At 44.2% G+C, this 70,481-nt stretch overlaps 5 protein-coding genes and 2 long non-coding RNA genes across 13 annotated transcripts; 4 read left to right on the top strand and 3 right to left on the bottom strand.

The window, feature by feature from the left end:
• The first annotated feature begins 11,312 nt into the window (after positions 1–11,312).
• On the top strand, positions 11,313–15,448 carry LOC127784613 (uncharacterized). Its single transcript, XM_052311952.1, has 2 exons — positions 11,313–13,236; positions 15,117–15,448. The coding sequence occupies exon 1, from the start codon at positions 11,467–11,469 to the stop codon at positions 13,216–13,218; it is 1,752 nt and encodes a 583-aa protein (XP_052167912.1). The 5' UTR covers positions 11,313–11,466; the 3' UTR covers positions 13,219–13,236; positions 15,117–15,448.
• A 554-nt stretch (positions 15,449–16,002) lies between these two features.
• LOC127784614 (probable tyrosine-protein phosphatase DSP4) lies at positions 16,003–21,460 on the bottom strand. 3 transcript variants are annotated; one of them, XR_008019556.1, is made up of 6 exons: positions 20,922–21,460; positions 20,746–20,839; positions 16,936–17,032; positions 16,815–16,858; positions 16,424–16,696; positions 16,003–16,321 (listed from the first exon to the last, which is right to left on the bottom strand). XR_008019556.1 is itself a non-coding variant. In XM_052311953.1 (5 exons), the coding sequence occupies exons 1-5, from the start codon at positions 21,332–21,334 to the stop codon at positions 16,520–16,522; spliced, it is 825 nt and encodes a 274-aa protein (XP_052167913.1). In that variant the 5' UTR covers positions 21,335–21,460; the 3' UTR covers positions 16,003–16,519. The 3 variants fall into 3 exon arrangements, 2 of the variants coding, with proteins under 2 accessions (XP_052167913.1, XP_052167914.1); XM_052311953.1 differs by having other exon boundaries at positions 16,003–16,696; XM_052311954.1 differs by having other exon boundaries at positions 16,003–16,696; positions 16,936–16,993; positions 20,922–21,457.
• Positions 21,461–27,466: 6,006 nt separating this feature from the next.
• On the top strand, positions 27,467–30,284 carry LOC127784615 (uncharacterized). Of its 3 annotated transcripts, XR_008019557.1 has the most exons (5): positions 27,468–28,018; positions 28,127–28,189; positions 28,690–28,716; positions 29,432–29,536; positions 29,613–30,284. XR_008019557.1 is itself a non-coding variant. In XM_052311955.1 (4 exons), exons 1-4 carry the CDS (start codon positions 27,623–27,625, stop codon positions 29,453–29,455), a joined length of 510 nt encoding a protein of 169 aa, XP_052167915.1. In that variant the 5' UTR covers positions 27,469–27,622; the 3' UTR covers positions 29,456–30,284. The 3 variants fall into 3 exon arrangements, 2 of the variants coding, with proteins under 2 accessions (XP_052167916.1, XP_052167915.1); XM_052311955.1 differs by having other exon boundaries at positions 27,469–28,018; positions 29,432–30,284; XM_052311956.1 differs by lacking the exon at positions 28,690–28,716 and having other exon boundaries at positions 27,467–28,018; positions 29,432–30,284.
• Positions 30,285–30,435: 151 nt separating this feature from the next.
• LOC127784612 (protein CLMP1) lies at positions 30,436–33,000 on the bottom strand. Its single transcript, XM_052311951.1, has one exon. It carries the CDS (start codon positions 32,937–32,939, stop codon positions 30,633–30,635), a length of 2,307 nt encoding a protein of 768 aa, XP_052167911.1. The 5' UTR covers positions 32,940–33,000; the 3' UTR covers positions 30,436–30,632.
• A 4,024-nt stretch (positions 33,001–37,024) lies between these two features.
• LOC127784640 (uncharacterized) lies at positions 37,025–37,645 on the top strand. The gene is made up of 2 exons (XM_052311984.1): positions 37,025–37,197; positions 37,285–37,645. Exons 1-2 carry the CDS (start codon positions 37,025–37,027, stop codon positions 37,643–37,645), a joined length of 534 nt encoding a protein of 177 aa, XP_052167944.1.
• Positions 37,646–46,519: 8,874 nt separating this feature from the next.
• Positions 46,520–50,432, bottom strand: LOC127784081 (uncharacterized). 3 transcript variants are annotated; one of them, XR_008019440.1, is made up of 6 exons: positions 49,992–50,432; positions 49,631–49,683; positions 49,364–49,491; positions 48,516–49,268; positions 47,623–47,746; positions 46,520–47,043 (listed from the first exon to the last, which is right to left on the bottom strand). It is a non-coding gene; the product is annotated as an uncharacterized LOC127784081 (long non-coding RNA). The 3 variants fall into 3 exon arrangements; XR_008019439.1 differs by having other exon boundaries at positions 49,081–49,268; positions 49,996–50,420; XR_008019438.1 differs by having other exon boundaries at positions 49,081–49,268; positions 49,992–50,419.
• A 12,503-nt stretch (positions 50,433–62,935) lies between these two features.
• Positions 62,936–65,692, top strand: LOC127783914 (uncharacterized). Its single transcript, XR_008019391.1, has 7 exons — positions 62,936–63,247; positions 63,390–63,444; positions 63,643–63,714; positions 63,904–63,984; positions 64,107–64,635; positions 64,764–64,866; positions 65,337–65,692. It is a non-coding gene; the product is annotated as an uncharacterized LOC127783914 (long non-coding RNA).
• The last annotated feature ends 4,789 nt before the right edge of the window (positions 65,693–70,481 follow it).

Raw genomic sequence — 70,481 nt, 5'->3', positions numbered from 1 at the left:
ATTGGAGCGTATTGAAAGCGTTCGTGGCAAAAACTCACTTCGTGATTCGCGCGGCGAACTTTTGTCAATAATGCCAATATTGGCATATATTGGGTCACACGGATGCGATCTTTTTGACCGGAATGAAAAAATCGAAATGCAGCAAAACTTGATTTTTGGACATATTGGAGTGTATTGGGTGCGTTCGTGGCAAAAACTCACTTCGTGATTCGCGCGTCGAACTTTTGTCAATAATGCCAATATTGGCATATATTGGCACGCACGGATGCGATCTTTTTGACTGGAATGAAAAAGTTCGAAATGCAGCAAAACATGATTTTTGGACATATTTGAGTGTATTGGGTGTGTTCGTGGCAAAAACTCACTTCGTGAATCGCGCGTCGAACTTTTGTTAATTAATGCTTATATTGGCATATATTGGCCCACGTGGGTGGAATGTTTTTGACCAGAATGTAAAAAATCAAAAATCCCCAAAACATGATTTCTGTAAATATTGGAGTGAATTGGGTGCGCTCGTGGCAAAACTCACTTCGTGATTCGCGCGGCGAACTTTTGTCAATAATGCCAATATTGGCACATATTGGCACACACGGATGCGATGTTTTTGACCGGAATGAAAAAGTTCGAAAATCCGCAAAACATGATTTTTGGACATATCGGAGTGACTTGGGTGCGCTCGTGGCAAAAACTCACTTCGTGATTTGCGCGGCGAACTTTTGTCAATAATGCCAATATTGGCATATATTGGCACACACGGATGCGATCTTTTTGACCGGAATAAAAAAGTTCGAAAATCCCCAAAACATGATTTTTGGACATATCGGAGTGAATTGGGTGCGCTCGTGGCGAAAACTCACTTCGTGATTCGCGTGGCGAACTTTTGTCAATAATGCCAATATTGGCATATATTGGCTCACACGGATGCGATCTTTTTGACCGGAATGAAAAAATCGAAATGCAGCAAAACTTGATTTTTGGACATATTGGAGTGTATTGGGTGCGTTCGTGGCAAAAACTCACTTCGTGATTCGCGCGTCGAACTTTTGTCAATAATGCCAATATTGGCATATATTGGCACGCACGGATGCGATCTTTTTGACCGGAATAAAAAAGTTCGAAAATCCCCAAAACATGATTTTTGGACATATCGGAGTGAATTGGGTGCGCTCGTGGCAAAAACTCACTTCGTGATTCGCGCGGCGAACTTTTGTCAATAATGGCAATATTGGCATATATTGGCTCACACGGATGCGATCTTTTTGACCGGAATGAAAAAATCGAAATGCAGCAAAACTTGATTTTTGGACATATTGGAGTGTATTGGGTGCGTTCGTGGCAAAAACTCACTTCGTGATTCGCGCGTCGAACTTTTGTCAATAATGCCAATATTGGCATATATTGGCACGCACGGATGTGATCTTTTTGACCGGAATGAAAAAGTTCGAAATGCAGCAAAACATGTTTTTTGGGCATATTGGAGCGTATTGAAAGCGTTCGTGGCAAAAACTCACTTCGTGATTCGCGCGGCGAACTTTTGTCAATAATGCCAATATTGGCATATATTGGCACTCACGGATGCGATCTTTTTGACCGGAATGAAGAAGTTCGAAATGCAGCAAAAGATGATTTTTGGACTTATTGGAGTTTATTGGGTGCGTTCGTGGCAAAAACTCACTTCGTGATTCGCGCGGCGAACTTTTGTCAGCGGCATGATGCGGGATTAGAAAATGACACATTTTCAGGATGTTACAATAAGATAAATGTAGTTAAATCAGGTAAGATCGGCTGAACCCCCAATGCTACCCTAATCGGCAACCAAAGACATGCTAGAGATTGAGATTCTAATCACGACTCATAAGATCAAACTCAACTGATGTAGCTATAAGTATAAAAGGAAGGACAATATCTGATGAACCCTGAGTTCCTCTCGACACTCAAGGCTGTTGTTGGCCCGATCTTTTGGTGAGTTGTGATAACTACGATTTGGGAGAAACGTTGACGATCCGACTACAACCGTACGAGACGTTGTGTTGCGCCTTAGTGATCGATACACCTCTCCGTGGATTGTTGATCTTGCCGGTGCAGATCAACCCTATTCCTGCAAGCAAATCGAAGAAACAAGAAAGAACAAGATAAAAGCAATCTGATATTGCAAATAGGAATTTAATACAAATGATAAGTTGGGGTTCCGAAGAACAAGCAGACGGACGGTCTAGCCGACACGCGCGCTGCAATCAAGTAGCAATGGCTAAACTTTAATCTATCAAAACCCAAGAAACTCTAAAGGGCTACCTAGCTATTTAAGTAGGTGGGAGGTCCTCTAGGTCGTCCTCCACTTGGTTGGGGCGCACCCCACATGGGCCCCACTTGGGCCGGGGTCCCAGACGAAGTTACAAGCCCATAGGCCCATTACAGGTGTCACAGCACCTTGTTTCTTCAGTTTCTACCGACTGAGATGGAATTTGGCAATGAGGCTGGATCCATTGGAAAGAGGACTCTGAGAGCTTTCCATCAAGTACTCATGGGCCGAAAACGGAGGTCGTATGCAAATTCGGCGGCCGTTTGAAGTCAGCAGTGTAGCAGGTGGCCGAATTGGATTCTGGCACTTGGAGGACTCGAACTTGATATCTTGTTGTTCATCCATGATGTGAGCAACGGATGTATCCGTAGTAGCCATGGTCACATCAATATCTAGACAATCAAGCCGTTGGATGTTTCATAGAGTGGCAGATATCTTATATAGTCTAAGTTAACGTCAATATATAACCTAACCGGCTACCTTCTAGTAACAGATGCTAGCCGATTAAAGGTTAGATAGCGATATAGCCAAAGATTATGTAAGATATATGATAACTCGACGAATTACATAAACAAGATTAGAGTATCATAAAGATGGAAGCACTAATCCCGAGAAAGCAAGCCGCCATAACAAGTTTTACCTCTTGTTGAAGATCGAAACCAATGCAGCTCAACCCGAAAGCAAGAACTCGTCGAAACAAATCGAAAGTAAAAGGGTGACGATGCGCCGAGATTGTATTGACCATGTGTTAGTTTGATTACATGGGGCTCGGGGTCTATTTATACCCGAGATTACAAAATATGTCCATATCGGACACGACTCTTATCTCTAACAAACTTTAAGATACCATAAGTCTTTGCGGTTGACTTTTGCCCAAACATATCACTAAGGAACTTACAGGAAATATCCTAATTAATAGATACAATTGCCTTCTTAGGACTCTATCCATGCGTGGCAATCCTCATGAAGTACATCAACCCAACCCAACAATGTATGACATATCATATTGTCGGATTCGACTCAATCAGCTAACCATGTCCAACTCGGACTCTGCCGATCCTGATCACAGCCAATTCGGACTCCAGCCGATTCTTACTCTGTTTACGGAACAATCTCCATCTCGAACTCTGTTTCGATTCCTTCTTCATCTCTAATACTTAGATTACCAAATTTGGTTGTTAACAATCGTCCCAATTTCTTCAAACTTTCAATTTTGGCGTAGAACTAAACACAGCCATAGGCGCCTCGGTGACTCCACGCAGCCCCACCAGCGTCCCCTAGATTCACCGGAAAAGCATATGCACCACCGTCACAGTGGGTCTACTTAGCATTCAGCCTCACCAGCAACATGCGAATATTCACTGCCTCATCATCCATCTGCACGGCCTCCTCAAGACCGTGTAGCCAAAGTTGGCTCCGGGTTCCTCATCAGTTTGCAGAAGGTGGGACCCGTACTCGAGCTCCGCGCCAAGAAAAGGGAGGAGAGAGACCGGTCAGGGGAGGGGAGCTGCCGGTCGCCGGAGCCGGAGAAGCTCAACCCCAGACTGCGTCGCCCGATTCTTCGCCGCGGCAACCGGAGGAGGAGGAGAAGAAAAAGAGAGAGGGAGGCGACAGAGAGGGGCGAGGCAGCCGAATGCTAGGGGGGGAGGGCGCCGACCGGGGATGATGGCGCGGTAGGGCTCATCGGCGGGCTGGCCGAGGGAGGAGAGCGTCGACCGACGCCGCCCGCGCCGTGCAGCCGCTCAACGCCGTCACCGCTCGGGCCACGGCGCGGAGGCCGGAGGAGGAAGGGGGAGGCACGGAGGGCGGACGTCGCTCGTCCACTCGTCGTCGTCCCCCACTCCAACTCGGGCGCCCGCCGCCGACATGTCGCCGCCGTTCGAGGTCGATCCCTCGATCCACCGCCCACCCCGCCCCCACCCCCGCCCCGCCATGGAAGGCCATGTCGCTGCCGCCGCCACGCCCCGACGAGCCGATGCCACCGGATCCCCTCCGCTTGAGCCGCCGCTCCACCCAACCTCGGCGACCTCTGTCTCCGCCCAGCTCTGCGGTGTGGTGGGGAAAGGAAGAGTGGGGGGAGAGAGAGGGGAAAGTAAAAGGTGAAAACTGTAAAAGTAGTATTGGTGGGACCCACTACAAACTACTTGTATGTGGTCTTGTGGAGTTTGCACTGTGAAACATGTGGCTAATACTATTTTTGGTCTACGTGGCATGTGAAGAACACCAAAACTTGGGAACGCAAATGGCCTAGGAGCATCTCCAACAGAATCTCTATTTGGCACTCCAAGTTAAATTTGGCTAACACTGAGAAAATACGAGCTGCAACAGACTCTCCATCTAGATGGCCAAGCCATTTGGATGGCCACATTGCTCCACTGGCTGGCCAAATGTAGCCAGCCTCCTCCACTAGCCAAAGGTGGGTCCCATCACCACTCCCAGCCCCATCCTTCCTCTCTCTGCTGTCGTCGAGCTAACGAGTTGACGAGCACGCCGCGGCTATCGTCGTCTGGACCACCGTCCGCCGCGGTAGTCATCGTCGTCGGCGCCGCACCATGGTCACGCACGAGCCATCGCCGCCGCGCGGACGTTGAGCGAGAGCGTGGCCTCGACGTCCTCGTTGACCTCGGACGGGGAAGGACGGGGAGCACCTCCGGGCGGTGGCGCTTAGAGGAGGTGGTGGTGGTAGCGGCGGATAGGACGGAGGCGGAGACAGAGGCGGACGAGGTCGTAGGGGAGAAGGGGCGAGGAGTGGAGGGAGCCGGAGGGACCGCACGCGCACGGCGGCAGCCACCCGCGCTCCCGGGGTCCTCCCAGAGAACGACCGCCACCCGCCGTCGTTGCGGCGCCGGCGCCAGTGGCTCCGCAGTCTCTTCTCCTCGTCCATGTCGGACGGTAGCAGTGACATCGTCTTCAGCGCCGGGACGAACAGAGCAGGCACCGGGATCGGAGAAGCGACCCGGGAGAACAAGATGAGGTTGCGGAGGGTTTGGAGATCCCAGTCGCCGAGGGTTTGGAGATCCCGGTCGCCACCGACCGAGTAATGGCGACGGCGGTGGTAGAGCTTCCGCGCGGCCACAGCCTCGTGCTCGTGCTCGCGCCCTTGAAGAAGCAAGAAGGGAATCCGCCAGTGACAGCGATGGCACTCTTGTCGGCCGGCGCGGAAGGCTTCGGCTTAGCGGCAGCGGCATTGTTCTTGGCCGTGAGCTTCGAGAGCCACGCGAGCAGTGAGAAGGACAGGAAGGCCGCCCTGCTCTTTTTGCCCTTGTCCTCTTGCTGCTCATGCTTGTGCTAGCTTGTGCTCTTCCTCTTGTGTGCGCTGCTGCTTCTCGCTCGGGAAAACGGGGAGAAAATGAGGAAGAAGAAAGAGTTGAGGCTGACATGCGGTCCCACTGTCATTCACTCAGAATAGAGAGGATGAATGGATAGGCTGTTGGAGTAAATAACAAATTTGACTTGCTAATTAAATGGAGAGTTGGCCAAATAGACATTTGGAGAGTCAGATTTGTAGAGACTGTTGGAGATGCTTAAGAGCATCTCCAACAGCATCTCCAAATTAGACTCTCCAAATACTCTTATAGCCAACTCTCCAATTGATTTGGGTAGTCAAACTAGGTATTCACTTCAACAGTCTCTCTATTTACATCTCCAAAATAACTAAGGGACCCACCTGTCAGCCTCACTTGCCTTCTTCTACCTCCTCTTTCCCTTTCTCTTTCTCTTCTCCCGGACGATGGCTATCGATCCATCTTAGCGAGCGGCGGAACCCCGCGCTAGCGAGGCGGGGGGCAACGGCGGCGGTGGATCCCCGTGCGAGCGAGCTAGGAGGCGACGGCGGTGGAGGATACCCGTGCGCGAGGCGGAGGCAGGAGGCGAAGGCGATGGCGCCTACCTGCGCGCACGAGCCGGGAGGCGACGGTGGCGGCGGCTACCCGTGCGCGCAAGTCGGGAGGCGACAGCGGCGGCGGATCCCCGTGCGCACGAGCCGGGAGGCGATGGCGGCTATCGACGACGCGGACGACTACGGTGACGATGCGGCTGGCGACGACGGCGATCGCAAGGTATGCGGACGGAGGGAGGCAGCTCTGGCGCCTCTCTTATCCGTGCCGTCGTCGATACTGCAGGCTGCGTCTGTCTCCTCCGTGCCGCTCTGAGCCGACGAGGAGATGGGAGGGATGTGTGTGGGGCCCACGGTTGGCCAGTGACTTTTGGCTGGCCAAGTTTGGCCAGTGGGGGGAGGGTTTTTGGCCAGTGAGATAGCTTAGCCATCTGGTTGAAGAGGTTGTTGGAGGACGTTTCTTTTACTGAAGTAGCTAAAATTTGGCTTGGAGAGTCACTTGGAGAGGCTGTTGGAGATGCTCTAGACTCCTTAAATTAGACTCTCCAAATACCCATATAGCCAGCTCTCCATCTAATTTGGCAAGTCGAACTTGCTGCTTACTCCAACAACCTCTCCATTTACACTCTCCATTTCAAGTCTATGACAGTGGGCCCAATATGTCACTCCCTACCCTTCTTCTTCACCCCTCCTCTCTATTCTTCTCTTCTTCTTCTCTCTCTCTCTCTCCATTGCCTCCACACCGCCGCCGCTCCCCCTTTCTCCATGTCACCGCCGCCACATCCACGGTCGGGAGCACTCCCTCCAAACCACCACCGCTTCCTCCTTTCTCCATGCCACCACCACCACATCCTCAATCGGGATCACTCCCTCCACACCACCGCCGCTTTTCCCTTTCTTCATGCCACCGCCGCCACATCCTCAGTTGGGAGCAGCAGCAGCCAGCAGATGCGGGGGCAACAGAGTCGGCGACGACGTAGACGACAATGTCCGCGCGATGGTGACTGCGCGGACGACAGCGGTGGTGGCTCACGACGAAAACCTCGACGACGACCCAGGGTGTGAAGGCGGAGGCGGCGGCGGCCCCGAATCCATGCCGCTGGCCAAATCCGCGCGAGGGCGGAGATCGCGTGGAGGCGGCGGCGCGGCCCCGAATCCATGCCGCCGGCAAAATCCGCGCGGGGCGGAGATCGCGTGGAGGTGGCGAAGGGGTGGATGCCGCGCGGGGGCAGAGTCCTCCAGACGACGGCAGCCGGGGCTAGCACCGACGCAGACGACAGCGGTGGTGGTTGGCGATGATGACCTTGGCAAACACAGTCGATGGGCGACGGCGAGCGTACGGGAGGCTGGGGCGGTGTCGGATAGTGTTGACGAAAAAATCGAACACACCGGCCTGGGGGATCTGCTTAGCTCTTGTGCAGGTCCAAAGATTGGTGAGATGCGGGCGTGCCAGTCAGTTTGATCCTGCAACCGACAATATATGCAAATAGTAGATCAAAACAGCCGAATGGCTGACAAGCCGATGGAGTAGTTCCAGCCGATAGCCAATAATAGCCGATGCCGATACTAGCCGATAGCGATAGGGTTTAAGCAATCGGCTATATCTCCAATGTAGATGATGATATAAAGGCAATCGGCTGATGATGATATAATAACAATATAGTCGAGTAGAAACCAATCGGCTAGAAACAAGATATAGTAAGCACTGATCCGAAGGTTAAAGCATACATCGGCTGGTGGTCCGATGTCATAAAATTCACAAGATTAAATTAAATAGAAAAACCTTTGTTGTCATCGGCAATCGGCTGATGATGATGTAATAAAATAACAATATAATCCAGTAGGAACCAATCGGCTAACAATATGATATAGTAGAACAAGTATTGATCCGAAGGTTAAAGCACACATCGGCTGGAGGTCCGATGTTATGAAATCCACAATATTAGATTAAACAGTGAAACCTTTGTTATCATCGGCTAAATCCAACTTATATGTATATGTAATCCTTACAAGCCGATGCAACGTCCAGATAACTCATCGGCTGAAACCCCGATGAAACCCTTATTGGCAGTCAAAAGCAGGCTAGAGATTATGGTTCTAAGCATGACTTAATAGATCAAACTTAACTGATGCAACACCAAGTATGAAAAGAAACATAATATCTAGACAATCAAGCCGTTGATTGAGTTTTCAGGGTGGTAGATGTCTAAGCTAATCTAATCTAGCAACGCGATTTAGCCGATACCGGCAGAAACCCTAAAACGAGAAGCAGCCGATAGAGCTAAATTGATATGCTAAGACTAGATTAACAGAGACAATATGATAAATAGGTAGGACTTACCCCTTAGCCGGAGATCGAACACCGATGTAGCCCAGCGTCAGGTGCCAAGTCCCGCCAGACGATAAAATAAAGTAGAAAAGATAAAAGGTGGCGATGCGCCGAATTGTATTGATCGTGAAGATAAATTATATAGACCCCGGGTGTACATATTTATACCCATGGGTTGATACAAGTCCTTGTCGGACAAGAAAGAAACTTTCCTAAAGATAAAAGGAAAAGATAAAGTCCTTATAGGACACTAAACACACTTTCCTAAAGATAAAAGGAAACTAACAAACTATTCCTAATTAATAGATAACTTGTCATGCCGCATTCTCTTTGAACTCGGTCTCTTCTGGATAAGCTTCCTTTAGTAGATCAATTTCCTTAACCAAATATAGCAAGAATCCGACAAATGGCGACTTGATAACTCTCATCGGCTAATCTCAAGACTTCGAAGCCGATGCTGACTCTAAGCCGATGACTACTCCGGGCTTACCAAATTTCACTGTTAACACATGCCCCCCAGTTTTGGAGTATGAGAACTCATGCTTCAAAATTATCTTCTTTCTCTATCTTGTAATCGAGAAAATGGATAAGCTTCCTTTAGTAGATTGATTTCATTAACCGAATATAGCAGGAATCCGACTATTGGCGACTTGATAACTCCCATCGGCTGATTCCGAGATGCCGTAGCCGATAGTGACTCTAAGCCGATGATGACTTTGGGCTTACCAAATTTTACTGTCAACACATGCCCCCCAGTTTTGGAGTATGAGAACTCATGCTTCAAAATTATCTTCTTTCTCTATCTTGTAATTGGCTTTCATGAGCTGATACTGATGTGCTTCACCATGCTGAAGCTGATGCGCTTGGCCCCCGAGCCGATATTGTTGTTCCTCAGTTAAATTCTCCACTGTGACCATGATCTTGGCATTGACTTCTTCTTCAGACATGTGGATATAAAATTCGTGGTCCTACCAGGCGTGCCAATCTGTGTTGACGAAAAAATCGAACACACCGGCCTGGGATATCTACTTAGCTCCTGTGTAGGTCCAAATCTTGATGAGATGCAGGCGTGCCAATTAGTTTGATCCTGCAACTGACAATATATGCAAATAGTAGATCAAATAGCCGATCGGCTGACAAGCCAATGGAGTAGTTCCAGTTGATAACCGATAATAGCCGATGCTGATACCAGCCGATAGCGATAGGGTTTAAGCAATCGGCTATATGTCCAATGTAGATAATGATATAAAGACAATCGGCTGTTGATGATGTAATAACAATATAGTCGAGTAGAAACCAATCGGCTAGAAACAAGATATAATAAGCACTGATCCGAAGGTTTAAAGCATACATCGGCTGGTGGTCCATAAAATCCACAAGATTAAATTAAACAGTGAAACCTTTGTTGTCATCGGCAATCGGCTGATGATGATGTAATAAAATAACAATATAATCCAGTAGAAACCAACCAGCTAACAATATGATATAGTAGAACAAGTATTGATTCGAAGGTTAAAGCATACATCGGCTGGAGGTCCAATGTCATTAAATCCACAGGATTAGATAAACAGTAAAATCTATGTTGCGATCGGCTAATTCCAATATGTATACAATCCTTGTAAGCCGATGCAACGCATAGATAACTCATCGGCTGAAACCCCGATGAAACCCTTATTGGCAGTCAAAAGCAGGCTAGAGATTATGATTCTAAGCACGACTTAGTAGATCAAACTTAACTGATGCAGCACTAAGTATGAAAAGAAACACAATATCTAGACAATCAAGCCGTTGATTGATTTTCAGGGTGGTAGATGCCTAGGCTAATCTAATCTAGCAAGACGATTTAGCCGATACCGGTAGAAACCCTAAAGCGAGAGACAACCGATAGAGCTAAATTGAGATGCTAGGACTAGATTAATAGAGACATATGATAAATAGGTAGGCAAATATATCATCCAAACCAGAGCAATCCAAGAGGTCGAATGTACTGATGCAGCCTTGAACGACGCCGACGTAGACGATACAATTGCCTAGACCGGCGGAACATTGGACTTATCCCTTCGCCGGAGATCGAAGACGATGCAGCCCCGCGTCGGGTGCCAAGTTCCGCCGGAACGTAAAAAACAAAAGTAGAAGTAAAAAGGGTAGTGATGCGCCGAATTGTATTGATCGTGAAGATAGATTACATAGACCTTGGGTGTACATATTTATACCCATGGGTTGATACAAGTTCTTGTTGGACAAGAAAGAAACTTTCCTAAAGATAAAAGGAAAAGATAAAGTTCTTATAGGACACTAAACACACTTTCCTAAAGATAAAAAAAACTAACAAAATATTCCTAATTAATAGATAACTTGCCATGCCGCATTCTCTTTGAACTCTGTCGTTTATGGATAAGCTTCCTTTAGTAGATTGATTTCCTTAACCGAATATAGCAGGAATCCGACTATTGGCGACTTGATAACTCCCATCGGCTGATTCCGAGATGTCGTAGCCGATAGTGACTCTAAGCCGATGATGACTTTGGGCTTACCAAATTTCACTGTCAACAGATAAAGAAGACTAGAAGAGGGGAGAGGGAGAAAGAGCTAGAAAGTGGGACCCATAGTGAGGCCCACCGTTTGGCCAGTGGAGGAGGCTGGCCACATTTGATCATCCAGAGAGTTTATTTGACCATTCAAATAGCTTAGCAATCCAAATAGCAAGGCTGTTTGAGTTTTTTCAACCCAAACGTAACGGCCCCACAGTACGCGTTGAGGCTGGCCAAACGCGTCCCAATTGCTGCCAGTGCCACTGTGACAGGCCACGCCGGCCACCTCCTCCAGTCCTCCATCCGCTTTACAGCTTTCCTTCCCGCGGAAGCAAATCGTGTCCGTCCGTTGTCCACCCCACGGCCCCACTGATCCCCTCCCATGTGATGCGCTGCCGCCGCCGCCGATCCCCCGCTGCTCTTTCCCTCGCTTTCCCCTCCCCTCCTCCCCTCACGCCACTCGCCGCCGTCCATGCCGCCGCCGCTGCCGCATTCCCCGCCCCCACCGGCTGCCGCGGATGCGCTCGGCCAGATCTTGCAGGCTCTGCTCCCGGCGCTGCTCTTGGCTGCGGAGTCCGTGAAGGCGCTCCACGCCCGGTGGCGCGCGGTCCACGGCACGCTGCTCGCGCTCCAGACCTCTCTCGCCGCAGCACCGGACTCGGCCGTCTCCCACCCTCTCTTCGCCGACCTGGTGGCCTCGCTCCTCCCGGCGCTCCGCTCCCTGCAAGCGCTGTCCCCGCGCTGCCAGGACCCGTCACTCCCTGGCGGCCGCCTCCGCCTCCAGAGCGACCTCGACATCGCTGCCTCCTCGCTCTCTCTGCTCCTCCACGACCTCTCGCTGCTCCTCCGCTCGGGGATCCTCTACGTCGATCCGTCGGCTTCGTCCCCCAACGCCATTGTGCTGCAGGTGCCCGCGCCAGCCGCGTCCCGGGCGGACAAGTCTCTCTTCATCCGGGACGCCTTCGCGAGGCTCCAGATCGGGGGGCTCGATCTCAAGCTCAAGGCGCTCGCCTCGCTACTGGACTTGCTTGCCAACGACATCGCCGCGGAGTCCGCGCACATCGTTGCCACCGACGGGGATGTCGCCGCGCTGCTCCGCCTGCTCGACGCGTCGTCCCACTCCGCGCTACGGGACCGTGCGGCGGCTGCCGTGGCCCACCTCGCCACGGCCTGCGTGGCTTCGCGGAAGGTTGTGTTCGACGAGGGCGGCCTTGGCCCGCTCCTTCGCGTGCTCGACTCCGGCTCAGCGCCAGCCACGCGGGAACGCGCCGTGGCGGCCATTGAAGCCATCACCGCGGACGTCGGCAGCGCGTGGGCTGTTGCGGCATACGGAGGGGTACCCATCTTGATTAATGCGTGCCGACCTGGCTCCGGGTCCCCTGTGGTACAGGCTCTCGCTGTAGCGGCGCTCAAGAATGTGGCTTCCATCGAGGATGTGCGCTCAGCACTGGTTGAAGAGGGTGGACTGCCAATTCTTGTTGATCTGCTTGCAAGCGGCACTATTGACGCACAGAAGGGTTCTGCTCTCTGCATATGGTCTCTAGCATCCTTGGGAGACCATGAGATACAATACCAGATTGTCCAAGCAGGTGCATTGCTGCCACTACTGCAGGCGCTGCACACTGCTTCTGGCCTAGATCTCCATGACACTGTCTTACGCGCTATCCACGCACTCGCAGTGGTCCCTGCTGCTGCTAGAACTCTCTGCTCATCGCCGCTCTTCTTCGCGCAACTTACAGACCTCATGTGCCGTGGTGGTAGCATCTTGTTGCAGCAGATGGCCGCTGATATGGTTGCTGAACTTGCACCTGGCGTGAGCGACGACACCAAGCGGTGCATGGCACCGTGCATTTGCATGCTGGTTAAGATGATGGAGACAGCTAAGCCAGCTACTGTACAGGAGTCAGCTGGCCGTGCCTTGCTTGCTTTGATGACCTTGAAGTTTAACCGGAAGGAATTGGTCAGGGATGAGAAGAGTGTGACTAGGTTATTGCACATGCTTGATCCGAGGAATGAAGAGATTGATAAAAAGTATCCAGTCTCAGTTGTTCTAGCTCTAGCCTTGGGTGGTGGGAATGGGACACGGAGGCGGCTTGCGGATTCTGGCATTTGCCAGCATTTACAGAAGTTGGCTGAGGCTGAGGTGCCTGGTGCAAAGAAGGCTTTGCAGAGGATTTCTGGCAATCGACTCAAGAGCTTACTCTCTAGAGGATGGAACAACTAGTCAGTCTGCCATGTTGGGGTAAATATAGAACTTTCTACATCTCTCCTTTTGATCATGATTATATTGTATGGTTGTGAACTTTACTAACTACTACCAATTTTGCTCCCAAGGCCAGAAATTTTACTCCTTTAAGAAGGATGAATTTCACATACAATTTTTTTTTCCATACTGGAACTACGCATATTGCCATGTTCCAAGATAGGACTTAGTGACTGTTTTAGTTGTTTAAATCTTGCAAAAATATTATAGCATAGAGGTTATCCTGTTGTAGTCTGTTTTCTGTCATTCCTTTGCTGTATGATTGTCCAGGTTTGGTAGGAATAACATGGACAGGTTATGGGAGGATTGAGCCACAATGATTAGATGTATCTTTTCGATAATGGTGTGCTGTTATGTACTTTGTAGCTATTTCTTTTTTTGTACTTTCAAAATGCAAATGCTTGCTGAGAAATATCATGTCATAAACTGGTCTGTGGTGCCAATTCGTGTGATTGGTGGGTTGGGTAGGTGAATGATATGGCTGGCCATTGAGGGATCGGGCCAATTAATGCTTATAGCCATAGCAGGACAGTGTGCCATGTAGCATCTGGAGTGGAGGATTTGTATGTCTTTCGTATGCCTTAGCCTTAAGACAGTAGAAATGATCAAGAAGGCAAAGCAAATACTGCATTGAAGAAACCAGGAAGGAGATTAGTGAGAAGGAGAGTGAAAAATAATAAATTAGAAAATGTACAAGGACTCATCAAGAATATATTTGGTTTTGCACTCAACATGATTGCTTTTCCTTCAATGTAGTCACAGGGACTAATACAAATCTCTTTTATTCTTTTTTTTATTGCTCACATCAGAATCTAGTTAAAGTATGTCAATCGTGTAACATTAAAAATTTAATGCATATGGTATTGTTGAACTTTGCTAATGTAATTTAACCTAGCATGTGAATTGTATGTAAGTTCCTATAATACATATAGATAATGTAGAAAGCTGAAGCATTCCCTGCATTTGCCGATGCGCTAAAAGTTTTGTACAGCGTATTTGTGCCTTGCATCTTAGCCTTTCCCAGTCTGTCCACAGAAGACATATCCTACAAATAACTTATCTATATACGTTTGCCTATTGATTTTTAGTCATCTTAGCCTCCATCCAGTAGTTCACTATTAATGAGACATACTTATAATATTATTACATATCTATAGCATGCAAATTTATGAACTGTACCATGTTGCTCATTTCAAATGCTGATGTCTATTCAATTGGATTCTGATATATGGTGGTATATCACATGCTCTCAAGCATACAAAACAACCTGTTTAAAATAAGCATAGAGAAAACTTAGCAATTTGTTAGAGTATACTCTGGATTCAGACTTTTTATGGGCAAAATTGTAACTTTTTATTGGTACAACAGGATGCATCAGTTCAGTTGACCCCATTTCTACCTGTCTTTGGTTCCAATTGCTTCCTCCACTAAGCTTTACTAGAATTCCCATTCACTTGCTGAATCATTTTCATTTAGTCTGCAAACAGAACTCTACAAAGAAAGACAAGATCATGTTTTCTTCCGGCCCATGAATCTTCTACAAATTACTAGTAGTATTATGGTCAGAAGTTACTGAAGTACTGGTTCCAGCCTACCATGCCATTTACTGAAGTACTGGTTCCAGCCTACCATGCCATTCTCATTATTCCTGCGTTGCAGTTTTTTTTCAGCGGGAATTCCTGCATTGCAGTTGACTGAGTAGTTGAGTCTGTTAAGCTCTAGCATAGTGTACAGATTCGATGCTGTTGCTGATAACATGTATAATTTGCATTGTTTTTTCATTACATTCCTAGCGTTCTTGTAGTTCACTTGAGCGAACTAATTCTTATGATCCCGTCTTTTTTTTTTTCAATTTGCAGTTGAAGAAAGCCCAATGTGGAGTGCTTATAATTATAGAAGAACCCTCAAGTATTTAAATTAGGAGTCGTCATCATACAAGACCACCGAGCAAGAGAGCGAGGAGTTCTCTGTTTCTCTGCGGCCTAAAGGTGGGCAGTAGCTGGTATTTGTAGTATATTGACAAAATAGAAGAGCATTGGATGCAGCATTTTAGGAAGTATCCTTGAGCTTCTATTTTCTTTTTGACTATTTTCCTTCTCTTTTCTTTGCCTCTCCCTTCTCCCGTGTAACTGACTTGTGAAGTTGCTGCGTGTTTGTGTGTTGATTTGAAATGAAGGAAATGTTTCTCGTACGAGATTCTCACATTACCAGTGTTCATTTTATGCTTAAGCTGCTATCTCTATTGTGTTTGGGACACCCGGGAATGCAGAATCACATGGATCCAGAAAAAGAAAAAAAGAAAGAGGAACAAAGTTCACAACGAACATGCTGGTGGAGCATATTTATGTGACACAAGTATAATCATACGAAATTATTCATACAGAAATATTTTTGAAGATGAATCTAATAACATCAATTTACTTAAAAATATTATATTCTAATAGAGTAATTGTTGGTCAATCCGAACAAAACAAAACATGTCCTATTGTTTTGAAATTGAGGGAGTAGCGTTTTAGAGTCTATGTAATCATCTAGCCAAAGTAATGTCTCGTTGAGTTTGAAAAGTTTAAAACGGGAGGAAGGACATTAGACTTATTCTATGGGAGCAATGTTCTTTTTTCTTTTTCACGAGTCATCACATTGATGGTTAAAAAGTAGCTCGCCTGATTGTTGGCAACTTAGCATTCCATTAAATCGTAGCTCATGTCATCATGTGGCATTCCATTAGCACCAGGATAAATCTAGTGTAGACAACACACTGAACTTAATCTTCTTTAAAACACTGAACAATTACACACATTCAGTCAAGGGCTTGAAGGGCCATGATGGTTTTTCCTTGCAATTTGAGATTCTATTCGATATACAGATTGAGCATAATTACAACATATAAAAAATTATGCACTGCCAAAAAAATACATACTGGTACTGCTAACGCAGAAACAACAATGGTATAGCTCCCGATGCATCCCTCTTATTCGCTTGAAAAACACTGAACTCATACAGTGAACTGCATTGGCAACCGATCTGGTTTCTATGCCCTTTAACATCAACTACAACTCGGGACCTATTCTCCAAAAATGATAAGGTTAAACTTGCGACTACATGTACTGGGAAGTAGTATAATGATGAAAACACAATTAAAAGGTATCACTGATAGTTTTCTTACCAAGGTAGTCTTATTACTATGATAAACAGGTCTCTAGAGTCACCGAGAGACAATTGCCAATCTTGGCACACAGGCTGCTCTGGGTGTGCTGCTTTCTCAACATGAGAATGATGCTGGTAAATGCTTTAAACTAGAGATATCAAATAGTTCCATAAACCTTAGGTCAGATACTCTTGCTTTGGCAGCAGCAAAGCGCTGATATTCATCAAATATTGAAGTTAGGCACCAGCGTTGCAATTTCCTCAAGCAACCAACCACACAGCCAGTTCGATGCTGCACAGATTTCTTTTGTTCACAATTTTGACTCAAAACTTATTGGAATTATGGGAAGGCAACCGTAACGAATTGTATGGGAAGGCAACCGTAACGAATTGTAATCAAGCTATTTTACCTTTCCACGCTTGCAGTGAATAAGCACCGGGTGATTTGCCACATCTACAAAAAGAATTTGATATCTAATCAGGGGGGAAAAACAATGCGACAAATTAGTAGCTTAGGTCATTTTTAAATACCTAGCACAACTTTTAGAGCCTCACGGATTCTATCTTCAGGTATGTTCACAAAGGGCTCCTGCAAGCAACATCTATTTTCAGTACCAAAACCTAGTTCCTGAACATGAAAATGACAATTTATGAAGAAGCATCTCAGGTCGCAGGAACAAGGAAGCAACAGAGTTCTGCGATATGACATATGAAAAATATATAGCAATGCAGGAGATTGTCCTGCTATTTCCCGCAAAAAAAAGAAGATAAGAAAATTAGCATACAAGCATACTACACTTTATACTTGGATAAAAATGATTAGCTTGTAAACAACGGAAACGTAGTTGAAGGCTGAATTGGTTATCCAATACTGCTCAAACAATACTAAGTTACTTAAGACCACCATTTACTGCTACAGACATTTTCTCAATTTGTCCAAAAAAAATACTGAAACACATGGCTTGAGTCCTCAAGCTAAAATCATTGAGCTTCAATACATGCCACCAGCTAAAATCGGTTCTTGCCAGCCAGTAATGGAACATAAAATAAAATTTTCAGAAGCTGGATTTTACTTCAGTTTTCCAACCCAATTCATCAAGTAAAAGGTGTCTATTCCAAAATTTCCGTGTATCATAAAAGAGCCAAATTAACAATATAATCCAGAGAGAAGAACCAATTTTCCTTTTTGTTTGGCACATGCTGAGTATGAGACCTCTGGATTTAATCCACATCACAAAGTTACAAGATCGAATTTTAGCTCAAACCACTATGCAATATAGGAAGTACCATACTTTGGCAACTTATTTTTAATTATAAGATAAAAATGTGTCCACATTGTTTGTTCCTTTTGAACTGAAAAACTTCTAGGTTGTTATAACTTACTTATGATTTAACAAAATGTGTAGCTCACTGAGTATTGAAGGAAAAAAAATACTGGAGATGCACAATCACACAACAAACAATGCGCCCAAGGATCACAGCAACATAACTGACACAAAGTTTCTGACAATTCCTATCAACAAATAGAGAAAGAAATGACTAAAAACCCTTTTAACGGCGAAAAATGACATTGACCAAATCAGATGAAGCTTCTAAGGTTTTGAATTTCCATACTGATCTAGTATTGGTAGTTTCAATATGACATCAATTTATATGTTATGTATTTGTGTTGAAGTCTGGAATTATTTCCCATTTGTTCCAGAAAAGAACAATGTTTCCTATAATGCATTTATATCCTGTGTATTTGTGTTGAAGTCTACAATTATCTCCGATTTGTTCCAGAAAAGAACAATGTTTCCTATAATGTTTTTTTTAGGGGATAGGCCTTGCCTAGCAGTGTGATTTTTATAACCAAAGAGAACCAAACAGTCTTACAGAGATATGTACATAAAAGGCAAAAGCAAAAACGAAAGAACTATAAAGGTTGTAACCAATCAACAACTATTTGTCGTAGGGGATTATATGTTTCCTATAATGTTGCAATCATACTGGACTGAAACATAAAAACTTGATCCTGAACAAGCTAAAGTATGCCAGTAGAAGGGGAAAAAGACCAATGGGGATTGTCTGCAGTACTGCCCATGCTGGAGAAGTCACTGACATGTGGACCTGTGCCCACATAGTTTGCTCTCGCTCTTCTTTTGCTTTTGGGGCCAAAATGAAAGAACTATGGAGTCAAACTTTCTTTTTTCTCTAGTATATTAAGCTATATCCTCTTCTGATGCCTTAATCATACTTCTTTTAGACCATATTATCTATCCAAGCAAGGGGCTATTTGGACGTTTGAAACAAGGTATCCTACCTATGTACTATCAGTGGCAATATGAGCAAGGGCCACAATACAATTTAACAAAGTGTTTGGGGGCTGTTGAGGTTGGCCTATGGAGGTGCACGCATATAAAAGATATTCTAACATAAGAAATAAAACCGTACTATGTGCCCTTGCATCCTCCTAGTTCCATGTGGATTTGCCCCTGATTATTATGCACTGTTAGTTTTGCACTAAAAACGCGACAATAATGTCATCTAGCACTTCACATCATTAGGACGACGTATTGCAGTTAAGACAATTGCGACATTATTTAGAAAAGTATCCGATGTCTTTTACTGATGCTACTAAACAACTTTTCCAAAATAAAAGTGACTAGATAAAGAAGCGTCTCTGCCTGTGAACAAACACTAGATCCAAATTAGAATGCCTGAAAGAGTTCTAGTTTGATTATACACGTTGACAGAAAAGATCTAACAAACATGAATCCAACAAAATGAAAATCTTTGTGAAGTACTTGCTTACTCAATTTTCTTTCACTAGTTAACTGACACATCATATCATCTACCTGAGGTAGTGTATGCACCAGATAATTGAACCAGAAACCAAAAGAACATAATGGACCACTTGAAATATCCATGAGTGGATGCTAAAGATATCTTTATATACAAGCTACTGTGCATCACATCTGAATTTAGCAACCTGAAAAACCCTAGGTTATGAAATGATTACAAAACATAAATATTTACCGAGCCCCAGTACAAAAGACCACTATGGAAGCTCAATCATCACAGGCTTTCAAATAGAGTTTATTATTTATGTCACACTAAAACAGTAATACATATAAGGGATTTTCTCTAATACATATCAGGTAGAAAGAGTACAGGCCTTAGAAGAGGTGCAAGCACAAAATAAATACAGCATATTATCTAATAAATTCCCCCCAAATCCAACCTTCATTTTGCTAACAGGTACAGGACACCTGCTACATTTACGCAAGTAGATTTTACACTGCAAAAGATTGCTATCTGATGTGTTCTACTGAATCTGGGCTTTTTTTTAGATAATGGAAGCTTTATTTAGACTCAGTTAATTACATCAAGATGATACAATCAAACTGAGTCACCCCCGGCCTCTGCATAAAATGCACACAGCCAAAAAAGAAGAAAGAAACAACTAGAACATCTCCCAAGCACAAAAGTTTGACAGAAACATATATCTTAGTGGCTATCAATCCGTAGGCTAGACCGCCACCCATGCTCCTGGGTAAAAAACTCCTGTGCCACCTGGTCCAACTGTCGAGATACCGCCGTATATCTTAGTGGCTATCAATCCATAGACTAGACCGCCACCCATGCTCCTGGGTAAAAAACTCCTGTGCCACCTGGTCCAAACGTCGAGATACCACCATAATAGTATCCCGCAGTCCCGGTTGGTGGAGGATAGCGAATCTGGGCTTTTGATAGCAGCAGCAATCACTGTCTATTTTACCTGTGCTTTGCATCAGCACATTTAAGATTTGAGTTTATCATCAAATTTCTGAAGTTGGCACTGCAGTCTTAGTTGCCAAATCTACTATGGCTTAGTAAAGTGTGGTCTAGCAGAATCAAATTATAGGACAATTTTTGTGGAGAGATGCTTTCAGCAAAAAGCACGGAGTGGAGAATGCAGAAGCTCAACTTGGAGAAGGCATCTATCTATTTTTAATAATGTCACGGATGGCTTAGTACATGGTACAAAAGTACTAAGAAGAAGATTCGAGAGTATGAAAGCACTGAAAACATGAAGCCGCACACACTGCGATTTTGACAAATATTAAAACAAGGAATCCGTGACTAATCACGAGTACTAACAACGAAAGGAGATCTAATTAATTAATTAATTAGCTCAGTTACAAATAAACTAGCTGTTGATGAATCGAATCTAGGAATTCATATATTTCTCATAGAGTTTCACAAACAAATATATGAGCCACTTTTGAACAATTTGAATCATATATATAGCTGAGACTGAGATGAACAAATTTTAATTCAGAACCGAGAAGATGGCAGGTTCAATTCAAAGTTGTTCACCTTGGAACCGTCGATTCCGAACTGGAACAGCCTGATCCCGTGGGCGCGGAGGAACTCCTGGTTCGCCTCCGGGTACGGCTCCGGGCAGAGGCACCTGAGTGGAGGGACACAAGAAACCATGGAGGTGACAACGCCATCTCGATGGACAAGGCAAGAGCAGGTGGACGGGCACTCACAGGACGGAGCGGAGGCGAAGGGACTCGACGAACGGCAGGTTGGAGATGTCGGGGAAGCCGGAGCGGTATACACCATGATCCACCATGGCGAAGTTGAGCGGCGGCACCAGCAGCCCCTCCCCCGCCGCCGCCGCCGTCGCCTCGCCCTCCTCCTGGCGGAGCAAGATCGAGCAGGGCGGCGGCATGGCATCGTCGGTATGATCCCTATCGTCGTCCTCCTCAGCCAGCGGTGGCTGGTTCTTCCGGTGTTGGGCGTCCTGGGTCAGCACAAGGCTGCAGGTGGCCTCCTGCCGCATAGCTCGCTCGAAGACGGATGCAGGGAATGTGATAGGAGAGCTGATGGTGGATTCGGATTGGATTCCTGCTCGGTGGATGTGGATGTGGCTGTGGATGAAGTGGAGTCCCCTCCGCATGGGTTGGGTTGGGTACTTGGTTTGGCGCCGGAAGGAGGGAGGAATAGGGCGTGCGCCGTGCGGTGCCGACAAGACGCAAAGAGGTGAAGAGACAAGAGAGGCCGGAAGAAAAGAAGAAAGAAGCTCCAGGTGCAGTGCATATTCGATGAATCTTCCTTACAGTCCAGAGCTGTCGCAGTTCCGTGAGTGAATTTCGCCCTGTGGAGCTTCTCTCAGTCTCCTAGAATTTCAGAAACTCCTTCGAACAGTTCAGAAAATAAACTATAACCATAAGCTGAAAACCTTTTTTCTATATTTTTAGAAGCTAGTGGTTTCTTAAAATTGCTTAAACAGGCCCTATGTCTATGGTATGATAGAACGCGGATGCCTTTTGAGAAGACTACATGATTTACTGATTATTAAGTTTTTTTAAATTAATATATGATATCTTAAAATATTTTTCTACTGTTTTTTTTATAATGTTTAGCCGTTTGAAAAGCGTAAGCATAAAAGCGAGAGGGTTTTTTTTCTCTTTTTGCAGTCCAAAGCTATAGTCATAAGAGAAAGGAGGTGAGGGGGAGGATGAGATTTTGCACTGGTGACACCCTTTACAGGGGTAAGCTAAGCCACATCTACGTGTTTTTTTTTCAACCTCATTCAGTCGGTTATATTTTGTATTTAAATTCTTAGATTTTTTTCTATTCAATATTTTACGGTATTTGCCTTAAAATTTATAAACAAATCAAACATCCACATGTTCCCTCTTCATCTTCTTCTCCGTCACTCCTCACTACTTCTCCCCTTCCGCATCAACGTTGCATCTTCCCTCTCTCTCCTTGGCGGTGCTCGAAGGAGATGAACTTGAGCTTCCATCCCCCCTTCCCAGGTCAGTCTTGAGCTCGGCCATTCAGGCCCTCACAACCACATCTAGGCGGAGCAACGCAGATTGGGGCAGCAGGGGGCAGAGATCAGGGTGGTGGAAGTGCAGATCAGGGCGGTAGCAGTAGATTTGATCACGTCAGTGGTCAGAGCGGCGGAATAGTTGTTGGCGGCACAGATCAAGTCGTCGGTGACCTGTGGAGCTTCTCAGGTAAGCCCTTCGTCTCCCATGCTTACCCCCTCACCATCTTCATCGCCAGCCTTGAACTCATAGGATATGTGCAGTGGTGACAACCTCACCCCGTTCGTGGCGGCAATGACACGGGGCAAGACCTTTCCTAATGTGTTTCCTTACCGGTTCCTCACGTGCTAGAGCCGTGGCTCTATCGAAACCATGCATGCCTCTGGTGGGGTCATGTCTTCATGCAGCGGTGCGACTCTCTCCTACTAGCACAAATATTCGCCACGGGCGGGGTGAGACCACACGCCAGCTAGCAGCGTTGGCCATGGCCCAAGTCTACTAGCTATATTTAGGTCATTAATCATAGTGCATGATACTCCTTGAATAAGTATTCCTAGATGTCATATAAGTCCAAGGCTCCCTTAGGGCACTCATAATGTGAGACACTGCTATAGGAGCCTTAGAGGAGAGAGTATGAATGTATTTGGTTTCAGCCATTTCGTCACTATTTGCCAACAAATTTTGCCACACTTGCGTAAGTTGAGGCGATCAAATTCTTGGTCACACCTTAGCAAGCCTAAGGAAATCTTGTCACACTTTTTTGAGACATTGATGTGTGGGACTCACTCCCTCACTTTGCCAAACTTTGCCACACTTTCTAGGATACTTGTTTGTTTCACTTCCAAAGTTGTGGCATGCCAAAGTTTTTCAATTCAAAGGCCCACATGTCATACACCCATCTTTTAGCCAAAAGTTGCCTAAGGTGTGGCCATCAATTTATAAGCCACAAATTTGGCTATGTTTGGCATGGAGGTTTGGCAATGTTTGGGAGTGAACCAAACAACCCCTCAATTTTTGAATGAGAATCTTGTCATGGTAGTGGCTACCAACCAAACAGTTGTCACTATGGTCAAATTTGCCTAATCTTAGACGTGGTAAAATTGTGGCTAGCAATCAAACACCCCCTATGTGCCACATATTCTAAGACTACACCCTCTATCTTACTGTACAATCAAAACTAACTCTGGATCTAGACCAGTTGTGCAACTACCTAGGACCTAGAGTAGAGAGGGCCCATTACCACCCCTACCCTTAGCCTCTAGGCATGCCTGTGGCGGTGTGCCCCCACGGCTAGTGCTTTCTCTCCGTTGTCCGCTTCGGCGCTCCTTGACCGCGATGCGACGAGGGCATGAGATTAGGCTTTACTCAATTCCTTAACTGATACTAGGCTGTCGTTAGCATTCCCTCTGTTTGGAGCGTATAAGACATCCAGGCCTTTTTTTTTAGTATCTAGAGATCACGCAAATCTCATAGACTATTACTAGCAGTCGAACTCATATAGGTGTGTTCCTTCCAAGATGTCTGTAGGCCAACATTTCTGCTTTAAGAAAAGCCACTTGCATCACATTAATGTATGAACTAACCTGCCATATAGATTAAGATAGAAGTACATCAAACAAATGAGCCCAGTTAAGGGTCTCTCCTCCCAGTTACCTAATAGCTTGTTTTGCCTTAATAACACATTGGGATCATAGGGAGTAGGAGCTGGCTTGCAATCACTGCAACCAAAGCGACTCAAGACGTTGTCCATATAGTGGGATTACACGAGTGTAACCCCACCATCATCTGTTAGTAGCTTAATGTTAAGAATAACATCAACCACCCCTAAATCTTTCATTTCAAAACTTTTGGACAGAAAAGTCCTTGACCTCCTCAATCACATTGAGGCCCAAAGATCAATATGTCATCGACATATAAACACAGGATCACTCCCTCTCCCCTACCATAGTGACCCCACATGCATTTGTTAGCTTCATTCACAACAAAGCCAACAGATGTCAGTGTTCTGTGAAACTTCTCATGCCACTGCTTAGGTTCTTGGTTAAGGTCATACGAGGACTTCAATAGTTTACACATCATTCTCTCTTTACCTTCTAGTACATACCCGTCTGGTTGATCCATATAAATCTCGTCCTCCAACTCTCCATTAAGGAAAATTGTCTTAACGTCCATCTCATGAATGAGAAGACCATGAGAGGCTACCAGAGCAAGTAGTACTCGAATCGTGGTCAAGTAAGCAACTAGTGAATAAGTGTCGAAAAAATCATCGCCTTCCTTTTGGATATAACCCTTGGCCACAAGCATTGCCTTGTACTTTTCAACTCTACCATCAGGCGTAAACCTTTTCTTGAAAACCCACTTGCATCCTACAGGTTTGCACCTGTGGATGCTCGACGACTTCCCAAGTACATTAGGCATAATAGAGTCCATCTTGTTGTGTACCGCTTCCATCCAATAGTCAGCGTCAGGAGATGAATATGCCTCTTCTATGGTTCTTGATGTTTCATTCACAAGGTATACGATATAGTCATCACCAAAAGACTTTGCAGTCATTTGACTTTTACTCTTTCGAGTAGCTATAATGTTATCATCCTCAAGAGTTTCCTCAGGCATTTGATCATTGTGTTCTATCGGCACAAAAGACTCAGGCTGCTTGTTGGCAGTCTCAGCAGGGACGGCATCTTGATGCGGCGGCAATGGCTTCTTTCGCTTATGCATTTGCCTCCTCCGCAGAAGCGACGACGTCCTGATGTAGCAGCGGTCTTCCACAATTATGTGCCGGCAAGGGGCTCCATCTCACTTTCGGTGCTCAGGGCGATGCTGGTGTCTAGTCACGATGGTAATGGCTCAGTCTCCAGCTGCTACATCCTTTGCTAGCTTGTGTGCGGTTAATGAGAAGGCCACCTCTTCCACAACCTCCTTTGCTGATCCTACAAGAAAGCAGTTCCTGCGCCACCATCCGAATCCTCATGTGATCTTGGTTGACCGGGTTATGGAACCGTCTTTCTTTTGGTTTCTTGGCAGCAGTAACGATGCAGGGCTTGTCGTTCGGGTTGAGCTAAGATCGCTTGTTCATCCCTGGTTGGCATGATTGTAGTCCTAGCTCATCAGATTCAATGGCGAGCTTCGTGGAAATCATTTGTTGAGTCTGATGAAGCTTACCTCAAAATCCACGACTCAATAGCAATCCTCTAACTTGTGTCATTCCCGTGGAGGCAGCTGAAATGGATTATCGGTTTGTCAAGCGGTGTGCACGTAAAAAGAGGCTCAAGGATGCAGTCGTCGTGACAATGTTGCGGTACCCTGTCGATTTGCTCCTCTCTTGCTGCTCGGTTTCCTTAGTAAGTATGTTTCCTATTCTCAATTAGATTATCTGTTGGTGATGTACTAGAATTTATTCCCCTGAACCCTGTCTTTATTAATAAAACTTTATGAGTTCTTTTTTAAAAAAACAGTGTAGTAGTCATCTCACATGAATTGACTAAAAAGTCTAAAACCATTCGAAGCACTTTGTTTGTCCAAAGCATTGGGATGGAAAGTTGTGAGGTTAAAGGGAACATATCCTGTACACACAAGATACACTTTGTGCCCACCAAACAACAAATATCACAGATAAATTTAGAAAAAAATGTACATAAACTTTCAATAAACTTTCAATAGTATTAGACCTACGTGTAAAATCTTAACCTTAAATTATTTATATTTTAACCATAACAAGTAAACAAAATTTCTAACAGTTTTAAGACTACAATAGAAGGAATTTGGAATTGATACTAAATCTCTTGAGAAGAGATCAAATTAATCTCTATAGTATAGAAACATCCAAACAGAGATTATGTTAAAAAAAAGAATTAATCTCTCTACACTTTTTGGGGTGTTTGGATAATGGGCTATGAGAGGTGGGCTGAGGAATGAAAATGACTGGAGGACGAAAAAAATTGATGACTAAGGTAGAAACTATTCCTAATCCATTTAGCTAAAACACGCCCTTGAAGTCAATGCTGTCCAAGCTGGACTTACTGATGTGGTCCTTGTGGAACACTTTGATATTCCGTACTTGATTTGACTGGGAGCAAAAATGTCTTTTAAGATTTCTAAGTAACGTCACAGTATAAATTGTTGTAGGTTTTAAATAAATTCATGCTTGGATCCATATATGTCCTTCGTATATGTGTCCAAATTAAATCGGATGGTAGTTAATCACTAGGGATAAATAGGCAAAACATCTTATAATGTGAAAGCATATATGCAACAGATGTTAGTTAACCTAAACAAGGATAAATCTCTACTCTCTACTACTTAAAAAGTCCATAGTGGTGGAGGTGACTCCAACCCTGACAGCCACGCGTAATACCAACCGTACGATCGTGAGATCCAACGGCCTACATTTCCTTGCGCATCCCCTTGGTTGTGGATCGACTCACCCCTCCCCACCGCGCTCCGCCTCCTTCCTCCCCACAACGGGGAATTTAACTATTTGCCACTTTTAGGTTTGGCAATTATCCAAATACCCTCTTAGGTTCGTGTTTAATAATTTGCCACTGGAGAGAGGTGATTTCTTAACGATTTGCCACTTTTGCTCACATGGCGTGCCACCGTGGCGTGCCCGCATGGAAAACAACGTGGACCCCACCCGTCACCCCCTCCCCTCTCCTCCTCCTCCCTCTCCAAGTCTCCGGCCTCCGACGAGGTGAACAAGGGTCCGATCCATGGCAGCAACGGCACACTGCGTCAACCTCGTCGCCTCCTCCTTTGTTGCGACGCTGCGCGTTCGCCAAGAGCCGGGGAAGGTGCCGCGGAGTAGCGCCGGCGGGCGCGGAGCCGACGGGCGCAGGGACTCGTGCGAGCCGACGGGTGCAGGGCCGGCGCGGGGTCGGCGGGCATCGACGACGCAAGGTCGGCGGGTCCTGACAGAGGAGGCCGGATGCTTGACGGAGACGCCACCTCCCTCTTCATGTTCACCTCCGATGCTGCTCTTGACGCCACGTCGTTGCTGCCCTGCTTCCACCACCGATCTGGAGGAGGCCGTGATGGTTGGAGAAGGAGGCCGGAGAGGGAGAAGGAGAGGAGAGGGGCTGATAGGTGGGGTCCACGTTGCTTTTCATGCCACGGTGGCACGCCATGCGAGTAAAAGTGGAAAATAGTTAAGAAATCACCTCCTTCTAGTAGTAAATTATTAAGCGCGAACCTAATAAGGGCATTTGAATAATTGCCAAGCGTAAAAGTGGCAAATAGTTAAATTGCCCCTCACAACACCACCTGTCGCTGATTCCCTGCCGCATCTTCTCATCGCCCTCACGCCCGGCCGGCCACTCCGCCCCGCGCCGTCTGTCGCCGAAGCCCGTCACCATCGCGTCACCATCGCGTCCGACCACCGGCGGTCACCAACCCCCACCCCAGCGACTACTATGCCGTCCACAATTCGTCGCTGCCGCCCGTCACCTGCGGGCCGCGGCCATATAGCCGCGCAATCCCCCATCCCTATATTCCCGTCGCGCTGCCTCGCCATCTCCAGATCACCACGACCATTCCTCCAGATCAGAGCGAAGAGCTGCTCCCCATCCTCGGCTCCTCCGTTGGGATCGAGAAGCTATGCGGTCAGCCTCCAACCAAGCACCGCCAGAGAGGACAGACCTGGGGCCGAGGTGGGGAGAAGAGGAGCGCATCGCCGGTTGGCCCGTCCGTCGCTGCCCCGGGCTCCCACCTCCCGCTTTCGTGCCGACTGCCGCTACTCTTCCGGATTGGCAGAGCCCAAGCAGGAGGCATCGACAAAGTTGATGAAGGTGATGAAGGCTTCATATGAGGTAGTATGTAATATAAAATGCAGGCTTGCAGGTTTGGACCTGTTCCCTCTGATGTTATTTCAGTTTGCTGCGGAAACCCATGTTTAATTGAAGAACCTTTCCGTTCAGAGATGCAAATTAGGTGTTAATTTCTTCAGGGCACCTTCTTGCAGCAGGAATTGCTCAAATCAGGTTTGTCTCGATTCCTATTATTACCTACTCTCGTACTCTTATTCATATCTCGTGACTGAATTCATAATGTAATATCAGATCGATTACTTCAGTAAATTCTATGTTACATAACTGATTGAATGAAGGTTGTATGTATATGGTGGAACAAGGGTTGTTCCAAGATGAACAACTGGGTTACTCGCTCAGAACATTATCAACTGAGATTCTCACCAAACCACTGTACTTAACATGGAGAAGCAAAATATTTTAATGCTAGCCTGAATTAACAAGCTTTACATTAATCTCTCCCAATTATTATGTTGTTGCAACCTATGCTGATAAATAATGTCCCTGCGCACCTTGATTCATTTATTACATTGGATTTTTTTATTGCAAAGTTTACAACTTAAGGGATCTAATTTTGATGTGAATATAGATGTCCCTTTTCAAAAGATGATAAAAAATAGTCAGTTTCAGTTTTGCTATGAACATACTTCAGTAACATGTGGTTATACATGCAGGTAAATCAATCCGTGGATTTGGTTCAGGTAATCGATGACTGATATGAACAGACTTAACAAATCGGTTCATGTTCTTGCTAATTGTTCCTGAGACTGATATTTATGTACCTGCTAATCATTATTTTCAATGAATGATCCTGAGGAATACACTAGTGATTTCCCTTGATCATTGAATGTGAGAGGTATTTAATTTGTTTAATGTGAAAGTAGATTTATTTTCTAGATAATTTCTCAAGTAAACTATTGGTTGTGACTGTTCAATGTTGAGGAAACTTGCTGATTTTCTCAAAAGAGCTATGCGATCAGTAAGCTAAACACAAGCATGCAGTATTGTACATGTACAGTAAGCTGTCATGAATTATAACCATGCCAGCTAGGTGAGCAAAACTGATATTTGGATAGGTTCAAGAAAATGCAGTAAAATATCTGAAGCATATGCTATGGCAATCTGAACAGATATGCATATAGCCTGATTCACAAGCAAATAATCTGAATAGAAAAACAAGTAGTGGTGGCAATAAAAATTCAGAGATGGCCATTCCCTCTTATACATGTCTGAGAAAAAAAACTGCTAATTAATTCAATGAATACAACTACAGATCTGTAGGTTGAACTTTGCTCAATTTATTTGTCTAGCTATAGCTACCCGTAGGCTTCCTTTATTTCCTGTATACAATCCTGTAGATTTCTACCTTATATGTACTGAAAATTAGTAGTCATGTACTTCTATTGTATCTTGCAGCAATCAAAAGCTCGTGAATCTTGAATACACTCCGCTGATTGAACATTAGGAGTCATGTATCTTGCAGCGGGTGCAGGAGCACATGTCAAATTCTGACAAGTACATGTAAAACACTTGATTAGTGTTTGCTAATCAGTCATGTAGAGTTATGTAATCTATCCTTTTGTTTTCCTTTTACTAGGTTTCTGCGACTTATCCTGAGAGATGTTCCAATTATGAATAAGTTCATGATTTAAAATTGCCCTGATGTATGGGAACTACTATAGAAGACATTCCAATTGTGAATAAGTTCTTGATTTAAAACTGATCTGATGTATGGGAACTACTATAGAAGTGTGGATTAATTAAAATTATTGGCAACCCGAGCCTTCATTTTACATTTTTAATGTACGCTCGACGAAAACAGAAAATTGGTGCTGATGTGCGCTCGCTCGCAGGCTTACATTGGTTTGGTTTAGAAAGAAAAAACTCGTGTGATGTGATGGATGATGTCGAGCGCTGCAAGGGAATGACACTGTAAGGGTTGAAAGTTGTTTCTAAGTTGGATCAACCTTCAAAAAAAATAAGTGAGGGGTTAATATTTTTTTGTCAAGCTTAAAGATTGAATTCGATCCATGTGTCACTGGCTTCAAGGTAAACATGATTTTATTTTTAAATCAGGTATCTTTTCTATGCAAATATAATGAGTTAGAAAGTTTTGCAACCATATAATCATATAAGAGTTCAGAACCATATGAATGAACCATAAAAGATGGATGGCCTTAGTCAGCCCCAGCTTCTTCAGGGGCTACTGGGCAAAGAAACAACTTCTCTTAGTATTAGTCAATTCGTAAAATCCGTGATAATATATCTGTCTCAAAGGTCAAAATATGTGTAGTTGTCATAATAATTGGCAATTGAGTGGACACTTATAAAACATAGCGACGTGTGATCTGTATTTTTTTTCTCAAAGATTAATAACAAATGAGAAAATAACATTAAGGAGCAAGCAGAGTATGCACCAGTTCTGCAGGTAACGGAAAATTCATTGTGCTGTAATCCCTAATTAGGAGGTCATAAAACAACATCAGGAAAATATTATCAAGAACAGATAAGAATATGGGCATGGATGTTATCCAACTTAAAACCATGAAAACCTAGCTTTCAAGGATACACTTGTCCTCAATATTGTTACTTATTTGGGAGATTCCTGTATCTAAAGTCATGATTTTCTTATTTTCTTATCTTCACACTCAGAAACTGTGTTGGAAAAATGGTTCTTCAAGACTGCAGAGATATCTGATTCTGACGCTCCAGCCAACTTAAACCTTTCAATGGACGCATCAAGATTCTTCTTCCAATCAGCGATATCAAGTTTGAATTCCACTTGAGAACGCTCAAAAAGCATATTACCCCAGAACAGGTGAATTTGCTGCCTCATTACTGCTGCCTGCTCAGCTGCCTCCTCTGGAGTCAACTCCCCTTGACCATCTGCATTATGTTGCTTCCTCCTTTTCTTCAGTGCCTCGCTAGATGGTTCTTTTAATTCTGCCATTCTTTGCTCTTCTACTTTCTCCCACATTTCTGTTGCAGCCCTCATCTTGTGCTCAGCACTGTCAAAAAGCTTGAATGTCTGTGAAGAATCCCAAGCAGACAGGTCAACCTTGTCTGCTAGTGCAAATGACCAATGAAGCTTTGCAGTCTCAAAATGTTGCTGGCCTAAAGCAAGTAGCCCTTCATAAAAGTCCGGCTTGATTTTAAGAGCCTCCTCGTACTTGCTCCCTGCAAGAGCATACCTATCTCGCACCCAATCGTAAGCTGTGCAGAGCTGAGCTGACATGACTTTCTTTGGAGCCGATTCATCTAGGGGAATGCGTTTCCTTGCGGCACACATGTGCACATTTCCCCAGTTGAATAGGGCCAAAGCAGCAACCTCTTGGAATTTAGCTGCAGCCATCTCAAAGAGGGCTTGTGCCTCCTCACTTGTAACCGTTTCCTCAAGCGCCTCAGAGCACAGCTCCATTCCCAGTTCATGCAGGTCCAGATGTGCATCTGCATCAACACCAACCTGGTTCCGGAATAAATCTGCGAACTGAAGAAGCCAATCATCAATTTCAGCTTCCTTGCACTCAGCATGGCCACAATCTTTCTTCCCTGTAAGGGTGTTCTGTTCAGCTTCAGCAACTACATTCTCCACATCTTGTTTCGTCACCTCTGCATCAGTCACCACAGCTGCTGAAGCATGTGGAGAGTTATCTTCACCTTTCACCAGCAACTCATTATCCTGCTCCAGCTTCTCCTCTTCTGTTGGCATTGGAGGCTCCTGATCTGGGCTTACTTCAACAATGTGAAGTCTCAACATTGGAAGTTTCTGACCATGCCGTGCACCATCTTCTATCACCTCACTGCCAGCTATATCAACACAGGACTCGGCCAATCGAAGTTCTGCGGAACAAGTAATGGTAACCAGATCACCATCAGCATCCTTATACTTAATCAGCACAGCCTTGGACGATGGGAATCGTGATGCCACAACTTCACGGAGTGTTCGGAAGCTGCATTTTTCTGGCATCTGCGCAAGCCTTATATCATGATCGTACACCAGCTTGAGCGGCCTTGATCTTGTGACAACCTTCTTGTCCATCAGCGCTTTGTCTTTCAACAAAAGTGAAGAGGGAACCAGAGGTATCGGCGTGACCTTCTGGGAGCTCTCAGCAGCTGATGCGTTGGCAGAAGATGGCGGAGAGTTGGAGAAAGGCACCAACTTGGGCGATGGTGGCGACGGATTAAATTTTGACATTGGAGGAACCGATTGCTGTTGTTGAGCAGGCGGAGGAGGAGGTGATGGTTTCTTGGGGAAAGGGCGAGCGGGGAGGGACGGGCCTAGGCCGGCAACAACAGCGGAGGCACCAAGGGCAGCAGGGGAGGGGCGGCTAGTTGGTTCGGGGGTGGAGGTGGCAGAGCCTGAGGCTGAGGAGGACGGGGATAGAATGCGGGAGCGGAGGCGGTGGACGAGGTCGACGGCGTCCTGGTGGTCGGGGTCGAGAGCGAGGAGGGCAAGGGCGTCGGTAAGCGCGAGCTCGTGGCGACCGAGCGCCTCGAGCGCGCGGGCGCGGCGAAGGAGCGCGCGCGGGAAGAGCGGCTCCGCCTGGAGAGCGAGGGAGCACTCCTCGGCGACGGCCTTGTGGTCGACGGGGCGGAGCTGGAGGAGGCAGGCGGCGCGGTTGCTGTGGAAGACGGCGCGGTCGGGGTGGCCGCGCGGGGCGAGGCGGAGAGCGAGCTCGTACTGCCGCAGCGCGCCGCCGTAGTCGCGGGACTGGAACAGGCGGTTGCCTTCCTCCTTGAGCTCGTGCGCGCGGCGCAGGAGCACACCGGGGTCCACCAGATGCGGCGCCGCCCCGTTGGCCGCGGGGGGCTGGGACTGCGTCGGTGCCTTCGGCTCTGTTGCGGCGGGAGATGATTTGGTGGCGGCGGCGGAGGCGGAGGCGGCGGCGGCGGGTTTCTTCTTTTTTGCGCCGGATTTGCCCATGGGGATAAGTCGGGGGGAGGGAGGTGGTTTGGGAAGGCCAAGACGAAGACGACCAAAGGAGAGCAGATGGCTGTAAACCCTAGTCTCCAACGGAGAGGTAGGGTGAGCGTGAGTCTGAGAACGTTCGATCGACAAGGGTAAGATTGGAATTTCGTCACAATGTTTTAGTGCTTTCACAAAAATCTATTTTGCCCATTTTACGCCACCATAGAAGTTTATTAAAACTAAGAGGGTGCCTGTGCGTTGCAACGGGAAAAACTATAATAACATTTATTAGATCATCATGATACAAGTCCAAGACCTTTCAAAAAACTCTTCTTCACTTAACAGGTAAAAAGATGTTAGATTTTCAAACAAAATGATAAAATTTTAGTAATCTATCTACTCTATAATACACCAACTCATCTTACTCATACTCATTCATCGTTGGACAAATCGGATGGCCTAAATCACATACTGAACAATCAACGATCCAGATTACCCACCACCCCCTCCCGTAACTCCCGATCGGCCTCCCCTCCCCCTTCTCCCGTAACTCTCAATACCGAATCGGCCTCTCCTCCCCTCAATTCTCGCTCCCGCTAGGATCCACCGATCCGCCATTCTCGCTCCCGCTCGGATCCCTCCCTCCGCCATTCTCATTCCCGCTAAGATCCCTCTCTTCGTCACGTCGCTAAGTTGCCGACGAAGGTCGCCGCCTGCTGCCGCTAGGATCCCCCTCTCTGTTACGTCGCTAGGTTGCCGACGAAGGTCGCCACCTGCTGCCGCTAGGATCCCTCCCTCCGCCACGTCGCTAGGTCGCCGCTGAAGACGGCGACGCCTCGCCGCCTGCTGCGCACCGAAGACGGCGATGCCCGCCTCCACCTCCAATTCATTTGTTGCTCGCCGAAGACGACGACGCCCGCCTGTTTCTGCCTGCCCTCGCCTGCATCGATCAACAGAGTGGATCCAGTCCACCAGATGCGTGTAAGCAAAATTGGCATTTCGTCCTTTAGTCTCTCTATTTTTCAATTAATTATATCAACATAAAAGAATCATTACATGTTTTATACAGCACAGAATGCCTCATTTCGTCAATTTATTTTTTTCCTTTAGTGCGTGCATGAATTTAGCACTAAAATTCAAGTGCCAGTAGCGATATATGTTTTCTCAAAAGTCACCGCACTTTCAAAAATAAGTTGATGGAGGTCAAAGAATATTTGATTCTTGCACTGTTCATTTCTTTGGGAAATATTATCTGATAGACAATCAAGAGGTTTCAGAGAAAATTTAGATCATGATAAAAAAACAAAACAACATAGTGGTTGGTTATTATGCTGTCCCCGTCATGCCAAATAATAAAAAACAGCATGCAGTGTTTTTCTTTTTATACCAGAGTTAAATGGTTTTTCTTTCCTTGCAGCTGAACAAAGAGCATTCTGAGCTGCTGCATTGAGTGAGGCGAAGGTATGCCAATATGATGAAACTAAACATTATATCCAAACATTATATCCAGGATGACAACTAAGTGATTTTTCTTGTGTTTTTATCAATCTACAAATTATATGCCCTAAGAGCATGTGGATGTACGACAAGTTTATAATATATAAATTAGTTGTATGGAGTAGGACAGGTATATAATGGTATTCCTGTTTACCATGCAATTCTGAATTGGTGACGAAATTTCATAGGTTTTATATGAAAAGATTTTTGCATGAGCCGCAACCCTTTAATTATGTACTACATACTAACTGATTGGGAGTTTATTTTATGCTCTGGTTTTTATGATTTTGCCCAGCTGCCAATTCCAAGGGTCAGAAATAGAAGACCTGGAGGGAACAGAAAGAATCACCTTGCATGTGCCTAATTGCTCCAAATTAAAAGGTAAGCACATATCACTGTTTACCTTTCGGCCTGGATTTGTGCTGATTTTTGTCATCATCCAAATAATAAGCAGTAGGCTTTTTTACGCACATATAAATATGCATTATTTAATTTTTGCTAAAGAAGAACCCTGATGGATCTTTTTTGTAACTGGTTTGAAATTCAATCACCTTTAACTTGACTCCTGGTTGCTAAAGAAGAACATATGCAACGCAATTCCAGTGACCAAGGTTCAGATCAAATCAGTTAGTGTTGCCGCTGAATGAGTTTTGATTTACCATTTGAAAAACAAATAGTACTTCGCGATATAAAATAGATGTTTCTGATAAATACCACATTGATGAACATGTCAAAGGGTTACTTATGTCTTATAAGCTACTATACTACAATGGAGTATTTCAGCATTACCACCTTAATCTGTTATTCCCTCGTACATGAACACTGAAAACAATTATGAGTGGACATATTTTGTAAATATATGGAGCATTCGTTTTGTGGCAGCTTTAATTATAAACATGTAGAGAAAGGAGCAAAATTGATGAAACGCCTTTAGTTTTTTCTTTTGGCAAAATATTGAGGCAAAATTTCAGTTGAGGCAGGACACTATTGCAGCTGAATGAGTTTTGATTTCATCAGCATGCTATTTTCCACTAATTAATTATGTAATTATTCTCTTGATTCTCTGATCCCTCAAATATTAATTATTCTTTTACACCTTCTATTTATCGATATAGTTATTCCTACAAAATAATTGGCATCCAGAAGTACTTCTTGCAGGCAACAAGCCCGCCGCCAGGTCGTCCACCACCGGTCCTAGGTCGCCACCGCCCCCGATCTCTGCCTAGGCACCCGCCTCCAAGCCACCAAATCTCCCTCGCCGATCTACTTCGTTGATACGCCGCTACCTCCTCCACCAACGCACTGCCACCTCATCCGCCTCAAGCGCCACCACCGCCAAACCAAATCCCCTCTGACACCGAGAGGAGGTACACAAACCCTCCTCCCCCACCCCTCCCCCTTATCTATCTCCCCATCCCTAATATGGCTCCTAATCTTTCAGTTTGTCGTGCTCTGAATTCACATGTATTAGCTCTAAATTTCAGATGTTTGATATAGATTGTCCTTAGGATGCTAACTGCAAAGACCTCATTTATTATTATTATTATTATTATTATTATTATTATTATTATTATTATTATTATTGACGTCTGAATATTATGTTTGAGGTCTGGAAGTGACATTGAAATTGAGGTCTGAATACTATGTTTCAGGAATAGTTCTATCCAAAGTTTGGAGATGTATTGAATGTATGCAACTTTGTAAATTGTACATTCTCATTAGTCCTGGTACTCTATCAAATTAGAGTCAACTAAATTATACCCAACTGTATGTTGTTCAATTTTTTGTTGTATTTCTTCACTGAAGTTTTTCGTGTGGACTGTTTTTTCTTTTTCTTGGCCTGGACGAAATTTTCAGTATTTATTATTCTTTTATGAATGGAAATGGACCGCTATTGAGTCTGCAAAATGTTAAACCAAAACAAGATATATTGCGAGAAATGTGTATGATTACAAATATGAAATTTAATAATTTGTGAACAAAAATATTATAACAAAAAAATATTTTAATAACTATATTGACCGAAAACACTATTGGTGTCTCAGGATATATTCTATAAAATACACATCTTTTTTCTTGCATCTGACATGCATAACATTTTACAACGGTTTTGATAAAAATATTTATTCATTTCGCGTGCGTCCTTCTTATGTGTGACATGCGTACATGTATATATAACCTTGTCATTATATTGCCTCGCACGTGGCTGATGTTTTCCATTACTTTCTTGTTTCGATGGAAAATAAAATTTAAATTATCATAAGTGTTATTTAATATACATGCAAGGGCACTAAATAATAGCATAATTTATTGACTAGGTATGGATGAAAATGGATCACCTATCAACGGCCCAGGTGGCACTGGCAAAACATTTCTGTACAAGGCGCTTCTTGCTAGAGTGCGGTCCGAGGGATTAATGGCCATTGCAACTGCGACGTCTGGTATAGCAGCGTCGATTTTGCCCAGAGGATGTACTGCACACTCGAGATTCAAAATCCATCCCCATTAAGATTGCTCACAACAGCATGTGCAACTTCACGAAGCAAAGTGGCACCGCGGAATTGCTTCGCATGGCGTCCTTAATTATTTGGGATGAAGCTGCAATGACGAAGCGTCAAGCTGTTGAGACACTTGATAGGTCTCTTCAAGACATTATGGGTTATTCATTGCCATTTGGAGGAAAGGTTATTGTTTTTGGCGGTGATTTCAGACAGGTTCTTCCCGTGGTTACACGTGGAACAAGGGCCCAGATAACTGATGCAACATTGCAGAGAACGTATTTATGGGAAAATATTAGGAAGATATGATTGTCACGTAACATGAGGGCTCAATCTAATCCATGGTTTTTGGAATATCTCCTTAGAATTGGAAATGGCACTGAAAACACTATCAGAGATGATTATGTTCGCTTGCCTGATGAAATTGTGATTCCTTATGGGGATAGCGAGGATTCAGTGAACACACTGATTGAATATGTGTTCCCGTCGCTCAATGATGAGAGAAATACGACCTCCACGGAATATATGAGCACACGGACCATTCTCTCAACAAAAAATGATTTCGTGGATAAGCTGAACACGAATATGATCGACAGGTTTCCTAGCAAGGAAAAGATTTATCATAGCTTTGATTCCGTCGATGATGATTCCCAAAATAACTACCCTTTAGACTTTCTGAACACGATAACTCCAAATGGCCTCCCTCCACATGAGCTGAAAGTTTAAGGTCAACTGCCCTGTTATTCTCCTCCGCACCCTTGATCCTAACAATGGACTATGCAATGGAACAAGACTAATGACAATTAATAAATCACATGGACAAACCATCCCAAATGCCGGTATCTATCTTCCGGTGCCTGTATTCTCGCATAGGCAGCTTTATGTTGCATTATCAAGAAGGGTGTCAAGGAAAACGACAAGGATTTTGGCAAAGCCTAAAAAAAAAGAGGACCCCACAGGAAGAAGCACAAGAAATATCGTGTATAAAGGCGTTCTTGATTGGTGAACAATGACAGGTAATAACACATGTTTTTAAGTTTTGTCGTAAAACATCATTTCAAAATTCATGGTTTATATTCATGTTTTAGAAAAATAAATTAAAAATTCGAAACATGCTGACAATTATCTTTTTTTTCTACAGCACGTCAGAAGAAACATGTATAGTACCGCGTGATTGTCAGTGGCATAACTATATATGTATTTTTTTGCTTCAACCTTAATAGCATCCGTTCTATGTGGAAATGTAACGCCTTTAAAATATAAAAAATCACTATGATGTTATATCTTTTTCATTTTGAGTTACCAAATGTCACCCCATAGCATTAGCATGGCCATGTAATAGAAAAATAATTGTAATATGAAAATGCACTACATTATATAAAAAAAATACCACCCACTTGCGAGGCATTATAATGACGCAGATATATACACATGCACGCCACACACAAAAAAGGACGGTTATGAGATGAATAAATATTGATATCAATGCCATTGTGAATTATTTTGCGTGGCATGGAGATATGCATTATTTATCATATTATTATTATGTATTATGACATGGGGCACAGATATATGTATTATATATCTGCATGAATTGGTATATCTTATTATTATATTATATGCAAAATATATTTGATGTACGGCATAAAATGAACTAAATCTCAAATGTACACTTCATATAGTAATATTTTTTTGCTAATATGAAAATTTTAAAAATTATTAAAGACAAATAGAGTTACACCGTAACGTTTAGCACAGGCATATTACTAGTAATTAATAGGAAAATAATACATTACGCATTCATGGCTTCATCACCGGAAGAAGGGAATATGTCGCCTTTGGCTTTACAGAGAAGAAAATAATTACCCCTAAAATTTCTATGAAGTTGAGAAAAATGCTACCCTTTGTGTTCTTTTTGGACTGTGCATCGTGCAAGCTCCTATCCAGACGAGACTGTTGGCAGCTTTTTTGACAAGTCGACAAGCACGATCGCAACACCTAAACGCCTTGCGGTGATATGCAGTCGCCAACCACCTCGATCTAGTCAAAGGGCCAAATCAAGATGGGTTTTGTAAATAGAAAAGCTAAACCGGCTAGCGGAGCCGATTTAGAGATCAAAATCAGCCTCTAGGCTGATTTAGATCGATACAAGGATAACTACCCGTCTCGTGGGCAAAACGGAAGGTTTTCAGGACAAACCTACAAAGAGGTGTCGCACTCTCGCAGCGGCGGCGGACGGTTTTCGGCGCAAACCGACAAAGATGGACTAAAACTAGGGTAAAATAGAAAACATAGTAAAAGAACTATTCAAGTAGATTGTATTCGGGGGTTTTACAATGAACCGGCCTTGTCCCTTATATAGGGGTTAGTCTTGCCCTCTACAGGCTGTCCTCCACGTCCAACTCGGGATAGAAATCAATGGAAACACGAAACGTGCCTTCCCGAGCAAGGAAACCCGAGACCCGACGAAAACAGACTCGGACTCGGACCTTGACGGTCTGACCGCCCACATACCTGCGGTCAGACCGGCCCTACTAGCCGGTCAGACCACCCACATACCTGCGGTCTGACCGGCCCTATGAAGGAAACCCGACACTTTCCAAACTTTGGCAATTTTTCCCTATTTCGTCCATAGGTGCCAAATTTGGGTGTAAACACATGCCCCCCTGCCTTTTTGGTGAACATACATGAACCTAAAAGCATAGAACATGTTATCTCAGGGCGATAATCCAATTACCGGCCATAGGACTTCCTAAGCATCTTACCAAATGCTCGGGAAGTATTTCTTCAAGCTATCTCCCATTAATTGCTCTCTGAAAACATCATCTTGAAGTGTCTTCATCTCCTTCAAAGTCTTCAAACGCTTGTCGATGACGTCTTCAAAATTGCTTCCCATCAAGGTCTTGTAATCTTCAACTGACAAGTCGTCTTGCTTGAAATACCGAAGAGAGCCAAGACTTACCTCAACTGGCAAAACGGCAATCTCAACAATGTTTTATTACTCGACTCGGCTTATCCATTAGCCTGAGCGTAGTAAAGAGAAGAACTCAACAACTTAATATCATAAGATTCGGCAAAACTTCTCATTTCCTTGGACATAAAGAAGCCCCTTTAACGTTTGAGGAATACCGAATTTATGAACAATATGCTTCAAAATAAAGTCAATTACCTCCGTACAAGTAATATTCTCGAGCGGCATGGCTTCGGTCCACTTAGTGAAGTAATCCATTGCAACTAGCACGAACCAATGCCCTTTTGATGACGAAGGATAAATTTGACTAATGAAATCCAAAGCCAAACCTCGGAACGGCCATAGGATTCAACACAGCGGTAGGTGCTAATTGAACATTGCCGATCCGTTAACAAGCTTCACTCCCTCTATAGAATTTGAAACAATCATCAATTATTTTCAGCCAATGAAACCCCACTCTCCTAAGCAACCAATTTATCTTCCGGGCCGATTGATGAATTTCACAAATCCCTTCACGTACTACTCTCCTAGCAACTTTAGATTGATCATTATCTAAGTAATACTTCATCTATTTTTCGGCGATATAATATTTGAACGCTTGCCGCCGAATCTTCCGATCAACCTTAAGTGTAGGATCTTTCAAATATCTAATCAAAGGAATTCTCCAAGCTATTTCTAACTCATGGGAACAAATGTCCGAATTTACAATTAATTCTGCCTTTGAATCAATTGTAACGTGCCCCCCAGCTCTCTGCCCGAGATCGGTCAGACCGGCCACTCAATGCCGGTCAGACCGCCCTGTCTACCCGGTTAGACCGGCCATGCAAAGCCGGTCAGACCGCCGGTACCACCGGTCAGACCGGCCATGCAATGCTGGTCAGACTGCCCCTGGTCTATGACTTTGCCAATTTCGTCCAAACTTTTGAAATCAAGCATCGGCCTTTAGTATATAATTTTTCTTCACATAATAGCCAGATGCTTGGTGTATCAAATTATTGGACCAAAATTCCTTCTCTCTAGACATATGAAAAACTATAACTTCCAACTAACATGTCTAGATGAATACTAATTCAAATGGCTTTTGAAACTATAATCATCATGGCATCAAAACTCTTAGCCAATTGAAGTATAATCAATAATGAATCACCAAAGTCATATGCCTCACACACATGAATTCCAATAAACTACAAATGTAAGTAATCGGCTAGAGCATGTATGCAAAATATTAACAATGCTAATGTTCCTAAAGAAAACCACTCTAGAGCAAATCATCACATTGACCATTGACATTAGCCGAATTACTAGTAAGCAAAATTTTCATGGTGCAATAAATATGAAATCTATATCTTATATAGTGATCCATAAAAACACATATGATTTGGCTTTTAATAAATATCAAAGAGTCATGAGCTAAATCATACTTCAAACAAATTATATGCCAACCTACCAATTCTACTACCTAGAACTGGCATTTGCAACATGTATGTATAATATCAATTTGATAAGCAAAAACACACAGGTGCTAGATAGCAAGCAATGCTCTAACATGGCATAGGCATATAATGGTAAACACAATAAACTCATACCTTGCCTTAGCATCCAACAAACGGCGGCTCAAAGATGTGATGTTGTATCCATCGCCATTCATCCTCTCTTGGTTCCCTCATGAGCATATTAATGTCTTGCTCCCCGAGAAAAATCGGCTTTCTCGATTGCACGATTTCGATGGCAAGACGAACACCGCACCAACATCCATAGCATCATGCGAAGGAGACTTATCTTAATGACCGATGATTCTTCTCTCATCAAATTGGATTTATCTCTACTATGGGAAATCACTGGTCTCTTAACTTTTACCTCTTTGGGTCTCCACACTTGCCTAGGCGCTGTTCGAGGCTCTAAATTATTGCATGTCTTGTTCTCCACATCTTCGGCCTCCTTTTCTTTTTGACCTATGGCCCGAAGACGTTGTAGCCTCCTCTTTTGAGAGCGAGATAAGCCAGAAGGTATCCACTTCGGCTGTAGTTGTTTTCCAGGAGCTAAGCAATGATTCTTCATATTTTTGGTCGAAGTGGAAGCTCCTGTATTGCTCTCAATTTTCCCACTCTTCTCTAATGCCCCCCGGTCAGACCGGCCTCTGGGCCCGGTCAGACCGGTAACAAGCCGTCGGTCAGACCGGCTAGGAGGGTCGGTCAGACCGGCCGTAGTCTGGCGGTTAGACCGGCTAACTATCTCCGTCAGACCGCCATTGTTGACAGTCATGATGTCACCTTCGGTCTTCTCCGCTTGTACAGTTTTCGCCGCATCTCCAGTAGGTACATGAACATCTTGAGAATCCTCATTGATAGCAACGACCTCTGGAGCTTTGGCTTCTTTCCTCACCCACACCTTCTTCACCTTTTTCACCTTTGATCTACCGGACCGATTCTTTTGTGGGAAACGGTCTTGTCTTGAGTTAGATGAATGATTTGGCACTGTCCTAGGTGATTGCTTCCATTCTTGATGACACGGCACAGGTGGTTGATGCATCCACGGCATGTAATACATAAAAGGATAACCATATAGTGACATTGGATATGGATACCATGGCATCACAACCGGAGGTTTGTATGGAGTTGGTATAGTTGATGGCTCTGATTGCTTTGGTGTTTGACCAAATCTCTTCCGACGAGATGATCTTGGTCTTTTTGAATCACTAGTTTGGTTATCAAATCATTGACCGGCTAATCCTTTCTTGTACTTATCCATAAGCATCTCAAAAGTGAGCTTCGGCTTTTTAGTCTTTTGGGAACTAGATGACTCATCCTTTGTAACTTTATGATCTTTAGCCTTCGCATTTTTTATCCTATTCTTGGGCCGAGGATCCCCAATAATAACACTTTTCCCTTTCTTTTTGCCAACATCAATAATAGAACTAATAGGGAGAGGATCACTAACAATTCCGGTCTTAGGCATAGATGTAACCGAAATAGTTTCACAAGTGACCGATGAAGTATCAATCGGTCTTTGCTCCATCAAGCTTGCATCTTTGAAATAACCATGAAACTCATGCTCCATTTGTGACCATGTAGAAATTGAATTAGGAGCAAGTAAACTATACCACGTAGATGCAAAGTTTGACAAAGAAAGGGGAAACAACTTCAACTTAAGCAAATCATCACTACCGGCCTTACCACATTGATCAATAAAGCGACCGATATGCTCCATTGTAGTCATAGCATTCTCACCTGTGAATTTCGTGAACTTGGGCACCTCAAATCCTTGCGGATATGGGACCGAATCTACGTGTTCAGGATACGGTCTTTGATATGTATGCATAGCTACTTTGGATTCTATCTCACTACTATCCCGCAAGACATTGTCATCATCTTTTCCAACATCCACATGACCGATTTGTGACTCGGTCTTAGGTGATAATGCTATTTCACTTTCGCTTGTGATATATCCTGATCCGTCACTTAGTTCGGCTATATTTTCAATGATGCTATTCTCTAAGCTAGCAACACAATCCGAACCATCACTTGGTTTGGCTATTCCATTATTGTCTAAATTAATAACACAATCCAGACCAACACTTGGTTCGGCTATAATGGTTGTTGCATCATTATCCAAGCTAGCAAGACAATCCGAACCAACATTTGGTTCGGCTATAATCGTTATGGCATCACTGCACAAATTATTAAGACAATCCGAACCACCGCTTGGTTCGGCTATACATGATATTGCACTATCATCTAAACTAGCATGTAAGCTATTGTCATCCACTCGGCTTTCCTGAGCCAGAGCTTCATTCAACACATGATCAACATCAAGAAATATCTGGCCATTCAATCTCTCTTTAATAGAATCAAGCAATCCATCATATGCAATGTTGGCCAAATCTTTGTCAGTTATTTTCAAACTAAAACATCAGTTTTTAACATCCCTAAACCTTTCAATATAATCAGCAACAGATTCATTGTATTTATGCCTAACCGATGTTAAATCAGACAACTTAAACTCAGTTTCATTAGTGTGAAAATAATTATGAAATTTTTGTTCTAATTGAGCCCAAGTACTAATAGAATTTGCCGGTAAAGAAGTAAACCATATCAAAGCAGTACCGGACAAAGATAAAGAAAACAAGCGCACGTATGTAGTCCTACTATCCTCACCACTAAACTTAGTAAATTCAGGAATTTTATAATCAGGAGGATATGGGACAGCATCATAAAAATCAGGATACGGCTTTTGGTTCTCCCTAGCACGATCCTTCGCTTCAACCCTAAATGTAGCCCTGATAATGGCACTAATCAACTCCTCTATATTTTTAGGCCTATGTGGATCTGGTGGTGTATTTGGTGGCCTAAGGGGTGGTTGTTGCGGCGCAATATGATTATATTGGCCATACCTAGTGTCATGAGAATATCCTCTATTAGGATCATTGTAAGCATTAGGGATATGTGGAGTAGCATGACTAACAGTATTAACAGGTGATGAATAATAATTAAAATCAGTACTGCTAGTCGTGGTATGAAAACCTGGAGAAACTCCCAGGGAACCGGTCTAATCGGCCCATGGCCCGGTCTGACCGGTGGTCAGTGGTGCGGTCAGACCGGCCACAGGAGGTCCGATCTGGTCAGGATAGGGCACGGTCTGACTGGCTATGGTAGGCACGGTCTGACCGGCGTAGTACACGGTCTGACAGGCCATGGTGGGCGCGGTCTAACCGGCAAAGGATGTAGTTAGACCGGTGTCACGACCGGTCATACCGTCAGCTCGGTTTTGCATATAGCCGATTCCTGTGTAATCGGTTGTATAATCACCCATTGACCCCCTCGTAGCATTATAAGCATATTGTATAGAGCAAAACTAGAAGTAGCATATGCATATATACAATGATTATTAACGTTTTGAATAGCAAAGGACGGGTTGGGCGAATCGAAAGTTACCTTTGGTGAAATTACAACTTGAGGTAGCGGGGCGTTTCCTCTCATGACGCCTTGATCGGTCCTAATGTATTGTGTAGCAATATTGTTGAACCCGTTCCCGCTCGTCATAGTTGATGAAGAAATTTCTTGATTAATTTCGGTCATATAGCTCATAGCCGAAATATTTGACCGAATAAATTAATATATGGTCTTGATTTTTTTTTTGGGTATAACAAGCGTATGTGCAACTAGCAAATTAACCAATTTGATTTATTTGGAAGTAACCGATGTACTGTACGTGCGTTGATTTTTTTTTTACCTGTGCACAGTAGATCGGTCTTTGATCTGAATTACTAATCCTTCTCGGTAGTGCTTGTGACCGTGTGTAGTACTGCTGCCTCCTGTTGAGTCGGCTTCGGCTTGGTAACAGCAAACACGTCGGCGAAACAGATTCGGCGAGGGATAATAGCCAATCAACGTTATCACCGAACCAATCAATTCGGCGAAAAAAATAATTCTGTGGCAGATTGATCTCCCAAAGCCCGAACAACTAATGACACCGCTAAACCGATTAATTCGACAACAAATTATATGCGGCGGTGGTAATTAATTTCGGCCATTCGGCCGAAACTCTTTGATTTGACAAAAACGACTAGATTAAACGAAATTCGGCCATGATATGGCCGATTAGATCGATTCCCAGCAGAGTCGCCAAAAATCGTGTTGGCAACTTTTTTGACAAGTCGACAAGCACGATCGCAACACCTAAACGCCTTGCAGTGGTATGGAGTTGCCAACCACCTCGATCTAGCTAAAGGGCCAAATCAAGATGGGTTTTATAAATAGAAAAGCTAAACCGGCTAGCAGAGCCGATTTAGAGATCAAAATCAGCCTCTAGGCCGATTTAGATCGATACGAGGATAACTACCCGTCTCGTGGGCAAAACAGAAGGTTTTCAGGACAAACCTACAAAGAGGTGTCGCACTCTCGCAGCGGCGGACGGTTTACAGCGCAAACCGACAAAGATGGACTAAAACTAGGGTAAAATAGAAAATATAGTAAAAGAACGATTCAAGTAGATTTTGTATTCGGGGGTTTTACAATGAACTGGCCTTGTTCCTTATATAGGGGTTGGTCTTGCCCTCTACAGGCTCTCCTCCACGTCCAACTCGGGATAGAAATCAATGGAAACACGAAACATGCCTTCCCGAGCAAGGAAACCCGAGACCCGACAAAAACAGACTCGGACTCGGACCCTGACGGTCTGACCGCCCACATACCTGCGGTCAGACCGGCCCTACTAGCCGGTCAGACCGCCCACATACTTGCGGTCTGGCCAGCCCTGTGAAGGAAACCCGGCACTTTCCAAACTTTGGCAATTTTTCCCTATTTCGTCTATAGGTACCAAATTTGGGTGTAAACAGACACTATTAACACAAGTAAAATATTCCATCATCTATTTATCTCAATCGCATCATACACAACATGGCAAAAGATAATGTCTACCTGCAACATTACAATCTTACCATAGCACTACCAGGAAAATTACATAAAGGTTGTGTTTGGATAATGGGAAATGAGGGGTGGGATTAGGATTGGGAAATGAATGAAGGGTTAGGATTAAATGGAAGAGAAAGAATGAATAGTTAGGATTTAAAGATGTCTTTTAGTGGGTGGGAATTTCCTTATCCCATTAGTCAAACAGGGCCAAAGATCAAATAAGTAGGAGGCACAGAAAATTTGGTTATTTTTGGGCTGAATCAGCAGTAATCATACAAAAGTATCATGTCAAAGTCTCATGTTCGGATTTTTCTTAGTGATAACTCCAAATCTTCTGACCTACATGTTCTATCAATCCTACGAAATGGTGATCTACTGCGCAACAAGATCGGATTTCAGGACTACACTCAGTTATGAAAAAACTAAATTGTGAATGTGATATACCCAAAACTGTTGGGTTATTTTAAGAACCAAAGACATCTAGCAGAGTTCTGGTGAAATAGTAATGCGAAAATCAATAGGCGGACACCGCTCTTCTTCCTTAACTGGCACAACCGCTCAAGTGCATGCCTTCTTCAGCTAGAGGTCAAGCTTCACATGTTGCTGCACCCCACGATGGTAGTGGACACACACGTACGCACTGAAACGTTGTTACCTGCTCCAATGAGGGAGTACTTTGCCGATGGTTAGCTATGGCAACCTACCTTTCCATCTTGGGAGGTCTACCACCGGACGACCAGTAACTGCAACTTACATCCAAGAAATATCATGAATATGTACCCAAATAACTTATGTGATTGAAAAAATATGTATTGATGTATGTTACAGTATTTAAGTTCATTCCGAAAACAATATTCATCGCTGCATTATACATTCTGAAAAACAAATGCTTCTATAATGTAGTTATTGAAATCAACCTCAAAGTCATCATCCTTGTTAACCACATATTTGGTTTTATCAGCTTTACCACTTGAGGCTCTCTCTTAATTAGCAAATTTATCTCATTATCTTGCTGCAACATTTCAGAATAATACATAACAAAGGATTCTTGTAGGACAGATTTCATAGTATGACTCGGTAAAGAATGCTTCACACTGAGCTTATAATGGGATATGAGATATAAATCCTTGTTAATTGTGATTAACTCATTATTCCTGGAAAAGACTAAATTGGTATGACAAGCAGGAAACATATTGATACCCAAAAGAGAAAATGGGTACCACATAACCTTCAAATATTGCTAGGTAGTAAGTGATCAGATCCCAGATTTAACTAAATGAAGCACAAGGATGCTATGTACAGGTAATTAATAGCCACAGTACCTTCAAATATTGCAAGGATCAACAGCAGGTTGAACAGCTTTCTCTAGTTGAGAGGCCGAATCTCAACCTTAGTGTAATGGCCATATATTCTTTTCTGGATATTGGTAGAGATCTGATGATTTGCCTACAAACCAAATTCGTGGCCAAAATATTATTTAAAGAAGTGAAAGAAAGAAGTAGCAATTGACGACACAGTAGACATGAAAAGTTGTCAATTTGTGAAAAAAATTGTTAGATTACTATCATATAATAACTATATGTAGTACTGGATACCCGATTCGACTCTCTTGCCAGAGACACCAAATAGTTAGGTAGAAACCAATTTAGCCAAAAATTGGTAAAAGAAACAATATTCAGTTGTTACTAAAGCAAAATGCAAGATGAAACTGAAGGCAAATACAAACATGGCACCTTAATAAATCAATGATTCATCTATTGTTTTCAAATACTGATTGCTTATATCTACATGTCAGCTGCAGGCAATTTCCTGGGTCGTTGTTCATCTAATCATCTTAGACTCTTTCGAGAAAATTAACTGCTCTCACTTTGACTAAACCCCGAAATTAGATAACAGAAAGGAAAGAAAAGGCATAAAAATTAATTACATGCGCTTTCAGTAAATATTAGACAGCTATTGACACAAGGGCAGACAAAGTTTGATGGTAAAATAAGAGAAATGGTTTGAATGGCATGTGTGCTTCCTCAAGTAAAGGATGCAGAAGGTAGGGGAAGTTAGTGTTCAAACCTCCCTATCCATAAGCATATCCATTAAAACTGTTATACCCCGTGGAATCAATAGGATTGCCTCTTGTAATATGTAATAGGAAAGAAAATAAAAAGGAGTTATAGAGGGCTCTAACATATCGATGACGTCTCAAGAGAAAATGACTTACGGGGCGGAAATGGATTCTAATAGCTCGAGTGGATGTCCACCTGTTTATTGCATGTCAATTAGATGGTTACGAAAAATTTTCAAAAAAAATTAACAAGATAGATCAATATGTAATATATCACTCCACAAACATGCAAGTTCAAATTCAACTTCTATAAGTTGTAACAAAAATAACAAATTTAATTGTAAATATACATATAGTAATTTAAGTTTTGTTTGTTATTTTTATTACAACTTGTAGAAGTTGAATTTCAACTTGCATGTTTGTGGACTGATATATAACATGTTGATCTATTTTGTTTATAATTTTTTTAATTTTTTTCATAACCATTTAGATGACATCGCAATAAACGGGTGGACGTCCACTCGAGCTGTTAAAATAGTTTCCCCTTACAGGGCACCTTTTCAGCGAGTTTGTAAAAGTAGAGCTGTCAAAAGCTGGACTGTATAGTACCGCACATAGAAATCCTCCTCTGACTTCAAACCAAGCACGAGGGAAACATATCATGATAAACGAAGGAGGCGAAGTGCATTATTTGTCATAGAAACAACAAATGTTTGCTCACCAATAAGCTCAGAAGAAGACAGATATTCTTAGTTTCTCGAGAAAGCAAATTAGAGTTCACTGATGCAGGCTGAACCTCGGTTTTTTGAGGTTTCAATAGGAGTCACTGCACTCACAAAGGTTTCTAGAGCACCTCTCACAAGCTCAGCATCTTCATGGTCTTCTTTTAGAACGTTGAGGAGAACAGGCCTATTTTGCAAGTTAGCAAATAAATGTATTAACTGTCAACCACACATAACCAATAGCTGGTGAATGAACGCATGGGCTTCGAGTATGTGAAATACCCATGGCTCCAAATGACATCTGAGCAGAATGAGACTCAGCCACAAGCGGCTGCAGCTCGGTCATGGCAGACCTGCTGTCGTCAGGTATGGTACCGTTGCTTATGCAGTCAAGGAATCTCTCGAAGTAACTGCAGCACAGAACACGGTCAAAAGAGCACTTTCCAAGTGTGGCATGCACCAATAATTTCCTTTTCCCATAAGTTAAAGCTAAGCATTCCTTGATTGTGTACAGGTGAAGTAACAACTAATGCCAAAATGCCAACCAACCTGTCTTCCTTGGACTCGGACCTCTCGTTTCCGAAAACAAATCCACCAATTCCCTGCGAAATTGTACACATCAACACAACATAAGGTCGAGAATCATCAAACCACACCAATCGCCTCCAACATCATCACAAGTATATAACATCACATGGAGCAACTGCTACACACAACAAGCTCTGACTGTCTCATACATCATTTGCGAGCTGAGAGAAAAAAACTGTAACGCCCTAGGTGTCTAGAACCCGTCCCTATGACAGACGCAGCGCACATCGTCAGTCTCCCTCCCTCCAAACCTAGAGCCGATCCCACAACACGCACGATTCATCAGGTCGGGAGAGGAGAGGAGAGACAGGAAACCGCTCACCTACATGATGTTTTTGTCGGCGTTCCCGGCGAAACCCAGCAGGTTGATGGAGCAGCAGCAGCAGCGAAACCCCGCAGATCCATTGGATCCCGCCCACCTGCAAATCCCAGCAACAGCGAGGAGCACGCTTTAGTCGGATCACCCCGCGGCCCACGTCGCCGACACGGCGACGCGGCGGCTCTCCGGACGAGAGAGCTGTTACGACCGAACTCCGTCGAGATCGCCGCCGGTGATCACCGGAGTTCAGGAAGTACAAGTTTCTAGAAATGGGGAGAAGATGCGTGGAGAAGAAGAAGTTGTTCTCGAATTTTCTTTTTCATTTCTTCATTGTCGATTCCGATACAGTGCCGTGGGGTTATATATATGTCCCCTTCCTTACAGCTGGCTGAAGGCCCACAATTCAGTCTCCCAATCCAATTACATGTTTTCTAACATCGAATACATAACTCGTCTATGTGTTTTACTCTGCTTTGCCTTTCTTCTTCTCCTCTGCTTTAGACTTCGACTCTGTCGTGGCTGCAGCTATGACAGTGCCGCCCCCATGAGAGGAATCTTGTCCCCAAGATTTAACCTCCGGAAAACGAACACACAAGACATCATAGTCTTCCCAAGTGGAAAAATCTTCAGGCAAAGAACTCCAGCGCACCTTAACTTGGACGACAGCCGCATTGCCTCTTTTAACCATGCGACGATCCAATATGGCAGAAGGAGATAATGACTGAACATCTAGCTCCAAAGACATAGGGAGGGTAGAAAAAACTGGTGCATTATTAGGGATCACTTGCTTCAATTGAGAGACATGGAATACCGGATGGATACGGCTAGCTTCAGGCAACTGTAGCTTGTAAGCTACTGAGCCAATTTTGCTGACAATGGAGAATGGACCAAAATACTTCATTGCCAGTTTGGGGCAGGGGCGAGAAACAACTGAATGCTGGGCATAAGGCTAGAGCTTCAGGTAAACCATGTCACCAACTTGAAAAGAACGCAACGTGCGATTAGCATCAGCTGCCTGTTTCATACGATGCTGAGCTCGAGTCAAATGGTGACGAAGTAAACTAGCATAGAAAGTGCGATCTTTCAGCAAGTTATCAGCCTCAGAGGACGAAGTAGAGGTGTCAACATCTTCCAAAGCAAAGGAGGGTAAAATGCCATGAGGAGGATCCACACCATACAATGCCTTATGTGGAGAACACTGAATAGCAGTATGGAATGTAGTGTTGTACCAATACTGAGCTAATGGCAACCAATAACACCACTTAGAGGGAGTATTAGAAACAGCACACCTCAAATACATCTTCAAACATTGGTTGACCCTTTCCGTTTGTCCATCGGACTGAGGATGGTAAGCTGAGCTTAGATGCAAATGAACTTCAAAACGCTTGAACAAAGCCTACCAAAATGCACTGGTAAACACCTTGTCTCGATCAGAAACAATAATCTTAGGTAATCCATACAACTTCGTAACATTATTGAGGAAAGCTTCAGCCACTTGTAAGGCAGTGAAAGGATGCTTCAAAGGGATGAAATGAGCATATTTAGTAAACCTATCCACCACCACCAAAATGACATCAAATCCTCGGGACAGAGGTAATCCCTTAATAAAATCCATACACACTTCTTGCCAAGCACCTTCAAGTATAGGGAGTGGCTGTAACAACCCAGGATATTTGCAGTGTTCGTGTTTAGCTTGCTGACACACAGCACACTGCTGAACAAATTCCTCCACCTGCTGTTTCAGACCAGCCCACATAAACAATTTCTTCAGTCGTTGATAAGTGGCTTGACCTCCAGAATGTCCCCCAATAGCTGAATTATGAAAAGCACTTATCAACTTAGTTTGCAAGGCAGAATTGGCTCCCACCCAGATTTTGCCTTTCTTCCTGATCAAACTATGGACAAGCTCAAAACCTTGAGTATTGGAACCTGTAATAGCCAGTTCAGTGAGCAATTGCTGAGCCTGAGTATCAACAGCATAAGAATTGAGCACCTCTTGAATCCATAAAGGATGAGCACCAAAAATAGCTTGACATTCAGAAATATGTTTGACTCGAGGCAATGCATCAGCTACTTTGTTCTCAACCCCCTTTTTGTACTGGAAATGATATTGCAGGCCAATTAGCTTGGTCATAGCCTTTCTCTGTAAATCAGTGTCCAAGGACTGATCAGTTAAGTGGCAAAGAGATTGATGGTCAGTTTTAATAGTGAAAGGGCCTCTTAATAAGTACGATCTCCATTTATCCACTGCCATCATAATGGCCAAAAACTCCTTTTCATAGATAGACAGCTTACTGTTTTGTGTGCCTATAGCTTTACTATAAAAGGCAATGGGGTGACCATCTTGAAGCAGCACAGCTCCTATTCCAGTGTTACAAGCGTCAGTTTCCAGAACAAAGGGCTTAGGGAAATCAGGCAGTGCTAACACTGGGGTAGAACACATAGCCTGCTTCAAGGCGTGAAAGCAGAATCAGCCTCAGGAGTCCAAACAAACTTCACATTCTTCTGTAACAGTTTGGTCAGAGGTTTTGCAATAATCCCATAATGGTGAACAAATTTTCTATAGTATCCTGTGAGACCAAGAAACCCCCTGAGTTCAGTGATATTAGCAGGAACAGGCCATTGTTGCATACATGCTGTTTTCGCAGGATCAGTAGCCACACCATCTTTAGATATAGTATGTCCCAAATATTCCGAAGTGGGTGTAGCAAAGGAGCATTTAGAGAGTTTAGCAAATAACTGATGATTCTGTAATGTCTGAAAGACCAGCTCCAAATGGGACAAATGCTCAGCCCAAGAGTGACTATATACCAGGATATCATCCATGAAAACCAGGACAAACTTCCTCATAAATGGAGCAAATATAGAATTCATCAAATACTAAAATGTAGCTGGTGCATTTGTAAGCCCGAAAGGCATTACTCTAAATTGAAAATGACCATGGTGTGTTTTGAAAGCTGTTCTGTACTCATCCTCAGGCAACATTCTGATTTGATGATATCCACTCCTCAAATCTAACTTCGAAAAGTATTGAGCCCCAGCTAATTCATCAAGCAACTCATCCACAATTGGAAGAGGAAATTTGTTCTTAACAGTTAAAGTATTCAAACAACGATAATCCACACAAAACCTCCAAGTGTTATCCTTCTTCTTAACTAATAGGACAGGTGAAGCAAAAGGACTACAGCTATGAGTGATTAGACCAGCCTCCAACATTTCACAAACTTGTTTTTCAATCTCATCTTTTTTAGCAGGAGAATACCTGTAAGGCCGACAATTGACTGGAATTGCACCAGGCAGTAATGGCAAGGCATGATCCACAGCTCTATGAGGAGGTAAAGAGTCAGGGACAGAGAATACAAATTGATATTTGTCCAACAAGGCTTGTACTGTAGATGGTATAACAGAGTTCAAGGGAGGAGTAATCTGTTGAACAACAGCCATAGCCCAAATATCATTACCCTGAAACCAATTCATAATCTGATCAGGAGTTGCTGCAGTCAAAGAATGCATAGCACTGGCCTGAATCCCTTGTAAAGTAACCCAAGAACCCTGATGATTGAAAGAAATAGTCTTCAAATTCCAATCACATTGCATGGGACTATGTTGTTCCAACCAATCCATTCCCAATACCATATCATAACCTCCCAGAGCTAGTACTTTGACAGGAAACTGAAATGTCTGTCCCTGCAATAGCCACCGAAAGTGTGGTACATGAGAAGCACAAGTCAAGAGAGCTCCATTAGCTACTTTAACATCATAAGAAGGATGAGGTACTGTTGATAGTTGCAACTTCTGACATAAAGATTCATTAATGAAACTATGTGAGCTTCCAGAATCAACTAAAATCAGTACCACCTGATCTTTTACCAATGCCCTTAACTGAATGGTCTTAGGAGGCACAGAACCAGAAAGGGCTTGAATAGACAGAAACATATTCTCTGGTTGAGTCTCCAAACAGGCCACCACATCTAACATTTCATCAGTCAACATTTCAGAATTTTGCTCCACTTCCATTGCCTTCAACTGTGGACCCTCTTGCTTAGCACAAACATGCCTAGGTGCATATTTGTCTCCACACTTAAAGCATAAACCATGAGTTTTGCGATACTCCTTCAACTGCTGCGCCTTCCAAATGTCTCCTGGTACTTTTGCTGGTGTATCTATTCCCTTAGTCAGATACCCTTCCTTCTTATGAACTCCCTTTTTCATACGGTGTGCACTCTCAAAGATTAAAGCAACCTGAAAAGCTTGATGAACGTTTTCAGGCAACTGAGCAGCAACTGAATAGTGCAATTCATCTTTCAATCCTTTGAGAAATTGAGACAACAGAAAGAGATTACTGAGGGTAGGATCATATAAACACAGATGATACACCAATTGGACAAACTTGGAGCGATATTCAGTAACCGAACCAGTTTGAGACAATAACAGTAATTCATCCATTTTGTCTTTAGCAATATTGACCTCAAATTCCCCCAGCACTGCTTCATGAAACTGTTTCCAAGAGTGTCTTCCCACCTCCTGCTTCCAAGCTTGGTACCAATGAGACGCATCACCAACCAAGTTCAGGGATGCTGCCTACACTTTGAAACCCTCCACAATTTGCTATAATTTGAAATAAGTGTCACAATTATCCACCCAAACTCTAACATCAGTACCATCAAACTTCGGGAAATCCATTTTAGGGGTCCAATTTCGTTTGTGTTTTACTTCAGCATGATCACGCGCAGCAGAGTGAATGGGCTGAACAGAGGCATACCCATTCAAATTAGGAAGCGGTGGTGGAGTTGGTGGTGTCGATGACGTAGAAGCCGTCGATGGAGTTTGCAGAATCGGAGCCTTGCCGGGGCGAGTCGAGGTTGGCGCAGCGTGTGGGTTTCCTTCCTTGAGTGCCTTGGTCACGAAAGCTTGCTCCATCTGCACTTGCCCAAGGGAATCCATGGATAGATCCACCTTCGCCTGCACTTTCCCCAATTGCTCCCCATACTGCTCCAATTTCTTATCAATTATCTCCAGCTTGGATCCCATTACGTTCACCTCCTCCACTTTCTTCACCAACGACTGGATCATGTCCGCAAGCCGACCTTCCATAGCTTCCATGGCGGCTACCACTTGCCGCACTTGCACACCTTGCTTCGCTGGCGCCGTGGTGTGCCTTTCCTTCCGATTGAACCCGACGCGAGATTAACTGCAAAACTCACAGAGATTGCAAACTCGGCCACTGGATTTACCGATCAAAATCAAGGCAGGATGCGCGGGCTCTGATACCAAGTTGTTACGACCTAACTCCATCGAGATCGCCGCCGGTGATCGCCGGAGTTCAAGAAGAACAAGTTTCTAGAAATGGGGAGAAGATGCGTGGAGAAGAAGAAGTTGTTCTCGAATTTTCTTTTTCATTTCTTCATTGTCGATTCCGATACAGTGCCGTGGGGTTATATATATGTCCCCTTCCTTACAGCCGGCCGAAGGCCCACAATTCAGTCTCCCAATCCAATTACATGTTTTCTAACATCGAATACGTAACTCGTCTATACGCTTTACTCTTCTTTGCCTTTCTTCTTCTCCTATGCTTTAGACTTCGACTCTGTCGTGGCTGCAGCTATGACAAGAGCGAGCCGGGTTCTGGGGTTGAGGCGCTTACCTGGGGGAAGCGGGGAAGGGAGAGAGAGAGAGAGAACGAGTGAGATCGCCGCGGTGGTGAAATCGGTGGTGGAGGAAGGGATCGGGGAGTGGGATTGGATTCGGAAGCAAGGCAAAGAGGGGTGAGGAGCTGGTAGGGGAGGGAGCTTGTGGGGGAAGACGGCGGCGGCACCAGCGGTTTGGAAGGGCAGGGGCGGTGAGGGGAATTGGCAGCGGCACGGCGCGGCGCAGCGTAGATCAGAGGTAGTTGCGGGGGAGAGAGCGGAGCGGAGGTGCGGAGGAAGGGAGCGACCGAGAGGGGGGAGGACGCGTGCGCGGCGTGTGGATCGGGGCGTGCGCGGCGTGCGGAGCAAGAGAAAGACGATCTGAGCCGTTGGATTAGACGATCCGATGTTTCATATTTCACGTGTCTGTCAAGTGCGTCTGCTATGTCAGAAGTCACGACCACCACTACGGATTTTTCAGTAGTAGAGAAGAGATAGAGAAGATAGAGATACGCGAGTTTAGACCATATATAATAGTGTTTATTAACAAGTTGCCTACATTGTCATGCAACTAAATTTGCTAGCATGGAAGAAAGAGAGAGATGAGACAAAAGGGAAACATGGTTGTAACGCATGACAACTACTCAAAGCCAAATCTTAGAATTCATTAAAGAAAATCTTGTTGGATGGCGTGGAGAAAAAAAAAGAAGAGTAATCAAAATAAGTAAATTGCACCTGTGGTCCTTAAATTTGTAAATAAGTTTCACCTTGATCCACAAACTTACAACTCACACATCGTGATCTCTTAACTTGTTTGTTGTATCATTCCAATCCAAAACCTAGTGTGTACGTGGTCTTACCTACGTGGCATGCCACATGGAAGATGACAAAGCAAAATTTTCCCTTGCCCTGTTTTTTCTCCCAATCTTCACGTTTCTCTTCTTCCTCCACCACTAGATGCACCGCAACGGCGGCAGCGAGCAAGCAATAGAGAGAGAGGGAGGCAGTGAGAGAGACGACGCTGGCCTCCGAAGAAAGAGGCACCAGTGCCGGGGTTGGTTTAACGACGGAGCGGAGGCTCAGGGCCGGAGCGAACGATGGTGACTACAAGCTTCTCGCACTCTCCCTTCTCTCCACCTTGAGCTCCGCTTGATTGTGACCAGGAGCTCCTCGTCGTTGCCGCTGCTTCTTCAAATCGACAATACCGTGTGTTGGTATTTATTATGATCATAGATAAATCCGCAAGCACACAAATACTGTTCTAGCATTTCACCCATGAGTATTTCCAAGGGTATCGTTATAGGGAAGACGACGATATAAATATAGATTTGGAATGCCACAAACAATTACAAACAATCATGGATCTATCTTTGTGTTTGATGAGTTTGTCTAGTTTGCAGAGAATATGGGGATCAAAATTTTGAATTCCTCACCATATTATGCACATGCTAATAGGCAGGCAGAAGCATCTAACAAAAGCTTGATCAAGTTAATCAAGAGGAAGATTTTTGATTTTCCCAGGCAATGGCATACCAGATTAGCAGAAGCGTTGTGGTCCTATCGGATGGCTTGTCAAGGATCAATCCAAGTCCCTCCTTACAAACCTTTTTATGGGCATGAAGCAGTTTTACCGTGGGAAAGTAATATCGACTCAAGGAGGATTACTTTACAAAATGATTTGACAGCCGATGATTATCATAATCTCATGGTAGATGAGTCAGAAGAGTTGGTTCAATCCAGATTGTGTGCATTGGAAAAAGTAACAAGAGATAAGGAGAGAGTTGCTCATCATTATAATAAGAAGGTTGTACCGAAGTCTTTTTCGGAGGGTGAGCTTGTTTGGAAGTTGATTTTGCCGATAGGGACTCGTGATATAAAATTCGGCAAGTGGTCGCCGAATTGGGAAGGACCTTTTCGGATCTATAAGTCTGTTTCTAAAGGGGCTTGTATGTTGCAAGGGCTTGATGAAGAAGTTTTTGGAACAGCTCTTAATGGAAAGTATTTGAAGAAATATTACCCAAATGTTTGGGTTAATTCATGATCGGTTGTGTTGTGCCAATACATGATAGCCGATGTATTAGCATCGCCTTTAGATGGCCGATAAATGTATTATCGCCTTTAGTATGCTCTTTCTTCATGGTCGGTTCGATTATGCCGATGTATGATAGCCGATGTATTGACATAGCCTTTAGATGGCTGATAAGTGCATTATCGCCCCTAGCATAATTTTATGTCAATCTTTGCCCTTATTGCAAAATTAGGGGGGCATAAATGGGGGCAGATTAAATATATGGGCTTTCAAAAAAAAAATTTACAGATAAGGCATATTGGAGCAAGTAAACTGATAAGAAGCATGAAAACTAGCAAAATGTTGTTTAAGTTCCTATTACAAAGATTTGTCCATAGCAAGGTGTTCACCTAGATACAAGATTGTTAATTGTCGATACAGCTAGTTGCCTAATTTGTTATACTTCATCTATGGCATGAGCATCGATTGCATCGGTACCGGGATCACCTTCAAGGACTTGCTCAAATCTGAGAGATGCTTGATGGATTTTTTTTAGTTTGGACCTCTACTCCTCTATGGCCTTGGGAATATCGGCAAGCTTCTGTTCCTCTTATGCTATTTCAGCTCTGCATCTTTCAAGTTCAGCTATTAATTCTAATTCCCTGGTTCTAAGCCGATCTATATTGGTTTGAGTAAACCTTGGCCCAGCTTCCATCTCATCAAGTTTGGCTTTTTCTTCATTGATGGATAGTCAATTGGCTTGAATTGTGGCTTCTAACTCAGCTCTTTCACGCCTATCTGCAATCCTTTGCCTTGTTCTTTCCAGCTTGAACCAATGTTGTTCTAAATATACAGCTGGAGAGATAATGTCAGCTTGGACTTTAGGGATTTGGCTGTGGATTTCTTCAAATCTGGCCCTAATCGGCCCACAGTCAATAACTAGGGAATCTAAGGAGCTCCCTAGCCGATGGGCGATATCCAAGAGTTTAGCCTTGAGGTCATCGTTGAGAGGAACTAAGGCCTTGCTAGTGGTTTACTCTTCCTCTTCATCTATGAACTCCCTAATGTCAAAGGAAAACATATCGGCTAAGACCTGAAAAAGGATAAGTTAAGACTATTAGCAATGCAAACGTTGTAGCCGATATGTATAGATCTAAAAATAAACTTACAGGAACAGTGGGAGTTGGTTGTTCTGGTACTTCTATATGATGACTATCCCTAGCCGATGGAGTTCGCTCACTTGATTCATGTTGAGAAGGAGATGGAGAACGAGGAGGCTAAAAAAAGACAGAATAAATATAGCATCGGTTGATGAGAATACAAAGAAATAAATTGAGTTATGAGTTACCGGTGGAGGTGGTGCCGATGGTTTCTTCTTAGTGGCTATTTTCTTCTTCGGCAGAAAGAGTTTTTGTCAGAATCAGAGTATGATCTATAAATTGAATGAAAGCAATACTTAGAGAGAGACATACTAGAGTTTGACGAGTTCGGCGTCTTGGAGGACTTGGTGTGCTCTTAGGGCTCGGTGGATCGGCTAGTCGTTTGCACTGTTTCCCTTGCCTCACTTACGTCGGCAGCAGCATCATCAATGGCTTCTTCCATCTCTTCATGAGCCAAGAATTCTTCTACATCTGGGTCTATGGTTGAAAGATCATCAGCAGCAGCAGTCTTTTGTTTCTTTGTGGCTTTCTTTTTAGTAACAGGGGGTTTAGCAGCCGATGGTTGAGCAACTGATTGCCTGGTCCTTTTCCTTTTCCCAATATCAGTAGGGATTGGTTCACGAGGTTGACCATGAAGTACAGGAGTTGTCTTGGGGGCATTATAGTCGATAATGGAAGGAGCCAGCCCACCACCGTTTGGAAGAATCCCTACAACATAGTGGATGGGTTCCCCGCTCTGGCTAGCATGAGGAGGTGAAGAATATGTAGTCTGCAAGCGAGAGAAAAGGAAATTAAGTGTTGATAATAAATCGGTATCAGCTTAATAAAATATTTTTTGATAAAAGAAGAATGCTTACTTGTGGAACCAAGTCTGGGAGGATGGTAGTCAAGTATATTGAAGTCCATTGATGAAAAAGATGTTTTTTTTCCATTCAATCCACCATCGGTCAAAAGTAGGGATGGCAATTTCCCCCGTGGGGCCGGGGGAGATTTTCGACCCACGGGTGCATCGGGTACGGGGCCCCGCATTTGGGCGGGGAGGGGACGGTGGACTAATTTTACCCGTGGGTGACCCACGGGGCCCCGAGGGGTACATATAAACCTCAAAGTATAGGTCAAAGAAAGCCAAAAGGCCCATGTAATAGCCAATGTAAACTTACAGCTAATTCCCTGGCTGAATTTTTATGATGATATTTAAGTATTCATGCTATTTTTTATGGTGTGTTAATTATGTACAATATTTGTTTTTGCTGAAATGATGATTATGTTGTATTTTTTGAGCTGATTGGATGGAGATGCTACCCAATGCGGGGCCCCACAGGGGTCGGGGGCGGGTGATGTTTTCAACCCGCATCCATGGTCGGGGCCGGGGGGCGGGGGGTGAAGTCGGGGGTCGGGGTCAGGGGCGTTCCAGCCCAAGCCGGCCCCGCCCCGCCCCGTTGCCATCCCTAGTCAAAAGTTGTACTCTTTATCAAGGCCAACTCAATGTTATCAATGCTGCCTAGTGGGTGCCTTGGAATGTTTAGAAGTCTGTCCATCATAAGGGTTGATGTGATTTCTCCCCTAGTGATGCGGACATCACTAACTCGGATACACACAACAATCCTCCAACGGTCATTTAAGGACCGATAACAAGAGCTCGTGCGCGACAATTAAATTTAGAGGTGAGCTTGTTTCTATGTTCTTCTTTGTATGAATTCGAGAATAGATTGCTACCTAATGATTATATTGTGATTAGGAACAATGGAGGGGAGAAGGAGACACTTGGAGAAGGACTTAGAGCCATGGAGGATCATCGAGGACGTCCAAGTCAAGGTGGAGGGCCAAACCAAGTCGACGTCGGGTGCAATTCAGAGTCCAGGACCAGTCTGCACTAAAACGGGCGCTCAGGTCGCATACGTGCTCGGATTGGGGCGTTCTTTATATGTATGGAAAGCTAAGAAGATTCCAATGGTTTTGGTCCCACGTCCAAATTCTTTCCGAGTCAATGGGAATTGACCGAACAAGTTGACGTCCAGAATCTATTCCGGTGCTGCGTCACCGTATTTGGGCCTTTGGCCCGTGTATCGTGTTGGAAACCATTAGGGTTGCATCGAGAGGGGGTTGCACGACCCTAAACTCTATATATCAGTACCCGCCGTCATCTTTAGGTTTTAGGGTTTTGCTTAGATTAATATGTCGAGAACAGTTTCGCCGCTAGATCGGTTTGTAAGACCCCAACTCATGAGTTTAATCATTCATCTGCAATTTTGGTTGTTTTCTATCTCGTTCTTGTTTGTGTTCTTCGATTGGCAAACAGGGATTAGCCTTCTCGGCGAGGTCATCCGTGTCTCGATACGGGTGATAACCAGAGGAGACGTGGCTCAAGAGCGTGTGCGTTCAAGAAGCCGGATCGATTTGTGTCGCGACTCCGCCCAAATCGTTGTTTATCAGAACCTTTCGGAAGATCGGGAACCCTAGTGCACATCACCTAGTTTGGATCTTGTCTACAAAGAACAAGCCGATGGACAGTTGGCCTAATCCAAGTTGTCTAGCAGCACTCGTGGGATGATAAAAACTCATATGAGATCTGAGTATTTCTACCTTGGTGGATGCCGTGGATTGCTCAAATCTCTCATGGTTGATTTCTTCAAATCTGAAATCGGTTGGGAGTTCAAAGTCTGCGGAATGCTGATAGGCAAACCAAATTCTGGAATCCCTTGGAAATTCGATTTCCTTCATCATCTTCAATCGGCTCGTCAATAGATGGGAAACTTGCTTGATTCAATGCTGATCTTTTGAAAACCTTAACAGTGTGCAAGTTTAGCCATAGTTGTATGAACCACCAAGGGCCACCTGTGCTGATAATGCCACGCCCAGAAATTCATGAACCAGAATTTCTAAGATAAATGTGCATTAAAACCCCTGTCCAGGACCAGCCAGGGTACATAAATGACAATTGTTGACATACAGATCCACGTCTTATAAAAATATAAAAGATTACAAATGCAGCGAAAAAGGTAGAGGCAAACTAAACTTAAGAGCTTGGCTTCTGCAGTGGGGCGACTCCACTCCATAGGCATCCTTGACGGCAGCGACGAAACCAACCTCTCTGAGACGGCTCCAACTAGGAAGAACTTCAAGTCTAGTGTGCGGAAGAGAGAGCAAGACTGAGTACTACCCACTGTACTCAGCAAGTCATACTGGAAGAGGAGGTATGATACAGGATATAACCAAAGGAGGCTAGGGGTTATTTGCACAAAGTAGGTATTTAAAAGCAGTAGTTGAAAGCAGTAAAACCATTACAGTAAATTAAGCAATATTAACCAATCACTGCTCAACGCTACACCACATTGAGGCAGGCCCAAACCACCACCTGAACTAACTAGTTCCATTAAGCTAAACTAGGGGTGAGACTAATCACGGTGAATCTGGTTGATCGCCCATAACCGCGGGCACGGCTATTCGAATAGTTTTACTCTGGCCAGAGGTGTACAACTGTACCCACAAGACACGATTCCGCACATGTCGCCATGCCCCGAAGTATCACCATGATATTGCAAAGGGGGAAATCGTGACAAGACCCTTCGCATAACCCTCCCCTAACCATTCACACCACGCTAAGGTTTCACCCCCACCCCTCAACAAGCAGTGGGCAATCCCCTCGTGCGCCGCAGTGAACCCAACAGCTGGACAACCGGACACCCCGGTCGACCCAACTCCATCACGCCCATCCTCGCCGCCAGTGCCTAGGAAAGGGTCGAGCTATACTACAAGTCAAGCAGTTACCCGCTCCCGCTTGTGGTAAGCATGGTAAGTCTCCTAGGGTTTCCCGTGAACCGGCCCTTAATTGTCATGGGTGCGACCAGCAAAACCATGCACCCACAACCCTCCATTCAGTGTATTTTAATTAACTAACACCATTGCGGTGGCACCAATCTAAAGTCATACCAAAAGCTAATGTCTATACATTAATGTGATTTCCCATTTCTACCCTATAGTTCAACAAATCACCTTTCCCTCATTCCAGATTCTAGGCTTGGGGGAATCGAACCCTACCGGCGTAGCTGGTTTTACTCATTCATCATTCATCATGTCACATATCAAGGATCCAAATCCTTCTTATGACTTAGATCCGACGGCTCCCTCCCATCCCTCTCTCGCCGAAAACAGTGCCGATCCCCTCCCCTCCCCTCCCCTCTCTGCGATCCCCTCGCCTTCCCGCTCCTATCCTCTCTCGCAGAAAAAACATCCCATCCCTAAAATAACGCCGTCCGCGCTCATCGCTCTCCATCGCGTCGCCATTGTCCCCTTCGTCAGCCTCCCCCTCGCCATCCATCCGCCCCCCAGGTCCCCTCAACCCTAACCGCGCTGCCTCAACCGGTCGCCGCCGCCGCCTCACCCTATGCCCTCGCCAGATCGATTCCGCGATGCCCTGCCTCCTTGCCTTGCTCGCCTTGGAGCATCTCGCGCTGGATCCCGCAGGTCGCGCCCCTATTCACGGCCACCGTGGACCGATCTGCGACTGACGATTGCGATTTGTTTTTTTTTAATGCGTCGGACTCGTGAATTTTGTACGGATGACCCAATTTCGGTGTCTGATGTTATTCCCCTTTGCATCTTTTAGGAAATTTTGTGGAATGCTAATGACCACCGCAATCAGCAAGGAGGCAATCGCCCAGGTTTCTCCCTTCTACGATTCCCTTCTGATGTTACCTTCGTAATCTTGGCATGTGGAATTTTTTAACACGTCCTAGGGATTGATGACAGAGTGTACATAACATGAGTCATGTTTTGGGCTTTGATCAGATATTCCCTGTATTAAGAAATCGTGCATTCTTACTTTGGGATTTGTTCCGTCGGGTTGTTTAACATTGCAGTGCTTCTTTGTGGATTCCTTCCTTTAATCTGAACAAAAAGGACTCAGAGCTGCTATGTTGAGTTCATCAGAGGTATATGTATGGCAAACTCCACTCTCTATATTTCTCTAATCATTTTCTAGGTAAGCTGTAAGTAATCTGCTACGATGAAGTCATGCTCACAATGAACAATCATTACTATGTAGTTAGGCTCACTAAAATTTGATGGCTTGCATCTGCAATATTTTAATCCTTATGCTCATGCAAATTAACCTTTTTCAGATCAGTGCAGTACAATCCAACTTTTGATTATTGATACGTATAGTCTTCAGTTTTCAACTGATCAATACAAGAACCTTAATTGTAAGTCTCATCTTTTGTACTTGACTTTGTGTATACATTATATATTGACAAGGAACATGGAAAGTTTCAAATTGCTGTCAGATATATGTTTCCTAAGTTTGATTATTTGTTTAATCTTGCAGCTAATAATCGCCATTGATCTCAGCTAAACACCCCTTATATAATTGTTTAGCGGCTATTTATCTAGAATGTAAGAAGAAAAAAAAGGGGGCCTTGTTTAATGGCACTAACTGCACATTGGTAATATATCATACTATTAGGTAAATATTTACTGATGTACTTTACACTCCTATTATGCAAATGCTAAGTTACAATAGGTACTTTACACTCCTATTATGCAAACGCTCTAGGCATATATCTTTTTTGAACACATATATTTTTCACAAGAGGTAGTAGTTAGCAGGTGATAAACTGATAACGAGATAGCAGCAAGGCATGGATTGAGCGATTAAGCTTCATTTAAGACTGTATAGCACCTTCGCCACACACAACCGTCGTTCAAGCAAGCGTCGTCATCGTCTTAGAGCAAGCAAGCGAACGGTGGGTTCAGGGTCATCGCTCGGTGGGTTCAGGGCAGTGCCGAGACGGCTCGTGCTGACCAACGGTGTCGCCGCTGCCGTCATCATCACCATCACCGACCTCTTCTCTCAGGTGGGGTTCCTGTACCTTCTCACTCGGTCGGCAGTAAAAATCCATAATTTTTTTTACTCTCCCTATTCTTGCCTGGAACCATGGCTTGGTTTGTGATATGAATCTTTATCTATGTTAATTTGTCTCAGAGACATAAGAAATGTGTTTATAAATATAGCGCCGAGGCGGCTCATGCTAACCAACGGCGTCGCCGCCGCCGCCATCATCACCGTGACTGACCTCTCCTCTCAGGTGGGGTTCATGTACCTTCTGACTCGGTCGGCAGTAAAAATCCATATTATTTTACTCTCCCTGTTCTTGCCTGGAATCGCAGCTTGGTTTGTGATATGAAGCTTTATCTCTTTTAATTTGTCTCAGTGGCATAAGATGTGTGTTTATCTCATGTTCAATTATGCTAGGGGCCTTTGATCTGTCAGTAACTTGAGTCATGGCCTATATTTTATTGCCACACATCAAATCGCACTGGGAATTTATCTGCAAATTTGTTTTGCTATATTGATGTCATGAGATAGGTACTGCCATTAAGTACTTGGCGTTTATTTCTTTTGTTGATGGGGGATAAAATATGCGTTATTTCTTTTGTTGATGGGGGATAATTGATGTCATAAGATTAGTTGATGATCTTCAATACAATAATTGCTTCAGTATAAGACTACTGTCTTCTTTGCCTTGAGCAGAATTCCTTTGACTATCCTGTTCAGGTGATGTGAGAGCGTTTTGATTCGTAGAGTATCTTCATTGCTCTGCCAGAAGTTATACTTCTGCTCAACAAAAGAGTTTGGTAAGATTTGAACGGTTGGTTGTACAGAACATGCCAGTTGATTGACGGGATGTACCCAGTTTGGAGCCCATATAACTTGTGTATTTCTTATTTGCAATTAATCCCAACATTTAAAGGTGGTGTTGAAATGGTCATGTTTGGCGTTTGAGGTTATAAATTAGTGGCGTTGTATTATGCTTTCATGCTGCTATTGACAAATCAAATTGATGTATGTTATTTCAAAACTTTGAATATAAAATCGCATTGTAAATTGGTTTCAACTCATGTTTGTTTATATTTTGTCATTTACATATGGATCGAAATGCTTCCTCCAACGGAGGGCGCTTTGCCTTCAGAGATATAACTAATGTTTCTTCAAGTGTCGTGGATGTGTGCTATTTTATACTTCCACCCATTTCTTTATAAAATATTAAAGTTCAAATGCACAAATCATATAAAAATATTTTTTCCTAACCTGAATTTTTTTAAAAAAATATTGAAGACAAATAGAAATGCACAAATTGAAGACAAATACAAATACGCGGTCACCGGCAACGGCAACCAACAGCGCGGGAGGTGGCGGCGGACGGCGCGAAAGGCGGCGGCGTCGGCCGAAGGCGACGACGCATGTGCGGAGGGCAGCAGCGCTCACGGGAGAGAGGGAAGGAAGGAGGAGAGGGGATCCTCATCGGCGAGTATGGCGGTCGGACCGGAGGATGAAAGCGGCGGCGATGGCTTGGCAATGCGAAGGGGCGGACGGGCGGCTTCAACACCTAAGGAGAGAGCTGAGAGGGGTTAGAGCGGAGGGAAGGTGACCACGGCGCGCGAGGGGAAAGGCGCTCTAATGGGATTCCGGTGATGCGAGGCGGTGGCCGAGATGACCCACGCGGCGGCGAAGCTAACGGCGCCGGCGGCGTGGCTAGGAAGTGGCCCTAGCGGCGGCTAGTGGCTGCCGAAGGTTGGCGGCGGGTGCGGAGCTCGGGAGAGCGGCAGTAAGAGGCACGGGAGGGAGCGACGAGAGCGGAAAATGAGGGAGAGGGCTCGGCGAGGCTTTTTATGGACGAGCGAGAGGCGAACGAGGCCGGGAGGGACCTCTATTTGGCCGGTGACGTGGGAAGGTGGGGAGGGAGAGAGAGAGAGAGAGGGATTCAAAATCGAATCCCGCCCATTTGCGGCACACACGTGAGCGGGAAAGGGGGGTGTTGGCAGCGACGTGGGTGCGGGGCGCGGGAGGGGCGGGAACGGCGGCAGCGCGGGCGGTTTTGTCGGGTCCCAAAACAAATGATTCGGAAACCGACATGTTTAGACTGTATCAAGCCCTGGATCAGTAGATTGATACAGATTAAATAATCTGGATCTTCATTGCATACGTTTGAACAAGGCTCTAGTGGATATGTTACTACAAAATATATGGGTATTTACAAACTTGTGGCTAACTAATACAGCAAGAGCTATAGAATGAACCAACTCTAATGTTTTGCTATAGAGTTAAACCATCTAACTAGACTTGAAGACTAGGTTTAAAGAGAACTAACTTATGTGATTGTACTTCCGGCTTCGATAAGAACTCCAAATTGACTCTGAAAAAGGTGGGGTTGAAGCAAGGGTGAGTACAACGTACTAAGCAAGCTATAATATTCAATACGAATGTATGAAATAGTAGCATTTGAGTAGGGCTAGATTTAATTGCAGAAAGTAGAGAATGTAGAAGAAGAAAGCCTGTAATGACTTTAATGCAACAGTATTTAGTAAAATCTTGAATTAGGTTTCTAACCAAATACCATATGAGTCCCGATACTCAAATCCGTGAGCACGGCTATTCGAATAGATTCATGGTCACTTTACTGCAGTAAATGTACGTTTTACCCGCAGTCCACGACTTGCCAATATTCATTAGCTTAGTCATGGCCCAGTATTAGGTTACTAACAATTGTGGCACCTGTTCCATGAACTCTAGTCCCCATGCGCTCTGAACGTAACGTTATCAGCAGCGAGAGGAGTTCTGGCGTTCCCGGGGTTTTTAGAGAGAACTGGTTGAGAGACCCCGTCATCTCAACTAGGTTTCCATAAAATCACACACACAGCTCATGAGCGAAAATCAATATATTTACCTGCGCCTTGGTAAATATCATAAGATGCCCTGCTCGGCATAAGATTGCCTCCTGCGCGAGGACTTACAAAAGGAACCACTGTACAGAGGTACCACATTTTTAATTAACATAATAACTAGGTCTGTCCCCATTCTAGAAGCTGCAGTCGTACTCGTTCGTTTGACATAAGTATTTGGTGGCAATCATATCGACCAGGATAGTACTAGCCACCCGGAAATCAACCAAATCTTACGTACTATCCCAATCTAAGTTCATTATATTTTTTATGTAGTCTAACTAGGCAAGGCTAAGCAAAAGCTAGCATATAACTGGTTTGCTATATGTTCAGGTTATGCATTCAAAAATATGAATGGCTAATGCATAGAATAAAGATATAGAATATAGCATAATTATGCTCAAAGGGGAGGAATAATAACTTGCCTTGCTCCAACGCAAATAAATCCAAGATAGGCAACCTGATTATTCGGTCTGCGAGATGCCACACGTTGCCATCCAAAAGACAATAGACTCTACTAAAGAAAAGAAAGAACCAAATTCAATAAAAGTCATTGAATAACAAGAAAAATGACAAAATGGGGAGAAGGGCTAGGTTTAGGGTGTAAATATCTCCTTTATAGGGTATATGGATTATTGGGCTAATATTCATGTGTAAGTTCTAAAGGGTTGAAGGCTAGAGGGGATTAAGCAACCAAGGTCGCTTAATTTTATGTGTGGGCTTGGTTGCTGAAAGGATAGGATGTATATTGGGCAATTGAACTAGTTCAACTGGTATATGGCTAGTATTGGCTGGTGGTAGATTTAGGTAGTATTATACCTAAGGTTTAGTAGTATTTGAGCTGATCATGGAGTAGGGCAGTATTTCGGCTAGAGTTTGGTTATTTACTAGTCATTGCTGGAGTTGGGTAGCATGACGACTAGGTTTGGTTATCATTTCTAGCTGATGTCGATAGACAGCCTATCGGCTAGAAGAATAGGAGGTGGGTGTAGGTTTAGTGGGGTGAAAGTGTTACTCCGACAACCGTGAGTGGCGGCGGAGCGGCTAGGGTCACACAGAGCTCGAGAGCTAACTATGTGGTGTGCTGTGAAGGTCGAGGAAATAGTGAAGCTCCGACCACTATACGCATCGAGGCGTGAGGTGCCAGGAGCAGCACTTCGACCTTGGGTTTAGGTTTTGCCTGGCTTTACAACCAACGGTTCGACGTCGGGGATAGTAAACCGTGAACGTCCCCATGGAAGGCGTAAAGTTTCAACCGGCGGCTTTTTAGTGGCTAAAGGGTAATTGGGATAAAAGAAAATATTTGAAAAGACAAATATAAATTCAAACGGTATTTGAATAAATTCAAATAAAATAGCAAATTGGGTATCAAAATATAGGGTTTGAATTTAGATGAATTTAGGTCTAAGTTAGAGTGGAATCAGATTTACGGTTTAGGAGATATAGGCTTCTAAAGATTGGATTTGAATTAAATAGAGAAAATACGAAGAGACACTGTGCAGGGGCCCACCTGTCAAGGAATCTTCTTTTCTTTTTATTGGAGGGAAGCTCAAGCTGGTAAGCAACCTCACCTCTACGTTCCAAGATCCGGTATGGTCCCACAAAGCGTGGTTCCAACTTTGCTTTAGTTTGAAAGCGGTGTACTCCCCTGAGCTGAGTGAAACGAAGGTACACACTGTCCCCTGCTTCAAAAGTGAGCTCCCTTCGACAGTTGTCTGCGTAGCTATTCTGCCGAGACTGGGCGATTCTCAATCTTTCCCTAACAGTTCTGACTTTCTCCTCTGCCTCATTTAAGACTTCTGTACCAAACAACTGGTGTTCCCCTGTCTGATCCCAAAAGAGCGGAGTGCTACACCTCCATCCATACAGTGCTTCAAACGGTGCCATTTGCAGACTGGCCTGGTAACTGTTGTTGTATGAGAACTTAGCATACGGCAAGCTTTTGTCCCATGCTCCACCAAAATCAAGCGCACAGGCTCTCAACATGTCCTCCAATATTTGATTGACTTGCTCGGTTTGGCCATCAGTCTGTGGATGATAGACTGTATTGAAGTTCAGACGGGTTCCCAATTCCTCTTGCAATTTCTACCAGAACTTTGAAGTGAACTGGCTCCCTCAATCAGATACGATCTTCTTAGGTACCCTATGTAGACACATTATTCTTGCCAAGTAAAGCTCTGCCAGCTTCTTCCCTGAATAGGTAGTATGCACCGACATGAAGTGAGCCACTTTGATGAGTCGATCAACAACTACCCAAATAGAATCGTGCCCCGATGACGTCCTGGGCAAACCGGTGATGAAGTCCATTCCGATTTCTTCCCACATCCATTCTGGAATTTGAAGTGGTTGTAGCAAACTTGTTGGCCTTTGGTGCTTTGCCTTTACTCGCTAGCAGACGTCACAGAGTGCGACAAATTCAGCTATTTCCCTTCTCATGCTGACCCACCAGAATTTCTCTTTGAGGTCTTGGTACATCTTGGTACTGCCGGGATGAATTGAATATTGAGTTTGATGAGCTTCTGTGAGTATCAAGTGTTCCTTGTTTCTAGGTATGCACAATCTTTCTCCCATCCAGATTGCTCCGTGTTCATCTTCAGTGAAACCTCGGGCTTTTCCAACCCTCATGTTCTTTTTGAGTTTCGCTATCTCAAGATTGCTTGCTTGAGCTATGCGAACCTGCTCCACCAGTGTGGGTTGTGCCTCTAGGGCAGCCACGAATTCGTGCTCAACTATACCAAGGTTTAAGTGTTCCAAATCACGTTGAACCTCACCACATAGTTGCTCTACCCATGCGACGTTGCAGTAACTCTTCCTGCTCAAGGCATCTGCAACCACATTAGCCTTATGTGGGGACACCCGATAAAGTCATGGTGCCCCACGAATACGTAACTACCCAGGATGTTCAGTTACGCATGAAATGATATAAAAACATAAACTTCGATTATACAATACTTAAGTCACTTAGTTCACAACACAACAT

The sequence above is a fragment of the Oryza glaberrima genome, chromosome 9, assembly GCF_000147395.1.
Source record: "Oryza glaberrima chromosome 9, OglaRS2, whole genome shotgun sequence".
Taxonomy (NCBI): Eukaryota; Viridiplantae; Streptophyta; class Magnoliopsida; order Poales; family Poaceae; genus Oryza; species Oryza glaberrima.
Note: the sequence above shows the minus strand (reverse complement) of the source record. Positions and strands in the feature narration are given on the sequence as shown.

What these genes read in the sequence shown, in the direction of transcription:
- LOC127784615 (XM_052311955.1), top strand. Translation starts at nt 27,623, where the DNA reads ATGCCGTCCACAATTCGTCGCTGCCGCCCGTCACCTGCGGGCCGCGGC. An exon ending in TGATGAAGGCTTCATATGAG is followed by an intron (nt 28,019 to 28,126) that starts GTAGTATGTAAT and finishes CTTTCCGTTCAG; the next exon opens with AGATGCAAATTAGGTGTTAA. An exon ending in GCAGGAATTGCTCAAATCAG is followed by an intron (nt 28,190 to 28,689) that starts GTTTGTCTCGAT and finishes TTATACATGCAG; the next exon opens with GTAAATCAATCCGTGGATTT.
- LOC127784614 (XM_052311953.1), bottom strand. Translation starts at nt 21,334, where the DNA reads ATGCGGAGGGGACTCCACTTCATCCACAGCCACATCCACATCCACCGA. An exon ending in CTTCGCCTCCGCTCCGTCCT is followed by an intron (nt 20,840 to 20,921) that starts GTGAGTGCCCGT and finishes CCCTCCACTCAG; the next exon opens with GTGCCTCTGCCCGGAGCCGT. An exon ending in TCGGAATCGACGGTTCCAAG is followed by an intron (nt 17,033 to 20,745) that starts GTGAACAACTTT and finishes TTTCATGTTCAG; the next exon opens with GAACTAGGTTTTGGTACTGA.
- LOC127784640 (XM_052311984.1), top strand. Translation starts at nt 37,025, where the DNA reads ATGACGAAGCGTCAAGCTGTTGAGACACTTGATAGGTCTCTTCAAGAC. An exon ending in GATGCAACATTGCAGAGAAC is followed by an intron (nt 37,198 to 37,284) that starts GTATTTATGGGA and finishes ATATCTCCTTAG; the next exon opens with AATTGGAAATGGCACTGAAA.
- LOC127784613 (XM_052311952.1), top strand. Translation starts at nt 11,467, where the DNA reads ATGCCGCCGCCGCTGCCGCATTCCCCGCCCCCACCGGCTGCCGCGGAT.
- LOC127784612 (XM_052311951.1), bottom strand. Translation starts at nt 32,939, where the DNA reads ATGGGCAAATCCGGCGCAAAAAAGAAGAAACCCGCCGCCGCCGCCTCC.